Raw genomic sequence first — 72089 nt, 5'->3', positions numbered from 1 at the left:
TCGTGCACTTTTTGGAATTTTAATGGCTTTACCCCGAGCTCATTTTGCAATATTTGCCGAATGGAATATTGTTCAACTCACGAGCCATTTCTTGGGCACTGCGATGCGGGTTTCCATCAAGTCGCTTCCTTACATTTCTGCTGAGGTTGCCGATATTCGGTATTTTGATGATGTTAGCCACATTTTTCAATGGAATTGTCTGAAAATTCACACAAGTAGTTCCTTGCGAGTACTTTACCCCCTGAGAGAGAATTGTCTATACGGGTCCACGATATCGTACATCCCCCATATAACGGTACGCCCGATATTCGGTATTTTGATGATTTTACCCACATTTTTCAACGGAATTGTCTGAAAATCCACACAAGAGTTCCTTGTGGGTACTTTATACCTCGGCAGAGAATTGTCTATATAGGTCCACAATATCGTATAGCCCCATATAACGGTACCCCCACGGTATTCCGTTTTTTGATGATTTTAGCCACATTTTTCAATGGAATTGTCTGAAATTCCACAAAAGGAGTCCCTTGTGCGCATTTTACCCCCTCAAAAAGAATTGTCTATATCGGTCCACGATATCGTATAGCCCCCATATAATGGTACCCCCGATATTCGGTATTTTGATGATTTTCGCCACATTTTTTTATGGAATTGTCTGAAAATCCACACAAGTAGTTCCTTGTGAGTACTTTACCCCCTGAGAGAGAATTGTTTATACGGGTCCACGATATCGTACATCCCCCATATAACGGTACCCCCCATATTCGGTATTTTGATGATTTTACCCACATTTTTCACCGGAATTGTCTGAAAATCCACACAAGGAGTTCCTTGTGGGTACTTTATACTTCGGCATAGAATTATCTATATAGGTCCACGATATCGTATATCCCTTATATAACGGTACCCCCGATATTCGGTATTTTGATGTTTTTAGCCATATTTTTCAACGGAATGGTCACAAGGGGTTCTTTGTACACAAGGGGTTCTTTGTGAGCACTTTACCCCCTGACAGAGAATTCTCTATATAGATTAACGATAACGTATAGCTCCCATATAACGGTACCCTGAGATATTCGGTATTTTGATGATTTTAGCCACATTTTCCAATCGATTTGTCTGAAAATCAACACACGGAGTTCTTTGTGAGCACTTTACCCCTGAAACGGAATTGTCTATATCCACCATATAACGGTACTCCCCTATATTCGGCATTTTTATGATTTTAGCCACTTTTTCCAATGGAATTATCTGAAAATCCACACAAGGAGTTCCTTGTGAGTACTTTACACGCAGACATAGATTTGTCTTTATAGGTCCACAATATCGTATATCCCCCCATATATCGGCACCTTCCTATATTATTTATTTTAAAGATTTTAAAAGAATTTTTAATAGATTCTATTTTTTTGAGAATTTTCTTATTCGTTCCAAATGGTGGAGGGTATTCAAAGTTCTGCCCGGCCGAACTTACTGCTTTTTTACTTGTTTTGTTTACAAACTGATGGACAACGAATGTTTTCTCATCGGAGATAACCAAATTCGGCAGTTCACCACTTTCGGCCATTTTTCTTTCCGTTGCGGTGTAAGTTCGTGCACTTTTTGGAATTTTAATGGCTTTACCCCGAGCTCATTTTGCAATATTTGCCGAATGGAATATTGTTCAACTCACGAGCCATTTCTGGGGCACTGCGATGCGGGTTTCCATCAAGTCGCTTCCTTACATTTCTGCTGAGGTTGCCGATATTCGGTATTTTGATGATGTTAGCCACATTTTTCAATGGAATTGTCTGAAAATTCACACAAGTAGTTCCTTGCGAGTACTTTACCCCCTGAGAGAGAATTGTCTATACGGGTCCACGATATCGTACATCCCCCATATAACGGTACGCCCGATATTCGGTATTTTGATGATTTTACCCACATTTTTCAACGGAATTGTCTGAAAATCCACACAAGAGTTCCTTGTGGGTACTTTATACCTCGGCAGAGAATTGTCTATATAGGTCCACAATATCGTATAGCCCCATATAACGGTACCCCCACGGTATTCCGTTTTTTGATGATTTTAGCCACATTTTTTAATGGAATTGTCTGAAATTCCACAAAAGGAGTCCCTTGTGCGCATTTTACCCCCTCAAAAAGAATTGTCTATATCGGTCCACGATATCGTATAGCCCCCATATAATGGTACCCCCGATATTCGGTATTTTGATGATTTTCGCCACATTTTTTATGGAATTGTCTGAAAATCCACACAAGTAGTTCCTTGTGAGTACTTTACCCCCTGAGAGAGAATTGTTTATACGGGTCCACGATATCGTACATCCCCCATATAACGGTACCCCCCATATTCGGTATTTTGATGATTTTACCCACATTTTTCACCGGAATTGTCTGAAAATCCACACAAGGAGTTCCTTGTGGGTACTTTATACTTCGGCATAGAATTATCTATATAGGTCCACGATATCGTATATCCCTTATATAACGGTACCCCCGATATTCGGTATTTTGATGTTTTTAGCCATATTTTTCAACGGAATGGTCACAAGGGGTTCTTTGTACACAAGGGGTTCTTTGTGAGCACTTTACCCCCTGACAGAGAATTCTCTATATAGATTAACGATAACGTATAGCTCCCATATAACGGTACCCCGAGATATTCGGTATTTTGATGATTTTAGCCACATTTTCCAATCGATTTGTCTGAAAATCAACACACGGAGTTCTTTGTGAGCACTTTACCCCTGAAACGGAATTGTCTATATCCACCATATAACGGTACTCCCCTATATTCGGCATTTTTATGATTTTAGCCACTTTTTCCAATGGAATTATCTGAAAATCCACACAAGGAGTTCCTTGTGAGTACTTTACACGCAGACATAGATTTGTCTTTATAGGTCCACAATATCGTATATCCCCCCATATATCGGCACCTTCCTATATTATTTATTTTAAAGATTTTAAAAGAATTTTTAATAGATTCTATTTTTTTGAGAATTTTCTTATTCGTTCCAAATGGTGGAGGGTATTCAAAGTTCTGCCCGGCCGAACTTACTGCTTTTTTACTTGTTTTGTTTACAAACTGATGGACAACGAATGTTTTCTCATCGGAGATAACCAAATTCGGCAGTTCACCACTTTCGGCCATTTTTCTTTCCGTTGCGGTGTAAGTTCGTGCACTTTTTGGAATTTTAATGGCTTTACCCCGAGCTCATTTTGCAATATTTGCCGAATGGAATATTGTTCAACTCACGAGCCATTTCTGGGGCACTGCGATGCGGGTTTCCATCAAGTCGCTTCCTTACATTTCTGCTGAGGTTGCCGATATTCGGTATTTTGATGATGTTAGCCACATTTTTCAATGGAATTGTCTGAAAATTCACACAAGTAGTTCCTTGCGAGTACTTTACCCCCTGAGAGAGAATTGTCTATACGGGTCCACGATATCGTACATCCCCCATATAACGGTACGCCCGATATTCGGTATTTTGATGATTTTACCCACATTTTTCAACGGAATTGTCTGAAAATCCACACAAGAGTTCCTTGTGGGTACTTTATACCTCGGCAGAGAATTGTCTATATAGGTCCACAATATCGTATAGCCCCATATAACGGTACCCCCACGGTATTCCGTTTTTTGATGATTTTAGCCACATTTTTCAATGGAATTGTCTGAAATTCCACAAAAGGAGTCCCTTGTGCGCATTTTACCCCCTCAAAAAGAATTGTCTATATCGGTCCACGATATCGTATAGCCCCCATATAATGGTACCCCCGATATTCGGTATTTTGATGATTTTCGCCACATTTTTTATGGAATTGTCTGAAAATCCACACAAGTAGTTCCTTGTGAGTACTTTACCCCCTGAGAGAGAATTGTTTATACGGGTCCACGATATCGTACATCCCCCATATAACGGTACCCCCCATATTCGGTATTTTGATGATTTTACCCACATTTTTCACCGGAATTGTCTGAAAATCCACACAAGGAGTTCCTTGTGGGTACTTTATACTTCGGCATAGAATTATCTATATAGGTCCACGATATCGTATATCCCTCATATAACGGTACCCCCGATATTCGGTATTTTGATGTTTTTAGCCATATTTTTCAACGGAATGGTCACAAGGGGTTCTTTGTACACAAGGGGTTCTTTGTGAGCACTTTACCCCCTGACAGAGAATTCTCTATATAGATTAACGATAACGTATAGCTCCCATATAACGGTACCCCGAGATATTCGGTATTTTGATGATTTTAGCCACATTTTCCAATCGATTTGTCTGAAAATCAACACACGGAGTTCTTTGTGAGCACTTTACCCCTGAAACGGAATTGTCTATATCCACCATATAACGGTACTCCCCTATATTCGGCATTTTTATGATTTTAGCCACTTTTTCCAATGGAATTATCTGAAAATCCACACAAGGAGTTCCTTGTGAGTACTTTACACGCAGACATAGATTTGTCTTTATAGGTCCACAATATCGTATATCCCCCCATATATCGGCACCTTCCTATATTATTTATTTTAAAGATTTTAAAAGAATTTTTAATAGATTCTATTTTTTTGAGAATTTTCTTATTCGTTCCAAATGGTGGAGGGTATTCAAAGTTCTGCCCGGCCGAACTTACTGCTTTTTTACTTGTTTTGTTTACAAACTGATGGACAACGAATGTTTTCTCATCGGAGATAACCAAATTCGGCAGTTCAACACTTTCGGCCATTTTTCTTTCCGTTGCGGTGTAAGTTCGTGCACTTTTTGGAATTTTAATGGCTTTACCCCGAGCTCATTTTTCAATATTTGCCGAATGGAATATTGTTCAACTCACGAGCCATTTTTTGGGCACTGCGATGCGGGTTTCCATCAAGTCGCTTCCTTACATTTCTGCTGAGGTTGCTGTTTTCTTCCGTCCACTTCTTTGACGTCAAGCTACGCTACCAGTATCACTGTAACAAGCGATTGTACGAGACACAAAGTATTTATACACATTTAAATGAGGGAGTGCTCTAACGATAGCCACGATAAAGTTTAGCACAGCTATTTCTATGCAGCATCCGATAGCTCGTCCCAAATATCTTTGTTGTTGAGTGAATTTTATGGATGTGAGGGGCTTATATAAACAAATGGGTGTAACAAATATATATGGGACATATATTTGCACCTTTTTCATCAAATTGGCACACTTTCTGCCAGGCTGAATTCGGTTGAATATACCAAAATCCATTCAATTTGGGTTCGTCCATGACCTGTGTTAATTTCTATCTAAGTTGGACTGTAAATGTGACCTGTGGCCAGATATTTGGACGGACGGGAGGTCAGATATCCATAAATCGACTCAGAAAGAGATTCTATGAGGATCTTCAAAAGTAAGTATGGGTCTATTTCGTATCCACTTTTTTGTATAGCTTCATGTGATGCTTATATCTCATAATTTTTGGTATTTTCAAGATTTTGGTCGTCAACTAAATCAGATGTAACACGACATTTGGGGGTTTCAGAGGGTAGTTTAATTTCTCCCACAATATATTCAAAAAATTTATTGTCCCGTTTAACGTAACTTCTGCATTTTACGGATTTAGAAGACTAGGTCATAAATCAAACTTTTAGAGGTTGAAGGATATAACAATTTAAATAGTATCAGTCGGTTTTGCCGACAGATGTATACCTCAGGATTTTGTTATAATTATTCAAACTGTTGAACCTTTATGGGGGAGGTTCCGAAGCAGTTGGCCAACATTGGCCAATTCGTATCTGAAGTCTATATAAATATTGGACTATACCGTAATATTTGGGCTATATCGTCTACTTTCTATACTTTATATGAGATATGTGCATATTGTTGGAAAATGTGGAAATATGCGTGAGGACCGAAGTATTCCACTTCATCTAATACAGATAAGAATATTGGTATGCTCAAAATTTAAAGGAAATCGAACATTTATATCGATTTATATACGAAATCATTAATTCCGATATGCATATCAGATTTCATTTAAGATAAATATTTACAAATATCGTGTTGCATAGAATCGCCGACTTGTTTTGATTGGCAAATATCTATCATCTTCACAAGATATTTTGCGTTAGCAAAAAAGTTTGGATGTGTGAAATTTGAAGAAAATTAGATGCTTATTTCGGATTTTATGATCGTTTTGTTTCTTAAAAATTTTTACCCTTTGTGGGGAAGCTAAATCTTTACAACAGATCTACGTCTACATCTTTATAACAGATCTAGTGTTGATAGAAATGTTAAGATTTGCCAAGTCTAAATGGAATTGAATGTTTATGAGCTATTCAAAATGTTTACCCTTTGTGGGTGTGGTACCACAAGGAGTGGGCCGATACATCCCATCACAGCAGATCTTTACTGGTCTTACCAATTATTTCACTTAACACGTTATTGTATTATCTTCGTATTTATTAGGTATTTTCCTTTTCTACAATCTTCATGCGCTACAAAGTATTTTGAATGTCTTCTTCATTGATGTACTCAGTTTTGCTAAAAGACAGGACGTTCAGGTCTTTCAACTTGTTACTGTTCTAAGGTTGTTGGTGCATTTTGTGTCCAAAAGTTATTTTTTACTAGTAGTCCTACGTACGTCCTTTTTTAAAGAACATCTAGATCAGCCCTGTGTTCTAGAATATGAGCCGAAAAAAGAGATAATTTAAGAGAAAATAAAAATTCTGTTTTTTTTTTTATATTTTATTTTCATTTAATTGTTTTTAAACATGAATGTTTGCCAAAATCTATCTATACATATAAAAGAAAGTTGTGTTAGTTACTACGCTTATAACATAAGAACCGCTGGACTGATTTTAACGATTCATACAAATTCGGAATTGTCTCCTCTCCGAAAAGGGTAGTATCCAAAAAAATCGCGTAAAAATGTGATATTTTAACATTTTCATTTTGACTTTTGAAATGTACAATAGTAATGTTTTATTTTGCATGATTTTTTTCCATTTTGACTTACTTTTTTCTAATGTACATTTGTAGTGTTTTTTATTTTTTATTTTTGAATTCAAATATTAATACCAAATTATTTAATTGACTTGATTTCTTGAGAAATGAAATTGATGGCGAGTTACATGGAAATGTAGTACCAAATTATGTGGTGGCGAAACGGAATAGATGATGTCGAAATAATTTAATGGAATCGAATTTTAAAATAGAAGTACATTCTATTGACAAACTATATAAGGATCTTCAAACATTTGCTGTAAAAAATCAGCGAACAAGATGAAGATTTTTTCAATGTGTTATTCTTCTTTTGTCATTTTTTTCAATTTGTATTATCCAATTGAATTCAGTAAATTTTTTGTGAACAAAATAAGGAATAATTTTTCACTATATACAAATTTTCACCAAAAAATGAAATGAGTGGGAAATACGATGTTAACTGACATCTACCTTTCAACTCCAGGGCCTACATCGTGGTTCAGCTGGAAGATGCGAACACATTTAAACAAACAAAAATGACCGAAAAAGCCTAATGGGGCTCATTTCAAAGCGTGGAACTACTTATTTCCTGTCACAATAATCCGTCCAATGTACAATCAGAAAAATACAAAATATAAAGGGTGGAAAATAGTAGAGCGAATGGGATTCTTAGTAAGAAAAGGATTTCTATCCTTCCAGAAATTCTTCCCAAACATTCAAGATACCTTAAATGGCTTTTGCAGGTCATGATCATAATTTTTTTTGCAGGTCATGATCATAACTCACGTATAATGGTACAACCCGATTTCATATTTATATAACCATCGTATGATTTAAGCTATTTTTGGTGTCTTGGTCACTTTTTTAATATTTTGGCCATTATTTGGCATCTTTGTTTCTAAGGAGGTAGAGAACCTCTTCGCATAAAGTTTGAAATTTTCAGAGTAGGGCCCATTTTGGTCTTGACCACATTCATTAATTGATTTGGCTAAAAATTGTATTTATGCCCCTGGGGTAGGGAACCATCATACAGATAATTGCCACATAGGAATTTATTTAAGTAAAGTCCCCACATTGGAGTATCCCCAAGTCCACTTTCACATCTAATTGGTGGTCAGAAAAGAAAATTTTGTTTTCTATTGAATTTGTAACCCCCAAGAGAATATTGGTTGGGCCACGTTTTGGTATAACCCTTATATAAATGTATCCCTGATTTCAGCTGTGACCGTGGTCTTGGCCACGTTTTTCAACTGATTTGGCCATTATTTGCTGTATTTAGGCTACTTTTTGAGTAGAGAACCATCTTACAGAAAAATGTCAACATACGTAAATATTTTGGTACAGTCCCCATATAGTCCTCAGGCCTGCCGATCTATAGTGATGTTTACCGATTGGCGGACAACAACGCGGGTATTGTTTAATCGTCATTGAATTTTACTATGAACAAGAAAATATACTTTTTGGGGACTCTCATGCGCAATTTGATGTGCTATGGTAATGGGTGTAAAAGCGTAATTAACTTTGACTATTCAGAAATTATTTTGCCCTCCTTCCATAGTTATTTATTTCTACTTAGTCGAATCAATATTTATATTAAAATTTGTTCACCTTTATGAGGTAGATTTGTAAAATATTATGCTATGCAAAATTTGCATTAAAGACTAAAACTACGGGCCGGCAACGCGGACCGGGCCAGCTAGTAATTTATAAAACAAATGGATAAAAAAAATATGTGTATAAATCTTGTTGTTGTATATTGTTGACCTGTTATATTTATTTTACTTATACGGTTAATTGCTTGGCTTAAGGTCATTAAAAACTATGTTTTTTATTTTTGAATTTTGCCTTTCTTTCTACCAATATTTGGATTTCCTCCGGAAATCATCTTCAGGGATCTGTTTTACAAAAAACACAAATTGCAAACTGATTTTAACAATATATAACACAATAAATAACATACATTTTTAAAGTAAAAGCTCGTCTATTGAGTTCAAATGTCACTATCAAACTAAGTTTTCTTTCGTCGGTGTTTAAGAACTAGGTTTCTGTAAATGTGAGCACAATGGTCTGTATCGCTTTTATAATTAATACGTTTGACATTTGGTAAACTTATAATATGTAACATTTTCAATGTAAATCGTCTTTTGTAATTATTTTCTTGTGCTAATATGTCGACGTCTTTAAGGTCGGGTTTATGTGCAATGGGCAGCTTAAGCTGACTTCTGTTCAAGAGGCTTGCCACTTTTTTGATCCGATTTATGTCCGGAAAGTCTAGTTTTTAATTTCGTCTTTGTCGTGCCGACATATGACTTTTGGCATACGTCAGCGTCGTTTGTATAAATAATGACTTAACACTGTTTATACCCTACACCACAAGGTGGTCAGGGTATTATGTCTTTGTGCATTTGTTTGTAACAGTCAAAAGAAAACGAGATAGACCCATAGTTTCTTTTCATGATCTGCATAGAATCACTTTCTGAGTTGATTTAAGCATGTCAGTCCGTCTGTCCGTCCGACCGTCCGTCTGTCCGATTGAAATGAAATTTTCCAAACAACATTTGTTTGGCCCAAGGACGAACCCTATTGAAATTGGAGATAATCGGTAAACATTTCGATATAGCTCCCATTTGTCCGATTTGCCTTCTATTGTGCACCAAACGTGTAATATCAGCCCGAATAGTATGGAATTTTGCATATACAACCAAATTAGGCCTGAAAATAAGTATGCCAAGTTTGATCGAAATCGGTTCAGATATAGCTATAGCTCCCATATATTTGTTATTTTTGTCCTCCGCAGCCGTTATATGCACTCTGTAACAACAATATTTGGTGAATATTTATCAAATACAGCTCAGAAATACATTTGTAAAATTTTATCGGTTCAGATATAGCTATAGCTCCCATATATAAGTTCGTCCGATTTATCATTTATTTTCACCAAACGTCTAATATTTGCCCAAATGGGATGAAATTTGGCACTTACGACTGAATTGAGTCTAAAAGATAGTATGTCAAATTTGGTGAAGATCGGTTCAGATATAGCTATAGCTCCCATATATACTGTTCATCCGATTTGTTATATGTGTTACCCACAGCCGTAATATGCACTCCGTAACAACGATATTCAGGGAAATATATCAAATGCAGCTCAGAAATATTTTTGCAAAATTTTATCGAAATCGGTTCAGATTTGGATATAGCTCCCATATATATCTTCATCCGATTTCGGGTTAATTGACCACCAAATGACCAATATCAGCCCAATAAGCAGCATAATTAGCCTTAAAGCAAATACAACAAATTTGGAGAAAATCAGTTCAGAAACAGCTATAGTTCCCATATATATGTTTTATCCGATTTGGTGTTTAAGCCTCTCACATTCGTAATATGCACTCCACAAGAATGACATTTGGTACCAGATATAAGATACAGCCCAGAAATAGCTGTTTGTAATTTTATCGAAATCGGTTCAGATTTGGATATAGCTCCCATATATATCTTCATCCGATTTCGGGTTAATTGTGCACCAAATGGCCGATATAAGTCCAAATGGACTGAATTTTAGTCATCGGACCAAATTCAGCCTAGAAGCAAGTATATCAAATTTAGTGAAAATCGGTTCAGATATAGATATAGCAACCATATATATGTTTCATCCGATTTAGTGTTTTAGTCCCTTACATTCGTAATATTCGTAATATTCACTTCACAACCGTGATATTTGGTACCAGGTATTAGATGGAGCACAGGAATAGCTGTTTTAAATTTTATCGAAATCGGTTCAGATTTGGATATAGCTCCCATATATATCTTCATCCGATTTCGGATGATTGACCACCAAATGGCCGTAATAGCATCAATTTAGGTAAATCCGACCGAAACCAGCTTAGAAGCAAGTACACCAATTTTAGTAAAAATCGGTTCAGATATAGCTATAGCTCCCATATATATGTTACATCCGATTTGGTCTTTAAGTCCCTCACATTCGTAATATGCACTCCACAAGAATGATATTTGGCACAAGATATCAGATAAAGCCCAAAAATAGTTGATTTTAATTTTATTAAAATCTGTTCCGATTTGGATATGCCTCCCATATATATCTTCATCCGATTTCGGGTTAATTGACCACCAAATGGCCAGTATCAGCCCAAATGGCCCGAATTTTGGCACATGTGACCAAGATTAGCCTTAAAGCAAATACAACAAATTTGGAGAAAATCGGTTCAGAAACAGCTATAGCTCCCATATATATCTTCATCCGATTTCGGGTTAAATGTGCTCTAAATGGTCAATATCAGCCCAAATCACCAGTCTAGAAGCTAACACGTAAAATTTGGAGAAACCCGGTTCAGAGATAGCTATAGTTCGTAAAATGCATGATAGAATCAGATAGATTTTGATTTTTTACCAAATATCTCATAGAGCTCTGAAATGCCCTGTATAAACCTTTTTACGAGAGCTCTACTAAATATGCATAGTGGTGTAGGGTATCATATAGTCGGCCCTGCCCGACTTTTGAACTTTCCTTACTGGTTATTTAATGGAATGCTTTGCAATTGATACGTTTTCAGTTTTTAGTGGTGTAAATCATTACAGGTTTATAGCATGTTGCTATAATTTTTTGCATTTTGTTACTGAAGGGTGGTAAGTGAGTGGTGAGTCGTCGTACAGAACAATACAACATACTGCCAACTTCTCCACTTACTCTCCAAACGTACCACAATACGAATGCCGGTATATCCACAGCAACTTCAAATAAAACTCTCAAAAGTCAACAGTTACTTTAGTCAAGTTTGACCGCATGGCACGTCGATAGAAACAAAAATACACTCTCAGCTGTAATCTAAATTACTGAAGCTCTCAATTATAGTAATAACTTTATACATTGAAGTGCTTGGACACCCACACCTTCTTGAACTGGGTACTGGTGAATTCATTGGATTTCCTAGCCATATCCAACAAAACAAATACCTTTGTCAAGAGTGAATGCAAACTCTCATGCCAATCAACAATTTGCAATTGTTGGGTGGTGAATTTTGTGGCCAAAGTTGTTTACTACTGAAATCAAAATTACCAATCAAAAATATTGAAAAGTTTAATTATTTAAATAATCAAAAATATATTGATGCTTGATTGTTATCGTAGTTATTTTCTTACAAGAACTTTTCTTTATGTATTAGTGGCGAAAAATGGTAATGTTAATCAGAAAATGGTGCAGGCAATGGTTTCGGAAAGAGCCACTAATCCGCATCAATTCCCTTGGTTTTTGTGATATTCTCCCCAGGAGTTATTTAAAAACAACGGAATATGTATTTTATTTGCGCCCGTATCTGAGGGCTAAGAGGAATTATGTCGATCACTCCAACAAGAAAATAATTATACCCATATTGTCTAAATGTATTTCACTCGTTATACCCCACAACACTTTGTGCTGGGGTATAACGAGTGAATTAAAAGTTTGATAAGACCAAAAATTACCTAACACCTCGAAATATTGGTCCAAGACACAGTAAACTACATATGGATCTTCCTATCTAGACGAGCTGAATCGATATAGCTATGTATGTCATCCTGTCCATCCCAAATTATATTCACGCAACAGGTTACAATCCTTACGACATTTTGCATGGTGGTGGGCCTAAGATAAAAATAGATGATCGCAAAATATTTAGGGGTTAAGATGGACCAAAACAAGAAAAATTTCCTTTTTGCTGGTGCTCTACACGTCGCAATTATAAACCAATCGGCGCGGAGTTTAGCATTGGGCTAGATTTTATGACTGGACAGAAGCCTGAAATATACGATAACTTTTGTGTAAAAAATACGACAATTTCCACAAAAGCGCGAATTTATTCCGGCGTGATTTACAACTGCACGAAAGGTTCACTTCTGACAGTTACATTGACGTTGATATACCAGATATCGCATATATAGCAAAATATCTACAATATCATATACCAAGGAAGGGAATATCAGACCGTCTATAAACCATGAATGGCCGAACGGATTTTAACAATTCTCATATATTCAGAATTGGCCATTGACAGAAAAGAATAAAATCTAGAAAAATCTCATAAAGATACACTAATAAAGTGTGAATATTTTTCTGTTAAATTGTGTGGTATTTTTTATACCCTACAACACTATGTGTTGGGGGTATTATTTATTTATTTATTTAATCTATTAGTCTATGGATAATTCCTTACAGACTATATATGTACATAACTAATAATTGTTTAATTAAAACAAGTAAGCAAAGGCTACAGTCGAGCGGGGCCGACCGTTGAATACCCTACAACACTATAATAAACGATACTGTTTATATAGGCGAGATACTCGAAAGAATTCCACAAGATATTGTGACAAATTATAAAAGAAAATCATCAGGTTTCGTTCTCTAATTTTCGAATAGCAACTTAAACTAATTTGCTCATTTCCAATTTATTGATATATGTTGCACGTAAATGGTCTTCCTAGATTTGGAACCAATATTTCCAAAGACCTATAATCTCTCATAAGTGGCAAAAGATTAACATTTATTATTGGTTTTTGACTGAAACGCATCTATATGATATACAGACATTTGACTATAATCTTCAACGAAATCAGCGTTAACGAAATAGTCAGAAGTGCGTCTTTCCTGTATTTGTGAATTCTCCAAAAAGTCACTGGAATGGACATTTTCGTATTTTGTCTACAAAAGTTGGCAAACTATTTCGCACATTGAATATTTTTGGATGGCCATCCAAAACTGCTTGGCTTTTGCAATGTCCGGTAACCCCCATTCAAATGTGCGTGAGGATCGGGCGATAATTACGACCTGCTGACAATTTTGCAGTTTTTTGGTCCATTTCAACCCCTAAATATATTGCGATCATCTCCAAAAAGAATAGGCTTCTATTCTGACCCTCATCTTATACCCATGCAAAATTTCGTAAGGATCGGGCCATAAATGCGATCTGTATATGATATCCTGATATCCTAACTACTTAGTTTTGTTGGCTGTAGAAATATTACCAAATGTTTAATTCAAAATGAAAATATGCCAAAAATATGACAAAATTGAAAAAATATGAGAAAATATTACAAAATCAATATTTTCATCTTTAGAGAGATATTTTTATGCAATTTTTTTAAAGGTTTTTTCTTTCCTGCCAAGAGGCCATTTTGTATTAATGAGAACTGTCGAAATCAGTTCAGCCGTTCTCGACATATAAGAGATCTTTTAAGCATATCTTCTTTGATAGACATATATATCGCACATATTTTGCTATATATCCGATTTGATGGATGTTAACATCAATGTAAAGATCAGAAGTAACCTTGTCATGGCTTTGTGATTTCGCCGGGATTTAAAATATTCGCGGTTTAATGAAAAATTTTGAATTTTTTCAACACAAAAGATATGGTCTATTTTACCCGCTAAATATTATCCGTTGACCACCCAAATTGGTAGGCTTCTTTCTCGCCCTAAACTCTAGCTAAGTGCGAAATTCCGCTTCGATTGGTCTATAATTGCGACCTGTATAGCTACTGCAAAATCCGACATTTTTTCAGTATTTGGTCCATTTCAACCCCTAAACATTTGGCGATCATCTCCAAAAGAAATAGGCTTCTATTCTGACCATAACCCCATCTCTATTTTAAATTTCGTGAAGATCGGACCATAATTGCGACCTGTAGAGTGGTTACAAATTAACATGGACAGACGGACGGACGGACATACATAGCTAGATCGACTCAGCTCGGCGAGCTAGGAAGATCCATATATACTTTCCTATATGGGAAACCAATATTTCGAGGTGTTACATAAATTCAGCATTTGCATAGCTCATCCTGGAGAATTGAATTGCTAGTGGTTTGATTGGGTCAAAAATTATGTAACACCTCGAAATATTGGTTTCCCACATAGGGAAGTATATATGGATCTTCCGATCTCGCGGAACTGAGTCGATCAAGCTATGTATGTCCGTCCGTCCGTTTGTCCGTCTGTCCATGTTAATTTGTAATCATTCTAAAGGTCGCAATTTAAAGGTCGAAATTTAGAATGAAGGTGGGGTTAAGGCCAGAATAGAACCCTATTTCTTTTGGAGATGATCGCATAATATTTAGGGGTTGAAATGGACCAAAAACTGAAAAATTTCCAGATTTTGCAGTTGCTCTACAGGTCGCAATTATGGACCAATCGAAGTGGAAATTAGCATGAGCCTAGAGCTTAGGGGTGGCTAGAAGTCTTCCAATGTTGATGGTCATTGGGTAATATTTAGTGGGTGAAATAGACCACAACATTTCTGTTTAATAAAAGTCAAATTTTCCCTTAAACCGCGTATATATTAATCCCGACGAAATCACAAATAGACGAACGGGTCAATTCTGATCGTTACATCGATGCCGATAGTAAATATATCGGATATATATAGCGAAATATGTACAATGTGTATATACAAAGGGAGGGGATGTTAGCTAGAATGCTTATATCTCAAGAATGGCTGGACCGATTTTGACAAATGTTGTCAATTCATAATGCCCTCTTGGCATAAAAATATAAAATCTAGAAAAAAATGCAAAAAAAGACGCCTATGATGATGTTAATATCGATTTTGTAGTATTTTGTGACATTTTTTTTATTTTTACATATTTTTTATCGCATGTGATTTTTTCAATTTGACTTATAATATTGAAGTGTATATTTTGTAACATTTTTCACCTTACAACACAGGTTGGGGATATTATATACAGATTGCAATTATCGTCCGATCCTCACGAAAAGGGTAGGGTTAGGCTCAGAAGGACTAGGCCTATTGTTTTCAAAGATGTCCGCAATATATTTAGGGGTTGAAATGGACCAACAACTAAAAATGTTCCTGATTTTGCAGCCGTTATAAAGGTCATAAATAGAAACCAAAGGACACCAAATCTCGCATGAAGTTAGAGTTTAGGACAGAGGGTAAAATGGACCACTATTTTTCTCTGAAAATTACCAACATTACTTACATGCGATGTCCTAAATACACAATAGGCGAATTTCTGGCTTTTCATGCGGATTTCGTTGACGAATATAACCAAATATCGTAGACAAGAAAATCATATAGATGAGTCTAAATTTGGAGATACAGAGGGACCTCCTGCTTTTGGTGTTGATCGCAAAATATTAGAGGTTCAAATGAATCCAAAACAGAAACAATTTCCTGATCACACTATTGAAGCCATTCGACACGCCTGAGAATATAGTTAAGCACAGTGAAGAATTCTAGCATTTTGGATGACCATTGGATTATATTTAGCTGTAAAATGGACCACAATAACTAACAGCGGACGGAGTGCGTCCCTGGTGTCCCTGGTCAAAATGCGGAGGGTAATATCTGGGCTGTGCACCGTGACATAATTTCAAAAGCGAAATCTTCCAAAATGGATTTGGACATAAGGTGGCTTCTAACATATTGTAGTGTTGTAGGGTATCACATGGTTGGCCCCGCACGACTATAGCCTTTCTTACTTGTTTTGTCATATTTTTTTACCGCATGAGATTTTTTCATTTTGACTTACAATGTAGAATTGTACATTTTGTGATTTTTTTTACCTCGTTCGATCCTCACGGAATTTTTAATCGGGTTAGGACCAGAGTAAAAGTCTATTGTTTCTGAAGATGTTTGCAAAATATTTAGGTGTTTGAATGGAATTTTTTCGCTCTGCAAGTCACAATTAAAGTCCAATCGACATGGAATTTTGCTTGGGGTTAAAAGTTTTAGATAGGGCAGAACCCTAGCATTTTCGGTGGCTTTGGAATAATATTTAGCGGGTAAACTATGCCACAACTATTGGGTGAAATGTTTTTGTACTCTCTGCTATCAGACTGGACATATAACTTAGGCTGGTTCGACAGGGCTATTAAGTCGGGACCGCTTTTCTAGACTCGGAAGAATGTGAAGGAGTGTCCGTTACTACCGTGGTCCTTCCCAAAGACACCCATTTGAAGCACGAGGTTTAGATTTCATACCACTTTTTGCTCAACATAAAAAAGTGTTTTTGTTTAGCCCTGTTATAAAAAAATCCTGAGGAACTATTTTGGAACGCTTGGAAAATATTGTGTCCTCCCTCTGTTCGTTACTTCGTCCAATAATAGATTCAGGTTTATATGCACTTTCCGTTTTTTATCATGTACCCTATGCACCAATTACGCTAATGTTGATAAATTTTATAAACCTCCTTTTGTTTAACTTTAGATCACCTTTGCTGACTACCAACCAATTTCAGATCAAAGTAAAGAAAAAATTCATAAAAGACATGTAGGTGTGATAGTCCTTCAATCGAATTCCTTTAAATATTGGGATATATAATTAAAGTGTTTAATAAAGCACTCGAAACATTAAGTCCGTTTTGAAAACGGTTTGCAAGTAAAATATATAAGTAAAGTATTGGCAATTAATGAAGTATTTACATCTCAACAATTGGCCCCAGCGGAAAGGTCACAAAAATCACATTGAAAACTCTTTCTTTTGACCATAAAGAATAGTTCATGTAGCTCATGTTTCCAATATCGTAGGCTTGAGTCCTGTTCTAAGCTCTAGCCGCATCTAAAATTCTACGTCGATTGGTCTTTAACTGTGATTTGTAGAGTCACTGCAAAATCAGGAAACTTTTCTTTTTTTGTCCATTTCATCTCCCAGTATATTTTGCGAACATCTCCAAAAGCAATCGGCTTCTTACCAACGCGTTTCGTAAAGTATCAGATCATAACTGCCATCTAAACAGTGATTTCAAGTTAACATGGATAAATGGACCGACGGACTAATACATATAGCTAGTTTGACTCAGACCGGCGAGATAGAAAGATCGATATACTACATTGTGCGTCAGGGACAGATATCTCGAGGTGCTTTGTAATGATCGGACTATAACATCCAACATTGGACAGCCGGACTAAAACACATAGCTAGAGCGACTCACCTCTGCGAGATAGAAAGATCGATTTACTACATGTCGGGTCTGTAGCCAATATTTAGGGATGTTACAATTTGTTGGCCCACAACACTACAATATGTTAGAAGCCCCCTTATGTCCAAATCCATATTGGGAGATTTCGCTTTTGAAATTAGGATTTTGACTAGGGACATTTGCCCAATATTTATGCACTCCGTCGGGCTGTTAATTGTTGTGGTCGATTTTACAGCTAAATATAAACCAATGGTCATCCAAAATGCTAGAATTCTTCCCTGTCCTTAACTCTTTCCTCAGGCGTGTCGATTGGCTTCAATTGTGTGATCAGGAAATTGTTCCGATTTTCGGTTCAATTGAACCTCTAAATATTTTGCGATTATCTCCAAAAGCAAGAGGGCCCTCTGTATCTCTAAATTTAGACTCATCTATATGAATTGCTTGTCTACGATGTTTGCCTATATTCGTCAACAAAATCAGCATAAAAAAACGAGAAGTTCGCCTTTGGTGTATTTAGGATATCGCCTGTAAGTAATGCTGGTATTTTTTCACACAAAATTAGAGGTTACCCGCTTTCCTAAACTCTAACTTTATGCGAGATTTCGTGTCCTCTGGTTTCTATTTGTGACCTTTATAACGGCTGCAGAATGAAGAAAATTTTGAGTTGTTGGTCCATTTCAACCGCTAATATACTGCGGACATTTTTGAAAACAATAGGCCTAGCCCTTCTGAGCCCAACCCTACCCTTTTGAAAAATTTCGTGAGGATCGGACGATAATTGCAATCTGTATATATTATGTGTTGTAAAGTGAAAAATATTACAAAATGTACATTTCAATATTATAAGTCAAATTGGAAAAATCGCATGCGATAAAAAAATATGAAAAAATAAAAAAATGTCACAAAATACTACAAAATCTATATTAACATCATTATTGGCATTTTTTCTGCGATTTTTTTAGATTTTATGCTTTTATGTCAAGAGGGCATTCTGAATTGACAAAATTTGTCAAAATCGGTCCAGACATTCTTGAGATATGAGCATTCTAGTTAACACCCCCTTCCTTTGTATACACACATTGTATATATTTCGCTATATATATATATATATATATATATATATATGTGATATATTTACTATCGGCATCTACGTAACGGTCAGAATTGACCTGTTCGTCTATTTGTGATTTCGCCGAGATTAAAACTATTCGCGGTTTAATGGAAAAGTTGACTTTTATTAAACAGAAATGTTGTGGCCTATTTCGCCCACTAAATATTACCCGATGACCACCAAAATTGGAAGGCTTCTGTCCAGCCCTAAGCTCTAGCCCCATCCTAACTTCCGCGTGGATTGGTTTATAATTGCGACTTGTAGGAAGATCCATACATACTTTCCTATGTGGGAAACCAATATTTCAAGGTGTTACATAGTGGTATAGGGTATAAATATACTCAACATGTAGGTTTGTAGTGTATGAAAATAGATAAGTCGAAATTTTCGAACCACCCACATACCTTATTTAACACATTTTTTTACACATTTATAACCCCTGCATTGTTGCAGAACACATTTTTATTTGGCTCTGACTGTTATACGTATGTGAAACAGATAAACGGCTTCAGTGTCGTTTCCATTGCTGCTGTCAATGTCATTTCTATAACCTGTCTCCTGTCAATATAATGTCAAGCGTTTAAACTAAAGGCACGTGACCTTCGACTAAATAGGTTATCGAGGAATACATGTAGTGCAATCTATGCGTATGTCTGTACGTATGTATATGACAGGCACATGTGGAATCACTTTGAATAACAAGTAAGCAAAGGCTGTAGTCGTGCGGGACCGACCATGTGATACCCTACAACACTACAATATGTTAGAAGCCCCCTTATGTCCAAATCCATTTTAGATCAGAATTGACCTGTTCGTCTATTTGGGATTTCGCGGGATTAAAAATATTCGCGGTTTAATGGACAACTTGCCTTTTATTTAACAGAAATGTTATGGTCTATTCACCCACTAAATATAACCCGATGACCAACAAAATTGAAAGGCTTCCGTCCAACCCTAAGCTCTAGCCCCATGCTAAGTTTCGCTTCGATTGATCTATAATTGCGACCTGTAGAGCAGCTGTAAATTCAGTTTTTGGTCCATTTTAACCCTTAGCCCCACCTCCATTCTCGTAAAGATCGGGCCATAATTGTTACCTGTAGAGTGATTTCAAATTAACATGGACAGACAGACGGACATACACAGCTAGATCGACTCAACTCAGCGAGATAGGAAGATCCATATATACTTTCCTATGTAGGAAACCAATATTTCGAGGTGTTACATAATTGTTGGCCCAATCAAACTTATAATAGCCACAACACATAGTGTTGTAGGGTATAAAAATAGAAATCACAATTATAAAGGGTTTTTTTTTTAGTCCGATAGAACTTGAAATGGTAAAAAATAACACAAAAAATTAAATTTAAATCAATTTTTTTTATTCGAAAGATCAATACGTGACATTAACATTTGAAAATGAATTCGGGCATATGGGCACCGCGGCTGTTCTTGACGAAGTTCATTCTGGACGTCAAATTTTTGGCCAATTTCCTAACACTTGTATGTCACGAGTAACACGAACAATGCTGGCCTCCAAGGCGTCAATTGTTGCTGGTTTATCAGCATAAACCAGTGACTTCACGTAGCCGCACAGGAAATAATCGAGAGGTGTCAAATTGACAGATACACTTCTCGAAATCAACTTATCGCCAAATTTTGATTTCAATAAGTCGATGGTTGTGTTCGCCGTATGGCACGTAGCGCCATCCTGTTGAAACAACATCTCCTTCGGATCAATGTCATCCATATTTTTAAACAAAAAATCATTGATCATGGTGTGGTAACGATCTCCATTGGCCTCATTTTTGAAAAAAATAAGGTCCGATGATGCCACCAGCGTGAAAACAACACGATGTAATGTAGGGTCTCCTGTCGATTGGTCTCACTCCATATGCGGCAAATTTGCTTATTAACAAACCCGTTAAACCAAAAATGCGCCTCATCGCTGAACACAATTTTGCAATAAAACAACGGGTCATTTGCCAACTGCTCTAGAGCCTGATTTTCAAAGTAAATTTGGATAATTTAGTAGCGTTGTTCAAGCGTGAGTCCATTCATGATGATTTGTCAGAGTATACTGTAACAAATAAAAAAGTTTCATCAAAATGTCATTATACCACAAGGTGGTCAGGGTATTATGTCTTTGTAACAGGCAAAAGGAATCGAGATAGACCCATAGTTCCTTTTGATGATCTGCATAGAATCACATTCTGAGTCGATTTAAGCATGTCCGTCTGTCCGTCTGTCCATGTATTTTTGTAAACAAAGTACAATTCGCATTTATTACCCTATCCAGCTGAAATTTTGCACACATCATTTGTTTGTCCCAAGGACGAACCCTATTGGAATTGGAGATTATCGGTCAAAATTTAGATATAGCTCCCAAAATGTATTCGTCCGATTTGCTTTTTATTGTGCACCAAACGTGTAATATCAGTCCGAATAGTATGGAATTTTGCACGTACGATTAGATTGGACCCGAAAATAAGTATGCCAAATTTGATCGAAATCGGTTCAGATATAGCTATAGCTCCCATCTATATTGTTCATCCGATTTGTCTTTGATTGTACACCAAACGTCTAATATTTGCCCAAATGGGATGAAATTTGGCACTTACGACCGAATTGAGTCTAGAAACTAGTATGTCAAACTTGGTGAAGATCGGTTCAGATATAGCTATAGCTCCCATATATACTGTTCATCCGATTTGTTATATTTGTTACCCACAGCCGTAATATGCACTCCGTAACAACGATATTCAGGGAAATATATCAAATACAGCTCAGAAATATCTTTGCCAAATTTTATCGAGATCGGTTCCGATTTGGATATAGCTCCCATATATATTTTTATCCGATTTCAAATTAATTGTGCACCAAATGGGCAATACAAGTCCGAATTTAAAAGATACAAATGCTTTAGTCCTTTGAACTTTAAATTATAATTATAATCATAGCGTGTATGATTGAGTTCTCTCATAAACACTTTTAATTGTTATGCGGAGCTCTACTCAATTAGCAAAGTGGTGTATGGTATCATAAAGTCGGCCCCGCCCGACTTTAAGACTTTCTTTACTGGTTTTTTGTGTAACTTTTTACAATTCTATCTAGTTCTATCTATTCTGTCTAGTTCTATCTAGCTTAAAAAAACACCCTTTAGTAGGTCTTGAATTTAACAGCATAGCTATAGCAGGAATAAGATTCTGACTTCAGTTACATTTTTAATCAGGCTTGATACCTGAAAAAAAAAACAAACATCTCAATTAAAAATTTGAATGAAATTTCTCTGAAGCTTTGAGTTTCAAGCTAATTACGATTTTCTAACCTAGCATTCCGGTTGATATTCACGCTGATCAAAAAACACCGTATTCGAAATTCGTAGTGAATACCCCATCTGAAGGAAATTTGTCATTTCATGCTCATGATATAGTGTAGCCCATAACACATACCATTTTAAATCAAATTGCCTCGGAATAGCCAGCATATAACAGTTCTGTTTGATTCAAGCAATATCAAGGTAATTACCACATTTTCAAACGGAATTGTCTCATATTTGAGACTCTGATTAGAACAAAAACGTAACAGAGTTTAATTGTTAGCAATCAAAAAATGTCCTGTTCAAATTTTGAAACTTGTGATATACAGGGTGAGATGAAAAAACTGCAACAAAGTTCAGACTGCAGTCATTTTTAAGCCACACGTTTGACATCTGTTAAAAATAAAATCAGTTTGTAAACAAAAAAATGATCGTGTTTACCTGCCAAAGAGGTCAGCTGAAAATGTGCATCTTCGGTTTGCCACCAGAACTCAAGCGCCGGCCATGGTGATGGTGTGGGCCGCCATAACAGCTGATGGTCGCTCTGCGCTCGTATTAATCGACGGTGGTATTAGAATAAATGCCGAATTAAAACAAAATGATGTTCCTCGCTTCATTTCCAGCGCACAATGGCCACCAAAATCTCCGGATACCAATCCGTTGGACTATTGTGTCTGGAGTATTTTGGAAAGCAAGGTTGGCACTTAACAATACCAGAGTGTCGATCACCTCAAGCAAGCGCTTCGCCGGGAATGGGCCAAAATACCACAGTGCAACATTCGGGTTGCTTGTGATGGTTTAATTGGCCGTTTGAGGCCATAATTCGTGCCAAAGGTGACCATTTCGAACAAATCTATACTTATTCTAAAATTTGAAGCTCTTTCTGACATTTTTTGCTTTCATATAATAAAATTTAAAAAAAAATGTAAAAATTATGGCGTTTGATCTTGTTGCAGTTTTTTTTTTTTTTTGAATCCTTCTGTATTGTCCGATATTTATACCCTACACCACATAAAGGTAAGGGTATTATATCTTTGTGTATTTGTTTGTAATATGGAGAAGGAAGTGAGAGGATCTTAATAGAATCACTTTCTGAGTCAATTTATGCATTTCAGTCCGTCCGTCCGTCTTTCCAGGTATTTTTGTGAACAAAATTTATTTATTATCCGATTGAAATTAAACTTCCAATAAATATTTGTTTGACCCAAGGACGGACAAAGCGGATTGAAATTGGTGAGAATCGGTTAAAATTTGGATATAGCTCCCATATATATCTTCAACAGTTTTCGGTTGACCTGAATTTTGGCACATCCAATCAAATTCAGTTTAAAAGAAATACATCATCTTTTCGAATTCAGGCACTATACAGCAACGTAATTTGTACTAGAGGTACAAAGGCCCCTGTCCAATTTGTTGAAAATCTATTCAGAGTTGGATGCAGTTCCAAAATTGTGACTGATTCGCATTCAAACAAGGATAATAGCTGGTATGATCTATTTCACATAAATAACCAATATAAGCTTTTTTAGGGGAGCTCTTCTAAATACGCGTAGTTGTGCAGGGTATCATATAGTCGGGCCCGCCTGATTTTTGACCTATCCGTATTGGTTTTATTTGGGTGGAGTCAATAAAAAGCACGGAAAGCACGATGTTTATGCCTTATTTACTTTAAGGTTGCATAAATGTTTAAAGCCGGCATGTGACTTAAGTAAGCTGACAGAGGTGGAGGCTCCAGTGTTGCTCCTTTTAAATATTTTCATGCTTTTCCTCAACATACTTTCTTAATTGTATCCCATTGTGAACTGAATCATTCATTGTTCTATTTAAGAATGACCAAGAGAAAGTGTATAGTGAAAAAAAAACAACAGTTCAATATCGTAATATATTAACGTATCCCTACAAAATCTAGAACAGGCACGTAGCATCGTCAACAGCTGGCTGCTATTCCTGCCAGACTGCCTGCCGTCAACTTGCATGTCAAGCTCAATCATTTAAATAAGAAACTATGTAAGTGTGTCAAAGTTGCTAGAAGAAGTCATGTACCGTGACAGCGTCAATGACAGTCATGTCGGCAACACGAAGTATTTCAAAGATATAAGGAGAGGCACGCCTGTCTCTAACTAACACTGGTGGCATCCATTCGTTTTTGCATTGTTTAACATTGCCTTTGTTAAAGATTTTCATGCTGGTATAGTTTAAAACATTGGTATGAATGTGTACTTGACCAGAATTAAATTTATACGCTCTTAACTAATGTCCTAACCAGAATGTTAATTAAATACGACGTTTCATTGTCAAAGTGTGTAAAAGAAGTGGAGATGGTTCAAATATTACCCAACGGAAAGAAATAATAGATTTTTCAAAAACAAACTGTTTAAAAATATTTAAAAATATACCATTTCGGGTAGATTACGCCGCGAGTTGTTAGCACAGGTTTGGCAAGGTGTAAAAAAAAGATCGATCTGATTTTTTTTTTAAAGCTTCATAATGGTTCGAAAAATCTTCTATAAAATTGTCCTAGGAAGTAGAACTTAAACTTCCTTAAGAGTATAATGACAAGAAATGCTAAGAAAAAGAAACTATGATAGTTTTTTTCAATGCAATTAGAAGTGTAAAAGTGAGTAAAAATATTAATAGTACCAACCATTAAAAAAGTTAAAGATTAAACACTAACATCTGGTTTCATCTGGATTTTATTTCGGTCGGTCCGAATATTTAAATAGAATGAAATATTGAAAAAAGTACAATATGTTTACTTAGAATACCAATCCGTTTTAATTAAAATAAAAAAAATTACCCAAATAGTGAAAATCATACTATCATCTAATTTGATTGGAAATTGTGGCAGAAACCTTTTAAAAATACAGAACACCAATTTGTGGGTTTGAATCAAAAACTATGTGCAAGGAGAGAACTGACCTACCGAGAACCCCTAATTCAAAACCTTCAAAATACCGAAAAACAGGAGATACCGTTATATGGGATGCATGCCAATGGACATGCATCGAACATTTTTCGCAAGGAGAGAACTGACCTACAGAGAACCCCAATTGTCAAGTTTCAGCTAATTTAAATCGGGAGGTACAATTATATGGGGTTATACCTTAAATTTTTGGATCCATATAGTCCATATATAATATAAACCTTTGTTCCAAAATTGATGGCTCTGTATAAAAAATATGGACTCTATTGCGAATTTCACAGGCAGAGGTGACGACGTGACGGCAGACGCTAAATCGACATAAAATTTTACACTAATAAAGAATATATATACTTTTTATATATATATATATCGACGCCTTGAAAGTTTAACGTAAATAAAAGGGGGAAAATCCCTTAACATCCATATTAAAAATGTCTTATTATGCTTCTCCCTCATATATCTGAAATGTTGGTATATCCAATACTAAAGTCGTGATTAATTTCACCCTCTAAATATTATCCGGTGACCATGCTAAATAGTAAGGTTCTATACGTTTCTATAATCTAATGCTTTGCAAAATTTCCGATCTTCTATACGAAATTTAGAAATACTCCCTATAGAAATCGTCTCTGAGACCACAATCATGAGATCGGCATATCTTTCATAATAATTTTCTATCATTAACATTATGAATGAGGATTTTGGGGTCTTCCATAAGAACATCTTTGAATCACCTGCATGACTTCCTAATATCCGGTATTTTGAATGTTTCTGACACAATATATACATTCCTTTAATTTTCATATAACAATTTATCGATAAAAGTCTACTACCTCGTATAGCTTCCATATGGAGGCACCTCCTATTTATACCCTACACCACAAGGTGGTCAGGGTATTATGTCTCTGTGCATTTATTTCTAACAGGCAGAAGGAAATTAGATAGACCGATAGTTCCTTTATATGATCTGCATAGAATCTCAGTCTGAGTCCATATATGCATATCCGTTCGTCCGTCTGAACATGTATTTTTATAAACAAAGTACAGATCGCATTTATAACCCGATCCAGATGAAATTTTGCACAAATCATTTGTTTGACCCAAGGACGAACCCAGTTGAAATTGGTGATAATCGTTCAAATCCCAGCTCCCAAATATTCCTTCGATTCTGTTTTTATTATGCACCAAACGTGTAATATTTATCACAATCAGTTCAAACATAGATACAACTCCCGTATATATATTGTCCATCCGATTTATTATTTTTTTACTCATCAAATCAATTTGCAAATGAGTACTAAAAATATACGAAAAATATTACGTATTACCACATTTGGTGTTGAGTGAATGTACAGGGTGAGATGAAAAAACTGCAACCAACTTCAGACTGCTGTCATTTCTAAACCAATCGTCCGACGACTGTTAAAATTATTCAAGTGACAGCTCATATTTGGCTTACGTACAAAAGCATTTTGGTGAGAATTTCCAGAAAAAAAAAAATTATTCGTGATGGAATCCAAACGATTTCGATGCGATTTCTTTAATTTGGCTGGAAAACCACAAGTGGCTATCGTTAGAGCACTCTAGCATTTAAATGTGAATGAATCTTTTTTTGATGGTAAACAAACAAAATGATTGTGTTTACTTGCCAAAGAGGTCCGCTAGAAATGTGCACCTTAGGTTGGCCACCAACACTCAAGTGCCGGCCATGGTGATGGTGTGGGCCGCCATAACAGACGATGGCGGATGGACGGAATAAATGCCGAATATTATCGCGAAAATATTCTGGAGGATGTATTAAAGCCTTGGGCACGCAAAAATTTTGGTCGCAGACCTTGGACATTCCAACAGGACTCAGCGCCATCGCACTCAGCACGCGCCATCCAAAAATGGTTGAAAAATGAGGTTCCTCGCTTCATTTCCAGCGTACAATGGCCACCAAAATCTCCGGATACCAATCCGTTAGACTATTGTGTCTACCAAACTGTCGATCATTTCAAGCAAGGGCTTCGCCGGGAATGGCCAAAATTCCACAGGGCAACATTCGGGCAGCGTGTGACGGTTTCATTGGTCGTTTGAAGACCATAACTCGTGCCAAAGTTGACCAATTCGACCAAATCTAAACTTATTATTAAATTTCTTCCGATATTTTTTGCTTTCAATCAATAAAATTAAAAAAAAATGTAAAAATTATGGCGTTAGACTTTGTTGCAGTATTTCACCCTGTATACATCTGGAATCCCGTAACTTGTTATTGAAGTGTCTGTTTTTATCGGGTGTTGAGATCTGATCAGGGATATGAATCTTGTTTTGATAAATGGATAAAGAGATAAAGCTTAAATTCTACAATTTGATATTGAGGCCACTCATAGTTTCTAGGGTTTACATATGGAGACGTTGAAATAGTTTTGAACAGAAAAAATTAATGTTATTATGTTATGTTGGTATGTTATGCTGTTATGTTGAAGATATTACTAATATCCTTCTCTGTAAATTTGAACATGATGAAGAATTTAAGTTGCAAAATGTAAAAATTTCCCTGTTATTCTTTTCGCAAAAAGAAAAATTTTAATAATATATAATAATTTGAAAGTCTGAAAATGTAGTGTGATGTACGTAGTTTTAAATAATAAATCATGTAAAAAATTATTATCAAACTGAACAAACTGCGAATTTTTGGAACAAAATTGGCGTAACACGAACTATTGGAAAGAATCAGGAACTTTAAGGTGGACTAGTTTCAGATTAACATTTAATACTTGTCCAATAAAATAGTTACTTTTGGTTTACTTAGGAAATTAACTATTTTTGTTAAGTAATTGAAAGCCAAGGAATTGCGTGTAATTTTTACTAAAAAAAATTGGCTGGTAATCTGATTTGTATTTGAGTTTTTGCTAGACCCATATTAGAGTTTCTTTCTTTAGGTCACAAAATATTTAAGTTTCTATAGCATCACATTGAACTCTTCTCTATTTAATTTAGGCAACATATCTCCGTCACATGCTCAACATTTTTAATCCATTGATGTTGATGTCAATAGCAAACAAATGTGGTTTATATAGGAATGTTTATGAAAACACTTACATATATTCACTAATACATTAACAGTTTGCAACGCAAATATAAACGTGAATTCTTTGTTCTATCTAACATTTCTTAGGAAGTGAAGCATTATTTTGCTATACATTAAGGTGGAGCGACACATATTTCAACGGATCCAGGACTATATTAGTTTTTCAATCATTTTACATTCTATGACACTATTATTCTCCTTTGATCAATGATCTTGAAAATTCTGTATTTCTATAACTATTCCGAAATCTAATATTTACATACCAGCATCACCACACTACAATGTATGTGTTAAGACACATTGAATGTTTTTTTTTTTCTGTATGCGTGTGCACGTTTCAAACTCTTAGTATGTTTTTGACATTGTTTTTCTAGTAAGTTTGTGTTGTTTTTCTCTCTACGGTCTTTCTGCCAACAAGTTACTAGCTGTGTTTGTTATGAACACACACACTCGTATCTATTTGTATATGTGGTGTTGACTTCATGTATTGGAAAATGTCACATGTTGCTGTCTGAACGTCAATTTGCCACATATCAAGTCCTGGCAAATATTGTCATTCCAACAAGTCACATACACCCAGGCGTACACACGAAAATCGTGTTTCTGTGTTAGTGATCCAATAAAATTAAATATCTGTGTAACTGTTAGAATTGGCTACAAGCTATTGGTGCTTGTACTGCGTAATTTAACATTTGGATGATAGTCAGTGATGTACGAAAGAAATTGATTTGACAATTTTATTAAATTCGTTGCTTTTTTGCAGATATTTTAGGGGTGATTAGAGTGAAAAGGAAAAGAAGGATATGGATGGAAAATTTTTGGTTTGTAATATTTGGAAATATGAATGTCTGTATATTTTTATGTAGAGTTGTGCCAATCTAGTTCGGTCGAACTCTATAGTTCCTTATCTAGTTCCATGAACTCCGGTCGACTGTATGAAACATCTGCGTATGAGTGATATAAAATATATGATATCACTCATACGTTTTGGTGTACTGAATTATGAACTAGATTGACACAACTCTTTTTGGAGCACCTAATACATGCGTATATTTTTCTACCCTACAACATTATGTGTTGGGGTTATCTAACACCTCGAAATATTGGTTTCCCTGATAGGAAAGTATATATGGATCTTCCTATCTCGCCGAGCTGTGTCAATCTAGCTATGTTTGTTCTTTCGCCTGCCTGTCCGTGTGTCCATGTTAATTGGTAATCAAGTTACTAGTCGTAATTATGCCCCATCCTCAAGAAATCTTGCACCGAAGTCGGGTTATGGTCAGAATAGAAGACCTTTGGAGATTAAATGGACCAAAAACTGAAAATTTCCTGATTTTGCAGTTGTTCTACAGGTTGAAATTATAGACCAAAAGACGCCGAAGTTAGCATGGGGCTAGAGCTTAGGGCTTAGCAGAAGCCTTCCAAATCACAAATAGACGAAAAGGAAATTCCGACCATTACGTAGATGCCGATAGTAAATATATCGTATACATATTTATAGCGAAATATGTACAATGTGTATGTACAAAGAAAATGGATTTTGGCTAGAATGCTGGACCGATTTTGACAAATTTTGTCCATTCGGAATCCCTCTCGGCAAAAAGGAATAACATATAAAAAAAATAACACGAAAACATGCCAATAATGATGCTAATATGGATTTTGTAGTATTTTCATTTTTATACCCTAAACCACATAGTGGTAAGGGTATTATGTCTTTGTGCATTTGTTTGTAACATGGAGAAGGAAACGAGATAGACCCATAGTTACTTTTGAGAACCTTCATAGAATCACTTTCTGAGTCAATTTTTGCATGTCAGTCCGTCTGTCCGTCCGTCCGTCCGTCCGTCCGTCTGTCCATGTATTTTTGTGAACAAAATGCAGGTCGCATTTATTATCCGATTGAGATGAAATTTTCCAAACAATATTTTTTTGGCCCAAGGACGAACCTATTGAAATTGGTGAGAATCGGATCAAATTTAGATATAGCTCCCATATATATCTTCATCCAATTTCGGGTTAAATGTTCCACTATCAGTCCAAATTACTTGAATTTTGGCACACCCAACCGAGTTCGGCCTAGAAGCAAGTATATCAAATTTGGAGAAAATCGGTTCAGATATAGCTATAGCTCCCATATATATCTTTCATCCGATTTGATCTTTAAGTCCCTCAAATTCCTACTATGCACTCCACAACCGTGATATTTGGTACCAGGTATTAGATGGAGCACAGAAATAGCTGTTTTAAATTTTATCGAAATCGGTTCAGATTTGGATATAGCTTCCATATATATCTTCATCCGATTTCGGGTTAATTGGCCACCAAATGGCCAATATCAGCCCAAATGGCCCGAATTTTGGCACATGTGACCGAGATTAGCCTTAAAGCAAATACAACAAATTTGGAGAAAATCGGTTCAGAAACAGCTATAGCTCCCATATATATGTTTTATCCGATTTTGTGTTTAAGCCTCTCACATTCGTAATATGCACTTCACAAGAATGATATTTGGTACCAGATATAAGATACAGCCCAGAAATAGCTGTTTGTAATTTTATCGAAATCGGTTCAGATTTGGATATAGCTCCCATATATATCTTCATCCGATTTCGGGTTCATTGTGCACCAAATGGCCGATATAAGTCCAAATGGACTGAATTTTAGTACATCGGACCAAATTCAGCCTAGAAGCAAGTATATCAAATTTAGTGAAAATCGGTTCAGATATAGATATAGCAACCATATATATGTTTCATCTGATTTAGTGTTTTAGTCCCTTACATTCGCAATATTCACTCCACAACCGTGATATTTGGTACCAGGTATTAGATGGAGCACAGGAATAGCTGTTTTAAATTTTACCGAAATCGGTTCAGATTTGGATATAGCTCCTATATATATCTTCATCCGATTTCGGGTGATTGACCACCAAATGGCCGTAATAGCATCAATTTTGGCAAATCCGACCGAAACCAGCTTAGAAGCAAATACACCAATTTTAGTAAAAATCGGTTCAGATATAGCTATAGCTCCCATATATATCTTCATCCGATTTCGTGTTAATTGTGCATCAAATGGCCAATATCAGCCCAAATGGCATGAATTTTCGTACATAAGACCGAATTCAGTCTAGAAGCTAATACGTCAAATTTGGAGAAACCCGGTTCAGAGATAGCTATAGTTCGTAAAATGCACGATAGAATTAGATAGATTTTGATTTTGTACCAAATATCTCATAGAGCTCTGAAATGCCCTGTATAAACCTTTTTACGAGAGCTCTACTAAATATGCATAGTGGTGTAGGGTACCATATAGTCGGCCCCGCCCGACTTTTGAGCTTTCCTTACTGGTTTTTCATATTTTTTATCTCATGGGATTTTTTTAATTTGGCTTTTATTTGAAATGTACATTTTGTAATATTTTTTCACCTCACAACACAGGTTGGGGTTATTATATACAGATTGTAATTATCGCCCGATCCTCAAAATAAAATTTCATAAGGGTAAAGTTGCATAGTTTTTGGTAAAGGTCACAAATAGAATAGAATGGACCACTACTTTTTGCGAAAAAATGTCAACATTTTCATTCTACCGAAACGCTGAAAATAACTTAAAGGCGAAATCCAAAATATACAAAAGACGAACTCCTGGCTTTTTCATGCTGATTTCGTTGACGAATATAGCCAAATATTTTAGACAAGCTAATTATATAGATGAGTCTAAATTTGGACACGACATTTTGCACGAGAAGAAAGTTAAGGGCAAGGAAGAAGTCTAGCATTTTGGATGACCATCAAAAAGCTAGTGGTAATATCTGGGCAGTGCTACGTGATATAATTTCAATAGCGAAATCTTCCAAAATAGATTTGAACTTAAAGGGCTTCTGACATATTGTACTGTTTTATTTTCTGCAAGAATGTTTTTAGACACTAAGAATTAAAAATATTAAAAATTGGTGATATTAAATTAATATTTTAAAAATTAACCGACATGACCCACTTTTTTAGAACTAATGAACCTTCAAGCCTCTATATTAAATGTTGCGAATTTACTCAAAATATTGGATAATTCTAGTTAAAGCTTCATATGAAATACAATACAAAGTTTGGTCTGAGAACCCAAACCTTTTATGGGTCTTGGTCTACAAACCGAATACTAACGAATCCACATGGAATTTCCCATACACCACATTGACTGCTGCACTGTATAATTTTTAAAACATTATAATTCTTAAAAAGTTCTAAATTTATCGACAGTAGAAAACGAAAATTTATGATATTACTTCATTTCCTTCCGTTCTTTTGTTCAGGACTTTTAAATAAATTAAGCCAATTAAATTTGTTTCGCATTTAATTTTCTTAAAAAAACTACAATATCAAGGTATACTACAATATCAAGGTATATTATTTTGGGATTTTTAGTAAAATTTTGTATATAATGTCTCTTCTTCGGACACATTCTGTCTAAAAGAAAATTTTATGCAAATTTTATGCATTTATGTAAATTTCATTCTATGTCGATGTCTGTCCCTCTGCCCGTCTGTAGAAATTACCCAAGCTTCCGAATGAAATTAAGTAGGTTAACAAAATTTTATTCAGATGAGTGTTAGGTCTGCAGGACGTAGTGGGTGCTACAACCTATTACAAAAAATTGCATATGCAGGTCCAGGTCTTCGTAAAGACACCCTATTGACATCCTACAGAAATTCTAAATATTAATGATTTTAATTTCGCATTTAAAGTTCCTAATGAGTCTACTACATGTAAACAGAAAATTGCATATGCAGGTTTTGGTGTTCGTATAGCCTCTATATAATGGTAACTCCCTATATTCGGTGTTTTTATGACTTTAACAGTAGTTTTCAACGGAATTTTACTTGATATTTTCTGTGCTCCAGTCACTCATTGCTTAGATAAAAGTGATTTTTTCTGTCTTCAAATTTGATAGAAATGACGCTTTATATTTTGGCTCACTCGTAGTTCGGAAGAAGTGCAGTTGGCGTTATATGTATTTGGCCTAATCGTTTAGCAAAGTGGCACAAGCACCGAAAAAAATTGCTGCTGGTTTTTCAATCGATGTTATTTTCAGATAATTACATTTTTTAGTCATTACCCATAAGTTTTTATAGTATTCACATTGAATCCACAAATAATAACTCTCTAATATAAATATCTTAATATTTGAATATGTGAAGCTTCACTTTCTTCTATAATCCCATGATAAATTAATTGCTTATTGTGACTTATTATTTGTCGTCCCAGTCTTTTTCAAGGCCAAGTTAGGTCTATAAGTTGCCCCAGCACGCATATCCCTTACAGCCACATTTAAATAAGCCAAGAACGACAATCACACGCCCAATAAATGTTTATATAACCACACAACCACTTTAATTAATGATATACCAAATTATAAATGACACTTTCTGCCTAAGACATAAGTCAAATGTTAATCCAACAGTTTAACAGGCATGTCTTTCAAACTCCCAGCCCGCCGTTATGTTAACCACATTTATATACACACACACAATACATCATGGATGCATATACAATTTACATACATTTAGAAACGACTTAATATGGTTGAAAGGATTTCCATGAATTTTCCCATATCAGTTTGGCTTATCACATTAGAAACGATACCATGAAACCTTATTAAGAATAGAAACCAGTAAGGAAAGCTCAAAAGTCGGGCGGGGCCGACTATATGATACCCTACACCACTATGCATATTTAGTAGAGCTCTCGTAAAAAGGTTTATACAGGGCATTTCAGAGCTCTATGAGATATTTGGTACAAAATCAAAATCTATCTAATTCTATCGTGCATTTTACGAACTATAGCTATCTCTGAACCGGGTTTCTCCAAATTTGACTTATTAGCTTCTAGACTGAATTCGGTCTTATGTACGAAAATTCAGGTGATTTGGGCTGATATTGACCATTTAGTGCACAATTAACCTGAAATCGGATGAAGATATATATGGGAGCTATATCCAAATCTGAACCGATTTTCACTAAATTTGATATACTTGCTTCTAGGCTGAATTTGGTCCGATGTACTAAAATTCAGTCCATTTGGACTTATATCGGCCATTTGGTGCACAATTAACCCGAAATCGGATGAAGATATATATGGGAGCTATATCCAAATCTGAACCGATTTCGATAAAATTACAAACAGCTATTTCTGGCCTGTATCTTATATCTGGTACCAAATATCATTCTTGTGGAGTGCATATTACGAATGTGAGAGGCTTAAACACCAAATCGGATAAGACATATATATGGGAGCTATAGCTGTTTCTGAACCGATTTTCTCCAAATTTGTTGTATTTGCTTTAAGGCTAATCTCGGTCACATGTGCCAAAATTCGGGTCATTTGGGCTGATATTGGCCATTTGGTGGTCAATTAACCCGAAATCGGATGAAGATATATATGGGAGCTATATCCAAATCTGAACCGATTTCGATAAAATTTAAAACAGCTATTTCTGTGCTCCATCTAATACCTGGTACAAAATATCACGGTTGTGGAGTGCATAGTACGAATGTGAGGGACTTAAAGATCAAATCGGATGAAAGATATATATGGGAGCTATAGCTATATCTGAACCGATTTTCTCCAATTTTGATATACTTGCTTCTAGGCCGAATTCGGTTGGGTGTGCCAAAATTCAGGTAATTTGGGCTGATATTGACCATTTAGTGCACAATTAACCTGAAATCGGATGAAGATATATATGGGAGCAATATCCAAATCTCAACCGATTTTCACTAAATTTGATATACTTGCTTCTAGGCTGAATTTGGTCCGATGTACTAAAATTCAGTCCATTTGGGCTGATATTGGCCATTTGGTGGTCAATTAACCCGAAATCGGATGAAGATATATATGGGAGCTATATCCAAATCTGAACCGATTTCGATAAATTTTACAATAGCTATTTCTGTGCTCCATCTAATACCTGGTACCAAATATCACGGTTGTGGAGTGCATAGTAGGAATGTGAGGGACTTAAAGATCAAATCGGATGAAAGATATATATGGGAGCTATAGCTATATCTGAACCGATTTTCTCCAAATTTGATATACTTGCTTCTAGGCCGAATTCGGTTGGGTGTGCCAAAATTCAGGTAATTTGGACATTTGGTGCACATTTAACCCGAAATCGGATGAAGATATATATGGGAGCTATATCTAAATTTGATCCGATTCTCACCAATTTCAATAGGGTTCGTCCTTGGGCCAAAAAAATATTGTTTGCAAAATTTCATCTCAATCGGATAATAAATGCGACCTGCATTTTGTTCACAAGAATACATGGACAGACGGACGGACGGACGGACGGACAGACGGACTGACATGCATAAATCGACTCAGAAAGTGATTCTATGAAGGTTCTCAAAAGTAACTATGTGTCTATCTCGTTTCCTTCTCCATGTTACAAACAAATGCACAAAGACATAATACCCTTACCACTATGTGGTGTAGGGTATAAAAAATCGAGGGAAAAAATGGCTGGAACATGACAAATAACATGGCATAAAAATCAGACAAATTAAAAGAGAAGATCCACAAAAAAATCAAACAGACATTAAAGTCAAATAAATTAAGCAGAAGAACTGAGACAAAGACGAAATGGATTGAAATGAAATGAAAAGAAAAATGTAGAAAAAACTTTCATTTTCGGAATTGTTTGTCATGGCTTTTTTGTAAGGTTTATAGCAGTATGAATCGGTTAAAGAAATTGATTGGCTTTGCAAGGATATTGTCTGATGTGAACAAGAAAAGAAAAAATATTTCACAAAAGGAGTAAGGACACATTTCGTGACATCTTAATGGATGCTCAGAAATTTTAAGCTGCATTATCGAACATTTGTTTGATATGCTCCTTATCACAATTTAGGAAAATATCCTTGAAAAAAAAAGTATTTCATTGCGCCTACGATAACCAACTTTAGAAATATGAAAGCTAGACCAAACTATTTAGTGCCAAGATAAAATAAATAATCCATTCCGGATAAATTATCTTCCCCACCAAGTACCGAAAGTAAGGTTGAAGATATCCACATCCAAGGATTAAAGAAAGAAATTCCAGATACGATCTATAAGTTATTAATTTGTGTTAATCATTTAAATTAAATCATTTTGATCAAAAGCAATTATCTTCCTCTATGATCTAAAGCTAATAAACTCCATCTGCGCTAATAGTTTCTATTACGAATATGGACTTTATGAAAGGTCAAAAATGAGTTTAATCAAATTATAGGTCCATAATTGAAATCGTATTAAGAGTTAGAAAACTATGAGCCCTGGACCTCAAATCTTGACAGGTAAGTCTTTCACTGCAACTCGAGGGCTCAAAGCCATGTTGAAAAAAAACGGTCCAAGACCTTGAAGTTACCGGGCAGAGATATAAGCCCGGGAGCAGGTAACAAATGTCCCAATCCCTAACATAGAACTGATATGTCCCAGTTCAGACCCCGACTATTGACTAAAAAGTTTTGGCTATCAATGAACCCTGATCTGGACTCAGAAATGACAAATTATGTTATAAAGGCTGGAAATTTCTGAATCCTGAACAGCAATTAACGGGTGCAAAGCTGGAAAGTATCAACAACTATGTTATAAATTTTAAAACTCAAGATTGACCAACCCTAGTTCAAGGGCTGATATATTTCCAGCGACCCTATGAAAAGCATTTTGGATCATGGGTGAATTTCTATGGCCCAAGCTGAACAAACCTAGTTGTTGTACTGATATGTTCCGTGCACAAATCTGAAAATAAATCCAGGACTGTAAATACCATGAGCCCAGGCTTAATACCCTTATTCCCAAGGTTGAAATATCCAGAATCTCGGGAAAAATTGCAAAAAGTATTGAACCGAAAACAACAAAGCTCAGAACCTAAGGCTTTACAACCTCGATCCAAGGTAAATATGTCTCAGACCTATATCTTAAAAGTCTAGGATTAAAAAAAACGTCCATGAGCTCAACTGTTTCCGAGCAAATCTTGAACATTCCGGATGCAGGTGGAAACGTCCCAGACCCAGGGCCTGTAATATCCCGGACCCATGCCTTATATGTCTTAAACATAGGGCTAAATATCTCAGGTTAAGACCCCAAATAAAACCCTTAAAAAATATTAGTTTATGGTCCTGATTATTTTGGAAACCACACGTGAGAAGTTTGGGTTGAAAAGGACCTAATGTCGAACTATCCTTGTTCCTAAACTGATATTTTCTGCCCCAGATTGAAAGATCCCGTCCTTGAGTGAAAAATATCCGAACAAAGGGTAGTGCGGTGTGAAAAATCCCAGACCCTGAACTGCAACAACCCTGAGCCAAAGCTGAAGAGCCCTGATCCGAAGGCTGATATGTCTCGAACTCAGAGTTTAAAAGTATAGGAAACAGACGCAAAAAGTATTGGACAAGCGCAAAAAAATTGAACACCAACTATTCTACAAATATGCCAACTATGTCTAAGCCCCACATCTGGAAAGTAACAATCCAAAAGTTTAAAAAAATCGGTCCAAGTACTGAAAATTTTACGGACACATCCTGAAAATTGCTAGCACAGGGCTCCGTTTATAAGGGAGATAATTAATTAATGATGGCAGAGGGCAGTTCGGAAGCTTCTTAGCCTAGTACAAAAAGCACGGTATAAACAGAAAAAAAGCTAAGTGTCTTGGAAAATTCCATCTCTGTTATGAACGCATGTTAAATTTTGTTTCGAACTGGCAACTCCTTCATTAGAAACATGTGTTCAAAAAGACGCATCCGCAATTTTTTTTAAATGGAAAAATAACCAAGCAAAAAAGCAGTAAGTAAGGCCGGGCCGAACTTTGAATACCCTCCACCATTTGTAACGAATTACAAAATTTTCAAAAAAATTAAATCCCTTAAAAAATCTTTTAAAACCTTTAAAATATCTAATATAGGAAGGTGCCGATATATGGGGGTATATACGATCTTGTGGACCTATAAAGACAAATCTATGTCTGCGTGTATAGTACTCACGAGGAACTCCTTGTGTGGATTTTCAGATAATTCCATTGGAAACAGTGGCTAAAATCATCAAAATACCGAATATAGTTGAGAACTGAAATCTTAATTCGTTTAGCCTGTAGCGTGATTACAACAGACGGACGGACAGGGCTAAATCGTCTTAGAATTTTACGCTGATCAAGAATATATATACTTTGTTGGGTCTAAAATGATTATTTCGATGTGTTACAAACGGAATGACGAACTTAATATACCCTCCATACTATGTATGGTGGAGGGTACAAAAATGCGGTTTATCGGGACAAGAATCCCAAAATGATATGGTGAATGTGTTAGGTGAATGTGCTCCTTCATATGCAACAGCAAGAAATTGGGTTGCTGAGTGTAAACGTGGTCGTACAAGCATGATATGGATCGACGAATAAAAGTGCGTGAAATTGCTAATATCAAATCTCAAATGATAAGAACTACAGATAAAAAAGCTTTCTGCAAGATGGGTGACGCAATTGTTAACAGTCGCTCAAAAACGCAAAAGGATGAACATTTCTCAAGCGTGTTTGGATCATTGAAGCGAAATAAAATGGATTTTAAGCGTCGTTTCATAACTGATGATGAAACATGAATCCACCACTATACCCCGGAGACAAAAGAACAATCCAAACAATGTACTGAAGCTGGAGGAAGTGCCCAAAGAAGGCAAAAACAATGCATTCGGCTGGTAAGGTTATGACAACTGTTTTTAGGACTTCAAAGGTATTTTATTGATTGACTTCCTGCAAAAGGGTAAAACAATAAATTAAGAGTACTATTGCAACCTTTTGGGTGAATTAAATATAAAAATTTGAGAAAAACGTCCTGGATAACAACACAAAAAATATTTTTTCTTTAAGATAACACACCAGCGCACATGTGTGTTTTAACAATGGCTAAAATCAACGAATTAAAGTATTATATTGAAAGATCAAAATATTTTTAAAAAACTAACTATTCTCTTTCATAGATAGGCTAAGAAGTTTTCGAACCGCATTCGTACTTTTTTAACTTCTTGTCTAAAATTTTAATATCGCCCAATGTGTTCAATGATCGGAGTTCGGGCTGGCCTATCGCCCGCCTTTTATAGCTACAAAATTTAAATCCTCTTTGTTATACTAAATACTTGAAGCAGATATAATGTGTAAAATTATTTTTCCTTTAAGTTAAAGTAATAATTTTTTCACTTTAATATGTGAAATGTAAAGGATCTCAACTTTAAATTAATGTACATATATTACTTCTCATAACATCTCACATACGATGCCAGACAATTATAGGGAATGTGAATGTATTCCAGCATATATGTATGTGTTCGCGTGTGGATGAGTGTGCCTGTTTTGTTCATAATTACACCTATTTACCTAATGTTTGAGACATTTACGTAAGCTTTGCATCCGTCGTTTCCGTATAACGGCAACATTTCATAAAATGCTTCCGATGTTCCTATGCTTCCACTGAGTCTGGTCCTACTCTTGATATGGTCATCAACATTTATTCCAACTTCCAAATGATAAATGTTCGACCATTAATGTGTAATGACAAATGTTCAGTACGGCTGATTTGTGTGACCCATGGACACATGTATGTATGTATGTATGTACACATGTGTGATAATTTGCCGAGTTATGTGCCAGTGTAAATGACGAAGTAAATTTAACACATGTAGAACTTTTGTAAACACTTATAGCCTAACTGAAATGTTTAAGTCTTGATATTAATGACAATGTCTGATGTTAAGGGCGGGCCAAGCAATTAAGTTGTACTAACGTATATTCATGCCATATAGGTATGCACGAACATCAACGTATACATTTTGGAGAAAATGCTGGGTTATTTAAAGGATCTGTGAAGTTTATTTTCGATGCTATTTCAGGTTTTCGGAGCCATGTGAGTGCATTTATTAAAAAAAAAATTCGTCACAATACTAAATTTAGCTTAGCTTAGAGGCCTATAAGATATCTGGTACCAAATATCATTGCTGTCGAATGTATATTACGAATATGAGGGACTTAAAAACCAAATCGGATGAAGCGTTTAATTGGGAGCTATAGCTACATCTGAACAGATTTTCACCAAATTTGGTGCACTTGCTTCTAGACTGAATTCGGTAGCGTGTGCCAAAATTCAAGTCATTTGGACTTATATTGCCATTTGGTGGCCAATTAACCCATAATCGGTTGAAGATATATATATGGGAGCTATATCCAAATCTGAACGGATCTTGATAAAATTTAGCAGAGGTATTTCCGGGATGTATCTGACATTTGATACTAAATATCATTGTTATGGAATGCATATTAGGCATTTGAGGGAATTAAAACCCCAAATCGGATACAGCATATGTGGGAGCTATAGCTATATCTGAACTGATTTTCTTCAAATTTGATGTACTTGCTTCTAGAATGAAATCGGTAAGATGTACCAAAATTCAGGTCAATAGGACTTTTATTGGCCATTTGGTGCCCAATTAACCCATAATCGGTTTAATATATATGGGAGCTATATCTAATTTGATGCGATTATCACCAATTTCAATAGGGTTCGTCCTAAGGCCAAAGAAATATTGTGTGCATAATTTTATCTCATTCGGTTAATAAATGCGACCTGCATTATGTTCACAAGAATACATAGACGGACGGACTGACATACATAAATCGACTCAGAAAGTGATTCTATGAATATCCTCAGAAGTTACTATGTGTCTATCGCGCTTCCTTCTCCCTGGTACAAACAAATGCACGAAGGCATAATACCCTTATCACTGTGTGGTGTAGGGTATAAAAAAATCAATCGACACGGAATTTTTATGAGAAGAGAGTTAAGTAAAGGGAAGAAGTCTAGAATTTTGGATGACCAGCATTATATTTAGCTCTAAAATGGACCATAACTTGCGTGTGAAATTGATTTGAATACCTAACAACACGACGGAGAGCGTAAATATTCTTGTCAAAAAGCTAAGGGTAGGGCTCTATGATATCATCTCAAAACGAAATCTTCCGAAATGGATTTGGACATAATTGGCCTTTCAACATACCATGGTGTTGTTGGATATCACATGGTCGGTCTCGCACGACCATATCTTTCCTTACTTTTTTACTATTTTCAGGAATTATACGCATTTTTCCGAAATCAACTTCTGTACAAAATTAACTTCGATTTTGAGTGGACATTTTATACAGTCCCAGTATGACAATGTCTGCCTATTTATATTGAAGGTTTCTTTGATTTATTGAGATTTTACTTCTTGTATCGTGCTTTTTGTTTCAAATGACGCTAATTTGATATTCAATATCTGCAACGCGGAGTACAACTCTTTTGAAAAAGGTCCAGTAGTGGGCCAGGTTTTAGAAGAGCACCTCTCGCTAGCTAACATATAAACTTCCAACTATTACGTTAAAATGTAAGATGCTCGCAAGTTCTTCCAGGCCTTTTTAATATTTTGACTCCCACTCTGCTTTTAATTTAAAATTTAAAACTAGATATAACCCTGTCATCCAAGCAAAATGCACACCATCCACAACAACATGCTTACACCATCTCGTCAGCCATGCCTCTCAGACCTCATCATACATACACTCTGCAAATATGATTTCTCATATGACATAAAGTTAGACAATTTTTTTTTCTAAAGATCCTGCTTTTTGACTTTTAAAAAAGCAGTTGAATGGCAAAAAATTCCCTGCGGTGCTGCCGTTTTTCCTGTAATTAAATTAAGAAAGAATAAATACTTTTTTTTGCGAAATTTCACTCTTTCCTATTTAACGCTTTTAATTCGTTGCTATGTGCCAATGTGTGTCGGTTGCAAAAAAGTGTAACCATGGATGGGAATGTATGCGACAGAGATTACTTTTCCCCCATCCAATTTCGCATTTTTTTGCTATTTTCATCAAGTCGTATTTGCACAACGTTATTTTAGTCTTTGAGATTTTTTTTTTCTGTATTTTATTTTCATTTAAGTTCAGTTTTTTTTTGTTTTTGTTTTTTATTTAGATATGCCTTTAAGTGTTTCCTGTGGCGTTCATTAAAAAGTACAGAAGTGAGAGTAACTGCCACAAATGGTATTCGCATAGAAAATAAGTTGGAAATGGAAATTGCGAAACAAATGAAGAGGATACAAATGTTTAACTTTAAATAAAAAACGAGTACGATTTGTATTCGTTGGAAGATGGGCGATTTATGCATGTTTTAAAAGAAATTAAAAACAAGTAAAAAAGTATCGGTCGGTTTTGCCGACAGATGTATACCCTCAGCCAATGTTCGACTATTAAAAATATTTTGACTTTTGTTATGATTATTCAAATGTTTAACTCCTTATCCAGTAGGTTTCGAAGGAATGGACCAATATTGGCCATTTCGTATAAGACCTAAATAAATATGATATAAATATTGCGACGTGACAGGTTTGGACAATATCGACTGCATCCTTCAATTTGCATGACATATGTGATAATTTTTTGAAATTGTTAACATTCCGTTCCATGCTTCATCTAATACCTATTAAAATATTAGTATGGGCAAAATTACAAGAAAATCGAACATTTATATCCAATTTATGGAAAATCATAAATTTCATATTCATCGCAGGTTTCTGATATAGATATATTTAGATATTGCAAGTTGCGAAGATTCGCTGGACTGATGTATTTCATCTTGGCCCATACCTAGGGTTAATAAAATTATTTGGAAGTGCGAAATTTAAAGATAATCGGACTCTTACATCGCATTTTATAAAAGTTGTAATTATTCAACATTTTGACCCTTTTTGGGGGAGGTACCTGATGGAGTGAACCGATATTGTCCATTTTCGCACCTGACCTAGCACTGATGAAAATACTACGATTCGCAAAGTTGGAGCAAAATCGAATGATCCCTTCTCTTTCTGTGCAAAAAATATTTTTTTTTTTGAAAATTTCGACCTTTTGTGGGGGAGGTTCCAGAAGGAGTGGACCGATATATTCCATTTTCACACCAGACCTTGGGCTAATAATATTATTGGGATGTGTGAAATTTGAAGACGTCACGTCAGATTTTATAAGAGTTATAATTATTCCTTTGTGGGTACCTGATGGTGTTAACCGATATTGTCCATTTTCGCACCTGACCTAGCACTGATGAAAATATTACGATTCGCAAAGTTGGAGCAAAATCGGATTATTCTTTCTCTAATCCGAAACATTGATCTACATTGAAAATGTATTGATCTACATGTCGTGACAAGATTTTCAATCCCCTTAGAAACCAAACTGCCAAATAAGTTGTAAAATGTGGCCAAGACACCGGAAATAACTGAAATCAGGGCATACCATTATATAAGGGCTACAGCAAAAGGTATGCATATATCGATAATTTTTTATAAGGATAGTTTTTCTTACTAAGAACTTAAATTACCAAAGTAAGTTGCGAAATTAGTATGGAAAATATTTGAAATCGGGGTATACCCTTATGTGGGGGCAATAGCAAAACGTTGACGAAAATGACCCATATTTTGCATAAATAGTTCAACAAATAACCCATAAGAATGTATCAAATAAAAAATCACATTCTTAAGTTTTGCGTAGTAGAGGACAAAAAATGTAAGCCCTTTGGGTATGGTTAAGGCTATATGTGATGGGCTATAAAAAAGTTTGGCCTGTTGACGCAAAACCCTTTTGGGATTTTGATCTACTAACCGAACCCATAACCCAACCCACATATTGGCCGTAGCATAGTGTAATTACTCACTATTGCAGAAGATTTGGTGGACGAAATGCCTGCGATTTATATTGAAGGTTTCGGATGCATTTCGGGAGGATATTGCATTTTGAGTTCCCATTAGACGGATTATTGCCATGTGAAAGGAGTAAGTCTACGATTGATATAAGGCCCATACTGCTATGTCGGTCAAGGCCAGATATCAATCCAGTCAGGAAAGACCAGCATTTAACATCGTATTTATACCCTACACCACAAGGTGGTCAGGGTATTATGTCTTTGTGCATTTGTTTGTAACAGGCAAAAGGAAACGAGATAGACCCATAGTTCCTTTTGATGATCCGCATAGAATCACATTCTGAGTCGATTTATGCATATCCGTCCGTCCGTCTGTGTGTCAAAGTATAGTTCGCATGTATTGCCCTTTCCAGATGAAATTTTGCACAAATCATTTGTTTGGCCCAAGGACGAACCCTATTGAAATTGGAGATAATCGATCAAAATGTTGATATAGCACCCGTATATATCTTCGTCCGATATGCCTTTTATTGTGCACCAAACGTGTAATATGAGCTCGAATAGTATGGAATTTTTCACGTACGGTCACATTGGACCTGAAAATAAGTATGCCAAATTTGATCGAAATCGGTTCAGATATAGTTATAGCTCCCATATATATTGTTCATCCGATTTGTTATTTTTGTCCTCCGCAGCCGTAATATGCACTCTGTAACAACAATATTTGGGGAAATATACCAAATACAGCTCAGAAATACATTTGCTAAATTTGATCGGGATCGGTTCAGATTTGGATATAGTTCCCATATATAACTTCGTCCGATTTACCTTTGATTGTGCACCAAACGTCTAATATTCGCCCAAATTGGATGAAATTTGGCACATACGACCGAATTGAGTCTAGAAGGTAGTATGCCAAATTTGGTGAAGATGGGTTCAGATATAGCTATAGCTCCCATATATAGTGTTCATCCGATTTGTTGTATTTGTTACCCACAGCCGTAGTATGCACTCCGTAACAACGATATTCAGGGAAATATATCAAATACAGCTCAGAAATATCTTTGCCAAATTTTATCGAGATCGGTTCACATTTGGATATAGCTCCCATATATGTCTTTATCTGATTTCAAATTAATTTTGCACCAAATGGGCAATACAAGTCCGAATTTAAAAGATACAAATGCTTCGGCATATTTAGGTTCACAAATGCTTCGTATGCAGGTTCACCTCTTCGTATAGCCGCCATAAAAATGTACCTCTCTATTTATCGGCATCTTTTCAAGTTTCGTACTTTCTATTTCACATTATTTCTATCGGATGTGTTTAAAATTCGGTACTTGTAGTTCATAAGAGTCGGTGTCAAAATATTGTCCAGATTTTTAATTGTTAATTTCGGGGGGAAAAGTTATGAGTAATATCGTAGTATGACACTCAATTGCATTAATTTGTCACATTTTCCGTAGTGGTAAAATGCTGCACTTCACATTTTTCATTGAACTTGGTTTTTATTATTAAATAAGACCAATGCTTTTGTTGGCTTTCATTTAAAATTGCATACCTTGCAAGAATTTGAATTAAAACAGAGCCAACAAAAGCTGGAATATTTTTTTATTTTTTACTCTTAAACCAATGCCAGTTACTTGACTGTCGTTTGGTTTTGAAAACTTTTAAGTAAACTGCCAAGATTTGCATTTTTTCACAGAATACCTGCACTGAAAATGTCTTGACTAAATTTCTATGTCATACACCTCCAAGTGCTACCAACGTAATTTAAGCAACTTAGTATACACCACGCTTTACTTAATGTCGTTATGCATAGCCGTATGCCGTATATGAAAATCTGAACAGTTTATAATTTGGGTTCTTGCTTCTGTAACCACGTCACAATTTTTCCCACAATTTACCCTCAGAATACGTATGTGTGTGTGTATTTCTGTATTAGTATTTCGTTAGACATTTTATAGATAACGTGGTGAAAGTTTATTCATTGTGCCTCTGGAACTTTTGAGCTTGTTAGTACAAGTACTTTAGCAATTTATCCAAAAGTTCTTAATCAATTACATAACTTTGCAAGTTTATGCTATTTTGGCTAAGGCAAAACCCAGTGACAACTAGACAGATTTAGTGACACGTTCAGATTGACTCATTGCACTCTGGTCATATGTTTGCTAATTGTGAGGAAAAAGAGGGTTTTACACATATGCATGTTAGATGGGTTTGACAACAAGCAGCAAACAACCAGTAGAGAAAGTCCTAAAGTCGAGCGGGGCCGACTTTATGATACCCTACACCACTTTGTTAATTTAGTTGAGCTCCACATAACAATTAAAAGTTTTTATGGGAGATTTCAGTCATACACACTATGATTATAATTATAATTTAAAGTTCAAAGGACTAAATATGCCGAAGCATTTGCATCTTTTAAATTCGGACTTGTATTGCCCATTTGGTGCAAAAGCTATATCTAAGTTTTTACCGATTATCTCCAATTTCAATAGGGTTCGCCCTTGGGCCAAACAAATGTTGTCTGGAAAATTTCATCTCAATCGGTTAATAAATGCGACCTGTATTTTGTTCACAAGTATACATGGACAGGCGGACGGACGGACAGACGAACTGACATGAACCAACTCAGAAAGTGATTCTATGGAGATCCTCAAAAGTAACTTTGGGTCTATCTCGCTTCCTTCTCCATGTTACAAACAAATGCACAAAGACATAATACCCTTACCACTATGTGGTGTAGGGTGTAAAAAGAAGGTGATGTAAGAAAGGCATGCATAGGTGTTTAAAAAGTTTATGTTCAAATGTAACGTAAATAGGAATGATTTTTGCAATGTTTCTGATAAAAATACGAAGAATATAACTATGTAATGCTAAAACTCAGACTTAATGAGGACCATATTGACACTTGTTCAGGAAAGGGCTTCAGAGTCTTGTTAATGTTAATGTGGTGTAGTACTTTTTATTTTGACAAATCGATTCCTAAATGCATTCTTCAAAAACAAGTCGTATGTAGAAAATTAGTCGGCGTATTCTAATATAGCTGCAAGATTCTGCATGTGCTACGCTGGGACTTTTGTTACCTCTTTTGTGCGACATTGTGTTACTCAGGTGCCCCAATGTTTTCAGTAAATTTACGTTTATGTATACGAGTATGTTATGCTTTGGGAGCACGTGTACGAACCAATCTTTTAACTAGAATGGATGTTTATGTGAGGAGTTGATTTACTATACAATATCTAGGGAGGCTGAATATTTGGTTAAAGTTTTCCGTACATTTTTATTGTAATCCGCCGAAAGCGTGACTATTGCTGCCAAAGGCTATTTAAGTTTCAATGAATTTTAGAGACATATGTTTGCTCATATGTTATAGATAACAAGTAAGCAAAGGTTATAGTTGTGCGGGGCCGACTATGTTTAACCCTACAACACTAGAATATGTTAGAAGCCCCCTTATATCCAAATCCTATGTAATTAGGATTTTGACTAGGGACATTTGCCCAATATTTATGCACTCCTTCGGGCTGTTAGTTGTTGTGGTCCATTTTACAGCTAAATATAATCCAATGGTCCTCCAAAATGCTAGAATTCTTCCCTGTCCTTAATTCTCCTCACAGGCGTGTCGATTGGCTTCAATTTTGCAATCATCTCCAAAAGCAAAAAGCCCCTCTATATCTCCAAATTTAGACTCATTTATATGATTTCCCTGTCTACGATATTTGGCTATATTCGTCATCGAAATCAGCATAAAAAAGCCAGAAGTTCGCCTTTTGTATATTTCGGTTATCGCCTGTAAGTAATGCTGGTATTTTTTCACACAAAATTAGTGGCCCATTGTACCCGCTGTCCTAAACTCAAATTTTATGCGAGATTTCGTGTCCTTTGCTTTCTATTTGTGACCTTTATAACGGGTTCAAAATTAGGAAAATTTTTAGTTGTTGGTCCATTTCAACACCTAATATATTGCGGACATCTTTGAAAACAAAAGGCCTAGCCCTTCTCAGCCCAACGCTACCATTGTGAAAATTTTCGTGAGGATCGGACTATATTTGCAATACTTATATAATATCCCCAACCTGCGTTGTAAAGTGAAAAAATATTACAAAATATACACTTCAATATTATCAAATTGAAAAAATCGCATGCGATAAAAAATATGAAAAAAAATGTCACAAAATACTACAAAATCTATATTAACATCATTATTGGCATCTTTCGATTTTTTTAGATTTTATACTTTTATGCCAATAGGGCATTCTAAATTTACAAAAATTGTCAAAATCGCTCCATCCATTCTGGAGATATCAACATTTTAGCTAACATCCCCTTCCTTTGTATGTATACATTGTATATATTTCGCTATATTTATCCGATATATTTACTATCGGCATCTACGTAACGGTCAGAATTGACCTGTTCGTCTATTTGCGATTTCGCCGTCATTAAAAATATTCGCGGATTAATGGAAAATTTGGCTTTTATTTATCACAAAAGTTGTTGCCTATTTCACCCACTATATATTACCAGATGACCATCAAAATTGGAAGGCTTCTACCCAGCCCATTCGATTGGTCTAAAATTGTGACCTGTAGTGCAACTGCAAAATCAGGAAATTTTTCAGTTTTTGGTCCATTTCAACCCCTAAATATTATGCGATCATCTCCAAAAGAAATAGGGTTCTATTCTGACCTTAACCCCACCTACATTTTAAATTTCGTGAAAATCGGGCCATAATTGCAACTTGTAGAGTGATTATAAATTAACATGGACAGACGGACGGACGGTCATACATAGCTAGATCGATTCAGCTCGGCGAGATAGGAAGATCCGTATATACTTTCCTATGTGGGAAATCAATATTTCGTGGTGTTACATAATTTTTGGCCCAATCAAACTTATAATACTCCCAAAACATAGTGTTGAAGGGTATAAAAAGGTATTGAATACCTTAATTTGTTTACTTGGAAACTGTTTCTGCGCCTTTGATTTTTATACCCTACACCACATAGTGGTAAATGTATTGTCTTTGTTCATTTGTTTGTAACAGTGAGAAGGAAGCGAGATGGACCCATAAATACTTTTGAGAATCTTCATAGAATCACTTTCTGAGTCGATATATGCATGTCAGTCCGTCCGTCTGTATCCTTGTGAAAAAAATGAAGGTCGCATTTATTATCCGACTGAGATGAAATTTTACAAACAATACTTGCTTGTCTCAAAAACTAACCCTAGTAAAATTGAGAATTTAGAATATAATCAAATGTAGATATAGCTCCCGTATATATCTTCAACTGGTTTCGGGTTAATTGTGCACCAAATTAACCACCATATACATGCTCCCATGTATATTTATCCGATTTCAGGTTTTTGTGTACCAAATGGCTAATATCAGTCCAAATGGACTAATTTTGTCACTTCCGAAGGAAGCAAGTGCATCAAATTATGGTGACAATCGGTTCAGGTATAACTATAGCCCCCATATATATATATTTCATCCGATATTGCTTCCCGATTTGGTATGGACCCTATATAATGTTTCCACCCATTTTATTTTATTTTGAAAACTTTAACTGCATTTGTCAACAAATCTCGCTAGTTTAAAGTGGAATACGTTTAAATCCATATTTTTTTTAAAAAAAATGTTTTTGGAGGTGGAGGGATTTGTTTTATTTAATTCCCAATTCTATCTCTACGTAATATATTTGCGTTGCGTTCTGGATTTTAAAATAATGCGAAATTTTTAATATATATATTTTTTTATTTTCTAGTTTTTTTCTGATCACTTATTTTTGAAACAATTCTGCATAAATATTGTCTAAAAAAGTCAATGAACCAATTAATTGCCTTTCACTGCAAACATTTTTGACTTAATAGATTATTCAAGTTTTCAAACGTGGATACGACATTAAGACTAGAAAAAACTAATGCGAACATCTTAGATTAAACAAAGCTTGCTGACATCAACTTTAAACCAGAACAGGCATGCAGAGTCGAGTTTTTTTTAGATTTGACTATTTTAATACCCTACGCCATACTGTTGTACAGGGTATTAAGTCTTTGTTGTCGGGCCACGATATACCACACCCAAGTGGTCAGGGTATTATGTCTTTGTGCATTTGTTTGTAACAGAAAACGAGATAGACCCATAGTTCCTTTTGATAATCTGCATAGAATCACATTCTGAGTCGATATATGCATGTCCGTCCGTCTGTCCATGTATTTTTGTAAACAAAGGTGAAAAAATATTACAAAATATTATAAGTCAAATTGAAAAAATCGCATGCGATAAAAAATATGAAAAAATAAAAAAATGACACAAAAAAATACAAAATCTATATTAACATCATTAATTGTATCTTTTTATCCGATTTTTTTAGATTTTATTCTTTTATGTCAAGAGGGCATTCTGAATTTACGAAATTTGTCAAAATCGGTCCAGCCATTCTTGAGATATAAGCATTCTAACTAACATCCCCTTCTTTTGTATATACACATTGTATATATTTCGCTCTATATATACGATATATTTACTATCGACATCTACGTAACGGTCAGAATTTATCTGTTCGTCTATTTGTGATTTCGCCGGTAGTAAAAATATTCGCAGTTTAATGGAAAATTTGAATTTTATTTGACACAAATGTTGTGGCCTATTTCACCCACTAAATATTACCCGATGACCATCAAAATTGGAAGGCTTCTGTCCAGCCCTATGCTCTAGCCCTATGCTAACTTCCGCTTTGATTGGTCTATAATTGCGACCTGTAGAGCAACTGCAGTTTTTGGTCCATTTTAACCCCTAAATATTATGCGATTATCTCCAAAGAAATAGGGTTCTATTCTGACCCTAGCCCCACCTCCATTCTAAATTTCGTGAAGATCGGGCCATAATTGCGACCTGTAGAGTGATTACAAATTAATATGGACAGACGGACGGACGGACATACATAACTAGATCGACTCAGCTTGGCGAGATAGGAAGATCCATATATACTTTCCTATGTGGGAAACCAATATTTTGTGGTGTTACATAAATTTTGGCACAATCAAACATATAATACCGCCAACACATAGTGTTGTAGGGTATAAAAACCAGTAAGGAAATGCCCAATTTGGGCTGATATTACAAATATGGTGCACAAAAACAGTAAAATCTGATGTAGAAGGTATATAAAAATCTTAATCGATCTCGATAAAATTTTTTGCAGAGGTATTTACGAGCTGCATCTGATGTCTGGTATTAAATTTCATTGTTGAAGAGTGTATATTACGAATGTAAGGACTTTAATACCAATTCGGATGAATCATATATATGGGAGCTATAGATATATCTGATCAATATTCACCAATTTTGAAGTACTTGTTTCTTGGATGAATTCTGTTGGAAATGCCAAAATGCAGTCCATTTATACTAATATTAGCCATAAAAAAAATAAAATCGGATAATGACATATATTGGAGCTATATCCAAATCTGAACCGATCTTGATAAAATTTTTAAAATCGTCAGGCTTAATCCCATTATTGTTGTTTTTATAAAACAACATTTGTTTATTAGTGGAGAACGATGGTAATGTTTACCAGGGGGTAACGCAGGGAATACCTAATAAACAAATGTTGTTTTATAAAAACAACAATAATGGGATTAAGCCTGACGATTTTTGCAACAACAAAATACTACGGTATCCCAAACAAACATGCCAACACTGTTCTAATTATTGACAAGGCACCGTCGACGAAAGGGTTTTTGTTGTAACAGACAAAACCAACTTACATTGTTATGTTTTTTTCGTTGAGGTAAAACGAAAGCATAACAAGTGGAGAAAGATGTAAATGTTTATAAGTGCGGTTGTAAGATTTAGAAGATTTTCCAAAAGACAAAAAGAATTGCAGACAAAAAGAATTTTTGAGTTTTGCCTTGTTAAGGCGAAGATCATATGTTTTATGATTTAAGTGTTTGTTTTCTCTTTCGAGACGAGCTTAATGATCTGAAATTTGCAGTGAAAAGGAAAGCCAGATAGACACTATCACACACTCACCACTATGCGACGCGTTTCGCCATTGGTTAAGCGGCTCATCAGGCATATTTGGTGTGGATGATGGCTTACAAGGGCCGTTCTCTGGAAAGTAGTATATATTTCGAACTTATTGCAAATTAGCATATGCGAATTATACACTAGAAACTCTCCAGGTTCGACTCAAGTTCTATTGGCAGATCTTTTTCACAGCAACGTTTTGTTTTTGTAGTGATGGATTTTTTGTCCACAACAACTACATTGCTTCCAATGCATACACTTGTTTTAGTGCTGCTTTTAGGAAGACTGGTTAATGGCTCTGAACGTAGAGACGGCAACTTCTAGTTGGCTGCACACAGAGGTCCGCGGTTCAAATCCCACAGCCAGGCTCGGCTGAATTTTTGAGTTTTGCCTTGTTAAGGCGAAGATCATATGTTTTATGATTTAAGTGTTTGTTTTCTCTTTCGAGCTTAATGATCTGAAATTTGCAGTAAAAACTTTGCTGTGAAATAGATCTGCTAATAGAACTTGAGTCGAACTTGGAGAGTTTCTAGTGCTTAATTCGCCTATACTAAATCGCAATAAGTTCGAAATAAATACTACTTTCCAGAGAACGGTCCTTGTAAGCCATCATCCACACCAAATATGCCTGATGAGCCGCCTAACCAATGGCGAAAGGCGTCGCATAGTGGTGAGTGTGTGATAGTGTCTATCTGGCTTTCCTTTTCACTGCAAATTTCAGATCATTAAGCTCGTCTCGAAAGAGAAAACAAACACTTAAAAAGAATTTTAGTTTTATATAATTCTTTGGTTCCTCTTCTATTGAGCTTACGATCTCGTCACTTGGGTAAAAAAGTTTTTTGTCATAGAAGTTATTTTTTAAAATAACTTCTGGGGAGAATATCCCAGACAAAAAAACAAGGGAACTGATGAGGATTGGTGGCTCTTTCCGAAACCTAGGTATTCCCTGCCTTACCCCCTGGTAAACATTACCATCGTTCTCCACTAATAAACAAATGTTGTTTTATAAAAACAACAATAATGGGATTAAGCCTGACGATTTTTGCAACAACAAAGTACTACGGTATCCCAAACAAGCATTCCAACACTGTTCTTTTTAACGATAATTTCTCAAATATGTCTGATATCTGCTACTAAATATTATTGTTGTGGAGTGCATATCACGCATGTGAGGGACTTAAAACCTCAAATCGGATGAAACATATATATGGGAGCTATAGATATATCTGAACAATTTTCACCAAATTTGAAGTACTTGTTTCTAGGATCATCAACGACATTCCTTCTGCTCTCATTTAATGTAATTTAATAACTTATTGAAAATAAAACAATTTATTGACCTTGAATTTATCGAACAGAGCTTAAAACTAAATTGTTTATTTAATTAATCAATTAAACAACTTGCGTGTGTTCGTGAACAGAATGAAAAGAATTCAATTCAATTTTAAATACAAAAAAAAATCAATTTTCACATTTCTGTTCTCATTCTACAAAGTGTACAAAATCCGTCGCATAAAATACATAAATGACATAAACATTTCAACGATGCGTCTGATAAGACGCCCCAATAATTCTCATGCCGTCTGTATGACATTCGATGGTGTTGTTGAACTGAAATCTATCGATTGATCAGAGATGGTGGAGGCATCGGCAACTTGGTCACTGCCATTTTCATTGCTTCCATTGACATCGGGGCAGTCGGTCTGGGTTGATTTTATCATAAACTCTTCGGACAAATTATTATCTTTAATGACTTGTTTGGCGGCTTGAATGGCCTCATCGCTGGGTTGACGTTGACGACTCAAAATCCAAATGATTTCTGAAATTAAGGGAAGAAGGGAAATAGATTAGATTGCATATGTGGAGAAAAAACACACATTAAGGGACGGGGAAGGCAATTAGTTATAATTTCTCATAATTTGTATCACTCAGAATGACCACAATATCTTCACTGTAATTAATTATAAAAGCGTAAAAATAATTACATGTATTTTGATATGACTTACGTGTCTGAGGTGTGTGTGTGTATGTGTGAGACTATTTCTAATTGTTTTTGCATTTTGCATAATTAATTAGTTTTATGTGCATTTGTAAAAAGTGTTGTGTTCATAGAAACTGGTTTGGGCATTGACAGAGAATATCAGATTGTAAATTGAAGTTGTATTTTATAGAAACATAATAACCTCCACCATTCTATGAAGGGTATATTAACTTTGTCACTCCGTTTGTAACTCGTAATAATTCGTAATAGACCCTACAAAGAATTTATATGCTGGATCAGCGTAAAATTCTTAGACGATTTAGCGATATCCGTCTGTCTGTCTGTAGTAATCACCCTATCTTTCGAACAAATTGACATCGAAGGCTGAAATTTTGCAAACATGCATAGTTTACCAATAGGCAGGTTAAGTTAAATGGGCCATTTCGGTCCAGGTTTTCGTACAGCCTCCATATAACGGTAGTCGGTATTTTGATGATTTCAGCAACATTATTCACCGGAATCGTTTCAAATTTACTATTGAAAGATACTGCAACTTATGGCAAAAAATTTGTAGTACCCATTTGCAGGTCCACGTCTTCATATGATGGTATCTCCCCATACTCCGTATTTTCATGATTTTTGCGATATTATTCAGCCTTGCGACCGAATTCAGCCTAGAAGCAAGTACTTTAAATTTGGTGAAAATAGGTTATGGTATTGGAATTTAAGTCTCTCACTTTCGTAATATGCACTCTACACCAATGATATTTGACACAAAATATCAGAAACAGCTCAGAAATAACTCTGCCCAATTTTATAGATATCGGTTTAGATTGGGTTATAGCTTCCATACATGTCTTAATATTTTCATAATAATATATATGAGCCTAAATTGTAGGATTTTTGCACATTCATTTTTTTTATGTTTGGGGAAACTCGGCTTTCATATATTTATTTCTCTATATGTATTTATATCCTACACCACAGGGTGGTCAGGGTATTCTGTCTTTGTGCATTTGTTTGTAACAGGAAAAAGAAAACGAGATAGACTCATAGTTCCTTTTGATGATCTGTATAGAATCACATTCTGAGTCGATTTATGCATGTCCGTCTGTCCGCCTGTCCATGTATTTTTGTAAACAAAGTACAGTTCGCATTTATTGCCCTATCCAAATGAAATTTTGCATCATTTGTTTGGGCCAAGGACGAACCCTATTGAAATTGGAGATAATCGGTCAAAATTTAGATATAGCTCCCATATATATCATCATCCGATTTGCTTTTATTGTGCATAAAACGTGTAATATCAGTCCGAATAGTGTGGAATTTTGCACGTACGATCAGATTGGACCTGAAAATAAGTATGCCAAATTTAATCGAAATCGGTTCAGATATAGCTATAGCTCCCATATATATTGTTCATCCGATTTTTTATTTTTGTCCTCCGCACAGATACAAATCCTTCGGCATATTAGGTCCTTTGAACTTTAAATTATAATTATAATCATAGCGTGTATGATTGAATTCTCCCATAAACACTTTTAATTGTTATAAGCAGCTCTACTAAATTAGCAAAGTGGTGTAGGGTATCATAAAGTCGGCCCGCCCGACTTGAAGACTTTCTTTACTGGTTTTATACACTCTACTGTCTATGGAGGGTATATAACTTTTGCCATTCCGTAACTCATCGATACTCATATTAGATCCAACAAAGTATAAATATTTTGGATCAGCGTAGCGAGATCCGTCTGTATGTTGAAATCACGCTATCTTTGCAACGAATTGAGATAGAATGCTAAAGTTTTGCACACATCTATGTTTTGTCAGAAGGCTATTTATCTGCCTTCCATTTACGGCCCACATTTCCATATTGATAATTTAGAGATATTTTTACCGGAATTGTTTCAAATTTCATATTTATACCCTACAACACTATATGTTGGGGGTATTATAAGTTTGATTGGGCCAGAATTTATTGGTTTCCCATATAGGAAAGTATATATAGTCGATCTAGCTATGTATGTCCGTCCGTCCGTCTGTCCGTCTGTCCATGTTAATTTGTAATCACTCTAGAGGTCGCAATTATGGCCCGATCTTCACGAAATTTAAAATGTAGGTGGGGTTAATGACAGAATAGAAGCCTATTTCTTCTGGAGATGATCGCCAAATGTTTAGGGGTTGAAATATACCAAATACTGAAAAAATGACGGATTTTGCGGTAGCTATACAGGTCGCAATTGTAGACCAATCGACGGAATTTCGCATGTAGCTAGAGTTTAGGGCGGGGAAGAAGCCTACCAATTTGGGTGGTCATCGGATAATATTTAGCGGCTAAAATAGACCATATCTTTTTTGTTGAAAAAATTCAACATTTTTCATTAAACCGCGAATATTTTAAATCCCTGCGAAATCACAAAACCATGACAAGGTTACTTCTGATCTTTACATTGATGTTAATATCCAACAAATCGAATATATAGCAAAATATGTGCGATATATATGTCTATCAAAAAAGATATGCTTGAAAGATCTATTTTATGTCGAGAACGGCTGAACTGATTTCGACAGTTCTCATTAATTCAGAATGGCCTCTTGGCAGGAAAGAAAAAACGTCTAAAAAATCGCATAAAAATATCTCTCTAAAGATGAAAATATTGATTTTGTAAATTTTTTCATATTTTTTTCAATTTTGTCATATTTTTGGCATATTTTCATTTTGAATTAAACATTTGGTAATATTTCTACAGCTAACAAAACTAAGTAGTTAGAATATCAGGATATCATATACAGATCGCATTTATGGCCCGATCCTTACGAAATTTTGCATGGGGATAAAATGAGGGTCAGAATAGAAGCCTACTCTTTTTGGAGATGTTCGCCATATATTAAGGGGTTGAAATGGACCAAAAACTGCAAAATTTTCAGCAGGTCCTAATTATCGCCCGGTCCTCACGCACATTTGAATGGGGGTTACTGGACATTGCAAAAGCCAAGCAGTTTTGGATGGCCATCCAAAAATATTCAATGTGTGAAGGAGTTTGTAGACAAAATACGAAAATGTCCATTCCAGAGACTTTTTGGAGAATTCACAAATACAGGAAAGACGCACTTCTGACTATTTCGTTAACGCTGATTTCGTTGAAGAATATAGTCAAATGTCTGTATCTCATATAAATGCGTTTCAGTCAAAAACCAATAATAAATGTTAATCTTTTGCCACTTCTGAGAGATTATAGTTCTTTGGGAAATATTAGTTCCAGATCTAGAAAGACCATTTGCGTGCAACATCTACCAATAAATTGGAAATGAGCAAATTAGTTTAAGTTGATATTATTCGAAAATTAGAGAACGAAACCTGATGGTTTTCTTTTATTATTTGTCACAATATCTTGTGGAATTCTTTCGAGTATCTCGCCTATATAAACTGTATCGTTTATTATAGTGTTGTAGGGTATTCAACTGTCGGCCCCGCTCGTCTGTAGCCTTAGCTTACTTGTATTTGTTTTAAATATGCAGTAAACACTTAAATCGCATTAGAATAAACATTTTGTGATTTCTTTCTAAAATAGGACAAATATAGGCATATTTTAATCCACATCACGCTACAACCAGATTTTAGATTTTTTAAGGTCATTTAGGATTGTTAGCACTTAAAGAATCGAAATCTTTTAATTTTCCCATGTAGAGGGTATCAGCAATTCGTCCCGGCCTAACCCTTTTTATGTTGTTACATCTTTGTATTGTTGCATAGTGTATTACTTACTTGTGTGAGCAAATGAGCTGATATTTTTGCAGCTGTACACCACCACCCAGTTATCATAGTCGGTGCCCAGTATCAAATAGTTTGGTTCATTGACTTCTTCTATAAAAACAAAAATAAAATATTATCAGTGCGAGACTGTTACTTTACATGTATATGTTTGTATTGTTCATACGATTTCTAAATGCAACCGCCAACTGTCCGGGTGCGATTACTTTGGCAGTACCCTGGACGCTGCTCGATTTATTAACACTGAGGAAAAAACAACCATCTAAAGATTAAAATGTACAAATATTTCTGAACTACTTACATGACAAATGTTCCAACATTTTTAACCGCAACTGTACCATTGCCATTATTTTTATAAATGGCATATTGACATTTTTGACCCGCTTCCCAAATGAACGGATATTTAGAATATTCATACCAAATGCCCATGTACTGCAAATGAAAGTGTGTACAGATATAAGTATTACAATTACACATATATATTTTTTATTTATTTACTCTATCTAAATCAAATGTATCCACAATTTTCACATTGGGACAATTTTCTGGAAATGGCACCTGGCACACGACATTGTGACAACACCATGTCAGCAGCGATAATAAAAATGCACTAGAAAAAATATGTGCAAAAAATAAATATTATTGTAAATTATGAAAATTGATTGTAATTAGATTATTACATATTAAAGATAAATAAAAGCCTTTCAAAAAAAGCGTAGTTTTTTTAACTGGCTGAATAACAAATGGAATTACAAATATTATTTTAAAGCTATTAAAAATATTGTTAAATAATTTAATATGCACGAATCAATAATTTTTTTACACAAAATGAGAGGATTGAAATTTACTATTCATACAAAGCAATGAAATAAATAACCAGTGGAGAAAGGATAAAAATCGGGCGGGGCCGACTTTGTGATACCCCACAGAACTATGGGTACTCAGAGAGGGTATTTATATTGGGAATTTATGAATGTATGTGTATTATGGCTTCAGAGCACTTATAATTTGAAATCGAATGGAACTATTGTATGGGGGTACATTCTACTCTGAAACGATTATCACTAAATGGGAGGGAGGCACCTGTGTTTGAACCGATTTTCACGAAAATCCATCCTATTTGAGCTGATATTAAACTTTTAGCGCGCATTAAGAGTTTAATCAATCTCTACTAACTATTGTTGTAGCGGAGTGCATTTACGCATGTGGGGGATTAATACAAAATCGGGTGAAATATATATTTGACATATATCTATATCTAAACCGATTTTCATCAAATATGGCACACTTTCATCCAGACTGAATTCGGTTAATTTGACATCACGGTCCGATTTAGCGAAAATAAAATAAAACAAGTAACAAGTAAAAAAGCAGTAAGTTCGGCCGGGCCGAACTTTGAATACCCTCCACCATTTGGAACGAATTAGGACATTTTCCAAAATAAAATCCATTAAAAATTCTGTTAAAATCTCGGAAGGTGCCGATATATGGGGGGATAAACTATATTGTTGACCTATATAGACAAATCTATGTCTAGGGATATAGTACTCACATATAACTCCTTGTATAGAATTTAAGACAATTCCGTTTAAAAATGTGGCTAAAATAATCAAAATACCGAATATCGGGGGGGGGGGGTACCGTTATATGGGGGATATACGTTATCATGGACCTATATAGATAATTCTCTTTCAATGAATAAAGTGCTCACAAGGAACTCGTAGTGCGGATTTTCAGACCATTCCATTGGAAAATGTGGCTAAAATCATCAAAATCGCGAATATAGGGGGATACCGTTATATGGGGGCTATACGATATCGTGGACCTATATAGATAATTCTCCGCCAAGGGATTAAGTACTCACAAAGAACTCCTTGTGTAGAATTTCAGAAAATTCCATTGAAAAATATACCTAAAATCATCGAAATACCGAATATCGGGGGTGGCGTTATATGGGGGATATACGATATCGTGGACCTATATAGACAATTCTCATTCAGGGGGTAAAGTGCCCACAAGGAACTCCTCGTATGGATCTTTATACAATTCCATTAGTAAATGTGGCTTAAATCATCAATATACCGAATATCGGGGGTACCGTTATATGGGGGCTATACGATATCGTGGACCTATATAGATAATTCACTGCCAAGATATAAAGTGCTCTTAGAGAAATGCTTGTGTGGATTTTCATACAATTCCATTGAAAAATGTGGCTAAAATCATCAAAATACCGGATATCGGGGGTACCGTTATATGGGGGCTTCGAACTTGATTTGTCTGCAGACAAAAGAGAAATCTGGGCAAAATTTTAGCTTTCTATCTTAATTCGTTTTGCCTGTAGTGTGATTACAACAGACGGACGGACTGGGCTAAAACGTCTTAGAATTTTACCTGATCAAAAATATATATACTTTGTTGGGTCTAAAATGATTTTTTCGATGAGTTACAAACGGAATGACGAACTTAATATTCTCTCCATACTGTGTATGGTGGAGGGTATAATAAGTCAATCTATATATAAGATAATGTTATGATATTAGTTATTCCGCTTATAAGTCGAAATCCATTGGACTGATTTTCACAATTCTCTCCAATTCGAAATGGTCTCTTGCCAGAAAAGGACAAAATCTAAGAAAATCGGATAAAAATATGCCAGCAAAAAAGTAAATATTTTTTAGTTGTAATTTTATACCTTACAACATGTCTTGGGGGTAGTATATGTTTGATTGGTCCAAAAATTATGTAACACGTCGAAATGTTGGTTTCCACATAGGAAAGTGGCCGAGCCGAGCTGAGTCGATCTAGCTATGTATGTCCGTCCGTCTGTCCATGTTAATTTTTAATCACTCTACAGGTCGCAATTATGGCCCGATCTGCACAAGAATGGAGGTGAGGTTATAGCCACCAAAATTTCCATTCTACAGAAACGCTGAAAATTGCTTACAGCTGAAATTCAAAATACCCAAAAGGCGAACTTTTGACTTTTTATACTGATTTTGTTCACGAATATAGTCAAATGTCGTAGACAAGCAAATCAAATAGAAGAGTCTAATTTTGGCCTCTTGCTTTTGGAGATGATCGCAAAATATTTAGAGGTTCAAATGAACCAAAAACTGAGAAATTTTCCTGATCACACAATTGAAACCAATCGACACGGAATTTTGCATGAAAAGAGAGTCAAGGACAGGGAAGAATTCTAGCATTTTGGATGAATTATATTTAGCTGTAAAATGGATCACAACAACTAACAGCTGGGCTGAGTGCGTAAATATTGGACAAATGTCCCTGGTCAAAAATCTAAGGGTAATATCTGGGCAGTGCTCTATGACATAATTTCAAAAGCGAAACCTTCAAAATGGATTTGGACTAAGGAGGCTTCTAACATATTGTAGTGTTGTAGGGTATCACATGGTTGGCCCCCCACGACTACAGGCTTTGCTTACTTGTTTTATATTTGACTTACAATATTGAATTGCGCATTTGGTAATATTTTTATACCCTCAACCATACTATGGTGGAGGCCGTTTATGGCCGTTTGTAACTCCTCGAAATACTCATGTCAGACCCAACAAAGTATATATATTCTTGATCAGCGTAAAATTCTTAGACGATTTAGCCATGTCCGTCTGTCTGTCGTAATCACGCTATCTTTCGAACAAATTAAGATAGAAGGCTAAAATTTTGCACACATGTATATTTTGCCAGTAGGCAGGTTAAGCTTGTAAATAGGCCATGTAAGTCCAAGTTATCATATAGCCCTCATATAACGGTACCTCCCGATATTCGGTATTTTGATGATTTTAGCGACATTATTCGCCGGAATTGTTTCAAATTTGGCATTTGAAGTTCGTAATCGATACTACAGCCTAAGACCGAAAATTATCTGTGCAGGTTCACATCTTCGTGTAGCCCCCATATAACGGTACCCCCCGATATTCGGAATTTTGATGATTTTAGCGACATTGTTTACCGGAATCGTTTCAAATTCGGTATTTGAAGTTCGTAATGGATACTGCAGCATAAAACAGAAAATGGGCCATATAGGTCCACGTCTTCATATAGCCCCCATATACCGCACCCCCCGATATTCGGTATTTTGATGATTTTAGCGACATTATTTACTGGGATTGTTTCAAATTTCGCATGTGAAGTTCGTAATGGATACTTCAGCCCATGCCAGAAAATTGTCTGTGCCGGTCCACGTCTTCGTATAGCCCCTATATAACGGTCCCCCCATATTCGGTATTTTGATGATTTTAGCTGCATTATAAACAGATTTTTCTTCAAGTTTCGTATTTAAATATTGTAATAACTTATGACAAATTTGCCTATGCAGGCCCTCGTCGTCGTATAAGCATTCGGTATTTTTAAGATTTTAACAGAATTTTAACGTTTTTTTTTTTTTTTTTTGGAAATTGCCAAATTTTTACAAAATGGTGGAACCGAACCTACAGCTTTTTTACTTGTTTTGCTTTTTTTTATAGAATTTTTACAGTTTTTCGATTAATGTAATGTAACTTTTAAGCTCTTAGGGGTTCATAGACGAAAATGCAGAATTTCCCTAGCACGAATTTTATTTGGTATTTCTCGCCTACTCCGGACTAGGAAAGTATTTTTAAAATTCATAGGGGAAGTTAAATGAGGCTACAATTTTACTCATACTGATTTTATACTCACCTCTGTATTCTCCTCATGGTTGTTAGAAAATTGTAATATAGCTTCGAGATTTAGAAATTCTGCAACAATAATCGTAATTAAGATAAGATATTAAATTTGGTTCAGTTTTAATTTAGTTCTTGATAGCGCACTTAAATATCTCTATCGATTTGCTTTAGATTTATATTATAATTTTTTTCATCGTTTTATTTTTATTTATCATTCTAATATAGTTGTTTCATTGAATCAAAATATTTAGCACTTTCCTATATTAATGGAAAATTCACTTAAAACAACCACAACCACTGTGTATCGTTTTTACAATATATGATTTCAACTATTTGACAATGACTACATGTTAATTACTTTTTATTGCTCCGTAACGTTTTACCGTTCCTCTCCGTGTCACAAACTTATTACAACTGAACCAATTTTAACGATCGTAGTCATCTTTTATAGAACACGCAAATGTGAAACTGTGTTATCTGTATCTCAATAGGTGCACTCATTTTGTTGCTCTCACGTAAAATAGGTTCATCTCATATTAACAGAATCAGATTTTTTGAGGCATAAGGCAGTGCAACACCTAGCTTTTTTGCTCTCTCAGGGAAATATTTTGAGAAAATTAGAATTAATTAGCTTTGTGTGAAAAGTAAAACCAACAAATAAAAGGAATACTGTCGGTTGGTACTGATTTAAAACACAAAGCCGAAATAAAACACTTCTATGCTTTTGTTTTTGGTGTACACATGGCGATCTAATTTTTAATGTTCCTAATTTCATAAGTCTCATTAATTGCAGTGGCATTTATAGTTACGTTTACCAATTGGTACAAATGTAAAACTGAAAGGACCCACAATATAACATACCGATCTCGACTTCTTCGAGTTGAGTCGAACTAGTTATGTGTGTCCGTCTAATCATGTTAATTTGTAATCAAACTACAATCCCCATCGTTGCGAAATTTTGCACTGGTTCAGAGTTAGGACCAGAATAAAAACCTATATTTTTGGAGTTGATGTCACAATATTTAGGGAATAAAATAATATATTTTTTTTTGATTTTGCAACATAAATTTTCCAAATTATATTGAAATCGGTTCAAATCGGCCCATATATATTTTCGGCTGATTTCACATATTTGATGCATCCAACGCGATATGTATGTCCGATTCCGATTTGCGAAATTATTTTGAAAATGGTTGAGGTTTGGGTATGCCTCCCATATACATTTTTCTGCCGATCTCATGTATGTTATGTACAAAACGTGATATGTATGTCCGATTCCAATGAAATTCAGAATTTGTAGCGGAATTTGATTACAATAATAAATTTGTCAAATTAATTAGAAATCGATTCAGATTTGTATATAGCTCCCATATATATCTCGGCCGATTTCACGTGTTTGATGCACCAAGGTATGTGCATCCAATCTCAATGAAATATGTAAGGTGTGACGGAATTTGGTGTAAAATTGAAATATTGAAATCGTTTCTGATTGGGATATGATCTTATTAAGAAGCATTGATCCACAACGCCATTGCAATGGTATAAGGCTAACAGTAAACAAGTAAAAAAACATTAAGTTCGGACGGGCCAAACTTTTAATACCCTCCACTTTAGGGTAAAGGAAACATTAGAAGAAATGTGGCAAAAATCATCAAATTACCGAATATCGGGAGGTACCGTTATATGGGGGCTATACCAAAACGTGGACCTACACATGCAATGTTTCACCAAAGGAGCTAGAACCCATTACTAATTTTCAGAATAACCCGTGAAAAAATGTGGAAAAAATCATCAAATTACCGAATATCGGGAGGTACCGTTATATGGGGGCTATACCAAAACGTGGACCTATAATTTCAATGACTCGCCACACGAACTGGGACCCATTATGATCTACAACTACCAATTTTTAGACATATCCGTGAAAAAATGTGGTAAAAACCATCAAAATACCGAATATCGGGAGGTACCGTTATATGGGGGCTGTACCAAATCGTGGACCCATACATGCAATGTTTCGCCACCGGAGCTGGAACCCATTATGACCAACAAATAACAATTTTTAGACAAATCCGTGAAAAAATGTGGCAAAAATAATCAAAATACCGAATATCGGGGGCTATACCAAAACGTGGACCTATACATGCAATGTTTTGCCACACGCACGGGGACTCGTTATGACCTACAAATACCAATTTTCAGACAAATCCGTGAAAAAATGTGGCATAAATCATCAAAATACCCAATATCGGGAGGTACCGTTATATGGGGACTATACCAGAACGTGGACCGATATATCTCATTTTCAATACCAACAATCCTAGACACAATAAAAATTGCTCTGCTAAATTTTGGCGCTCTACGTCAAATAATGTGGGCTGTTTTTAACAGACAGACAGATGGACGTCGTTAAATCGACTTAGAACTTTATGCTGATTATGAATATATATACTTTATGGGGTCTACGACGAATATTTAAGGATGTTACAAGTGGAATGACAAAGTTAATATAACATCCTTTCCAAGGTGTAAGTTATACAAACAACACAACAATTTAATTGAGGTTACGATTATTACGGGAAAGTATATTTCTACCTCGAATTTTCTAATTGCAACAGAAATGCCACTCAACTTCAAAAGATTGCAGTTTCCTGTACGATTGGCATTTGTTATGAAACTAATAAATGCGAAGGAAAACCAGTAAGGAAAGCTCAAAAGTCGGGCGGGGCCGACTATATGATACCCTACACCACTATGCATATTTAGTAGAGCTCTCGTAAAAAGGTTTATATAGGGCATTTCAGAGCTCTATGAGAAATTTGGTACAAAATCAAAATCTATCTAATTCTATCGTGCATTTTACGAACTATAGCTATCTCTGAACCGGGTTTCTCCAAATTTTACGTATTATCTTCTAGACTGGTGATTTGGGCTGATATTGACCATTTAGTGCACATTTAACCCGAAATCGGATGAAGATATATATGAGAGCTATATCCAAATCTGAACCGATTTCGATAAAATTTAAAACAGCTATTCCTGTGCTCCATCTAATACCTGGTACCAAATATCACGGTTGTGGAGTGAATATTACGAATGTATGGTACTAAAACTCTAAATCGGATGAAACATATATATGATTGCTATATCTATATCTGAACCGATTTTCACTAAATTTGATATACTTGCTTCTAGGCTGAATTTGGTCCGATGTACTAAAATTCAGCCCATTTGGACTTATATCGGCCATTTGGTGCACAATTAACCCGAAATCGGATGAAGATATATGGGAGCTATATCCAAATCTGAACCGATTTCGATAAAATTACAAACAGCTATTTCTGGGCTGTATCTTATATCTGGTACCAAATATCATTCTTGTGGAGTGCATATTACGAATGTGAGAGGCTTAAACACCAAATCGGATGAAAGATATATATGGGAGATATAGCTATATCTGAACCGATTTTCTCCAAATTTGATATACTTGCTTCTAGGCCGAACTCGGTTGGGTTTGCCGAAATTCAGGTAATTTGGACTGATAGTGGACATTTGGTGCACATTTAACCCGAAATCGGATGAATATATATATGGGAGCTATAGCTGTTTCTGAACCGATTTTCTCCAAATTTGTTGTATTTGCTTTAAGGCTAATCTCGGTCACATGTGCCAAAATTCGGGCCATTTGGGCTGATATTGGCCATTTGGTGGTCAATTAACCCGAAATCGGATGAAGATATATGGGAGCTATATCCAAATCTGAACCGATTTCGATAAAATTTAAAACAGCTATTTCTGTGCTCCATCTAATACCTGGTACCAAATATCACGGTTGTGGAGTGCATAGTAGGAATATGAGGGACTTAAAGATCAAATCGGATGAAAGATATATATGGGAGCTATAGCTATATCTGAACCGATTTTCTCCAAATTTGATATACTTGCTTCTAGGCCGAACACGGTTGGGTGTGCCAAAATTCAGGTAATTTGGACTGATAGTGGATATTTGGTGCACATTTAACCCGAAATCGGATGAAGATATATATGGGAGCTATATCTAAATTTGATCCGATTCTCACCAATTTCAATAGGGTTCGTCCTTGGGCCAAAAAAAATATTGTTTGGAAAATTTCATCTCAATCGGATAATAAATGCGACCTGCATTTTGTTCACAAGAATACATGGACAGCAACGGACGGACGGACGGACGGACAGACGGACTGACATGCATAAATCGACTCAGAAAGTGATTCTATGAAGGTTCTCAAAAGTAACTATGGGTCTATCTCGTTTCCTTCTCCATGTTACAAACAAATGCACAAAGACATAATACCCTTACCACTATGTGGTGTAGGGTATAAAAACTAACAAATATTCATATATAAAATTTTGAATGCACACAAAGCAAAAGGAGTAGCGAAGCGCACCTTCACCAATGGTCGAAAATTTTGAAAAATCCTAAATCACATAAATTCGATCACATCACCTAAAATATCTGCTTAAACTGTTATGATATGATGTGTATATTTTGACATTATACTCGTCGATGTTGACTTAGTAAATAATGCATTTAAAAACAATTCGATACTGTATCGCCCAAATGTAATAAATAATACCTATATTTAAATTTTAAAACATTTTTTTAAATATGTCCCATTTCAATCATACCCAGATAAGGTTTGTTTTTATTAAATTAATTGTGCTTAATAAATTAATGAAACGGTGACATTACTTCTGGCTACTGAAGCAGATGCTGAGATAACGTTTCCCTCTGTAATATGATAATAATGAGGTTGTCATGTTGAAAAAGACCACAAAAGCTGATACTTTCTCCACGTTATAATTCTTATCAGTTTGATGTATCAATTATTCTTGTTGTTCATGGTGAGCTGGGTGTGTTTATAGCGTTTAAATAACACTGCGCTACCAAATATATGCGGTGAACATATATTTGTTTTGCTATTCAAATTATAATCTCTAGTGAGCATAAGAAGCAAGTTAAGCGTATACAAATCTAAATTGATTATAATAAGAAAATAAAGCGTTTAACAAAAAATGGGCGAAAAACTCTTTCTTAAATGCTTGTTATAACCTACAACACTATGTGTATTGGTTTCCCACATAGGAAAGTATATATGGATCTTCCTATCTCGCCGAGCTGAATCGATCTAGCTATTTGTAATCACTCTACAGGTCGCAATTATGGTCCGATCTTCACAAAATTTAGAATGGAGGTGGGGCTAGGGACAGAATAGAACCCTATTCCTTTTGGAGATTATTGCATAATATTTAGGGGTTGAAATGGACCAAAAACTGAAAAAATGCCTGATTTTTCAGTTGCTCTATAGGTCGCAATTATAGACCAATCAAAGCGGAAGTTAGCATGTGGCTAGAGCTTAGGGCTGGACAGAAGCCTTCCAATTTTGATGATCATCGGGTAATATTTAGTGGGTGAAATAGGCCACAACATTTGTGTTAAATAAAAGTCAAATTTTCCTTTAAACCGCGAATAGTTTTAATCCCGGCGAAACCACAAATAGACGAACAGGTCAATTATGACCGTTATGTAGATGCCGATAGTAAATATATCAGTTATATATAGCGAAATATATACAATATGTATATACAAATGAAGGGGATGTTAGTTAGAATACTTATATCTCAAGAATGGCTGGACCGATTTTGACAAATTTTGTCAATTCAGAATGCCCTCCTGTCATTAAAGTATAAAATCTAAAAAAATCGCAGAAAAATATGCCAATAATGATGTTAATTTAGATTTTGTAGTATTTTGTGACATTTTTTTATATTTTCATATTTTTTATAGCATGCTATTTTTTAAATTTGACTTAAAATATTGAACTGTATATTTTGTAATATTTTTTCACCTTACAACACAGGTTGGGGATATTATATAAGTATTGCAAACATCGTCCGATCCTCACGAAAATTTTCCCAAGGGTAGGGTTGGGCTCAGAAGGGCTAGGCCTATTGTTTTCAAAGACGTCCGCATAAAGTTAGAGTTTAGGACAGCGGGTACAATGGACCACTAATTTTGTGTGAAAAAATGCCAGCATTACTTACAGGCGATATCCGAAATACACAAAAGGCGAACTTCTGGCTTTTTTATGCTGATTTCGTTTCGTTGAATTTAACAAAATATCGTAGACAAGCTGAGTCTAAATTTGGAGATACGGAGGGACTTCCAAAAACAGAAATGTTTTTCCGATCATACATTTGAAGCCAATCGAAACGCCTGTGAAAAGACTTAAGGACAGGGAAGAATTCTAACATTTTTGATGACATTTGGATTATATTTAGCTGTAAAATCGACTACAACAACTAATAGCACGACGGAGTGCATAAATATTGGGCAAATGACTCGGGACTTTCCAAATCCTAATTTCAAAAATTTCCTAATTTCAAAAGCAAAATCTTCCAATATGGATTTGGACATAAGGGGGCTTATAACATATTGTAGTGTTGTGGGGTATAAAATAGTCGGCCTCGCACGACTATAGCCTTTGATTACTTGTTTTATTTAATATCCTAAAAATATAATCACCAGTTAGTTGATATCTAGTTTCTGCAAAAAGCTTTTGCACAATTTCGTGTTGTTTAAATGCTATAAATCCGATAGTATTTAACGGAAGTGGCATCAATCAACTTTCATGTGATAGTCAAATTTTTGTTGTATTGAATTTATTACACTCACTCTTTCGCTGAACTGTTGGCAAAGTAAACATTTCAAAAACTGTTTCAATTTCAACTAAAAACATTTTGATTACATTTACTTGGTATTTATGTACTTAGCGTTGATGTGTTTGTATTTTTAGCACTTATGATTCGCAAAAAAATAGTGTGTGTATGTAAATTAAACATTTTAAATAAACACCATTTCCCGAATTAGTAATTAATTAAAAAGGTTCTTTGTGGTTGATTGTTAAAAACTATTGCAAACGTATTTAAAGAGCGTCACAAAACAAAACAATTTTGCAGGAATAAACTTAATGTTTCTTTGGAAAAATTACAACCATTAAAACTATTGAAATTCCATAAAGTACAAGAACTCACACCGCAACAGTAAGAAAATAGACTCACAAGATCTTAAGAAATGCTTGGCTTGGCAAAAGTGGTGAACTGCCGAATTTGGTTTTCTCCGATGAGAAAACATTTGTTGTCCAGCAGTTTGTAAACAAACAAAATGGTCGTGTTTGCTTGCCAAAGAGGTCAGTTGAAAATGTGCACCTTCGGTTGGCCACCAGAACTCAAGCGCCGGTCATGGTGATGGTGTGGGCCGCCATAACAGCCGATGGTAGCTCTCCGCTCGTAATAATCTATAGTGTCATTAGAATAAATGTCGAATATTATAGCGAAAATATTCTGGAGGGTGTATTAAAGACTTGGACATTCCAACAGGACTCCATCGTACTCAGCACGCGCCACCCAAGAATGGTTGCAAAATGAGGTTCCTCGCTTCATATCCAGCGCACAATGGCCACCAAAATCTCTAGATACCAATCCGTTGGACTATTGTGTCTGGAGAATTTTGGAAGGCAAGTTTGACACAAAAAAATACTAAAGTGTCGATCACCTTAAGAAAGCACTTCGCCAGGAATGGACCAAAATACCGCAGAGCAACATTCGGGCAGCGTGTGACAGTTTCATTGGCCGTTTGAAGGGCATAATTCGTGATGCTATTTCCGACATTTTTTGCTTTCATGCAATAAAATTTAAAAAATGTGTTAAGTTTATAGCGTTTGACTTTGTTGCAAACGACGTGATATTACAAACGGAATGACAAAGTTAATATACCCTCCACCATGGAAAGGAGGGTATATTAACTTTGTCATTCCGTTATTAACATCCTTAAATATTCGTCGTAGACCACATAAAGTTTATATACTCATAATCAGCATAAAATTCTAAGTTGATTTAACGATGTCCATCTATCTGTGTGTCTGTCTGTCTGTTTGTCTGTCCGTCTGTCTGTCTGTCTGTCTGTCTGTGTGTCTGTCTGTCTGTTGAAATCACGATTTAGCAGATCAATTTGTATTGTGTCTAGGATGGTTGGTATTGAAAATGAGATATATCGCTCCACGTTCTGGTATAGTCTCTGGTATAGTATTTTGGTGATTTATGCCAATTTTTCCACGGATTTGTCTGAAAATTGATATTTGTAGGTCACAACGGGTTCCAGCTCCGGTGGCGAAACAATGCATGTATGGGTCCATGATTTGGTATAGCCCCCATATAACGGTATCTCCCGATATTCGGTATTTTGATGGTTTTTGCCACATTTTTTTACTGATTTGTCTAAAAATTGGTATTTGTGGGTCATGATGGGTCCTAGTTTGTGTGGCGAAACATTGTATGTATAGGTTCACGTTTTGGAATAGTCCCCATATAACGGTACCTCTCTGAAAATTGGTAGTTGTAGATCATAATGGGTCCCAGTTCGTGTGGCGAGTCATTGTAATTATAGGTCCACGATTTGGTATAGCCCCCATATAACGTTACCTCCCGATATTCGGCATTTTAATGGTTTTTGCCACATTTCTTCTAATGTTTCCTTTACCCTAAGGTGAGGGTATTAAAAGCTACAGCCATATAATAAAAATAAGCCATAGCTCACCATGTTTCGTTTTATTCTTTTCTTATCCAATTGTATTTGTTATTGATGATTTATGATGATGACGATGTATTTAGCCCCAATTTTCAGTCTAATAGTTTAAAATACGGTATGTAAAGTTTGTGATGGATTGTAGAAGACTGCAGGAATACGTTCATCATTTCTTATATCATTAATTTTGATGATTTTAGTTACATTTTTTAACATTTGATATTAGGGAAAATTTCAGCTATAGTTTACACATTCTTAACATCAAATGGGTCATTTACAGATTTGACTAACTCAGTGTTTTCTCAATATTTTTTTTTTTCAAATTTTCTCATTGAAAAGGTTGTCAAAATCCTTCCAAAACCCAAAATTGGTCTCTGTCATTACATCGGGATTATATTCAACGGTTGGTGTCGGTATAGAATATTAACCGAAAAGGTAGTCCGATTTCAAAATATTTTTTGGAGAGGTGACAATTTCAGTGAGTACCCAGGCCAATTTCTAGCTTATTCTATGAAAAATTTGGTTTAAACTTTCTAAATTCATGAAATCTGACGATACCGTTTTAATAGGAATACATGGAATCATGATCCGATTTCAGTTTTTATACCCTACACCACACGGTACATTTGTTTGCAATATGGAGAAGGAAGCTAGATGGAACCATAGTTCCTTTCGATGATCTGCACAGAATCACATTTTGAATCGATTTCTATATGTCCGTCCGTCCGTCGATGTATTTTTCTGAACAAAATGCAGGTCACATTTATATTCCAATTAAAAAAAAACTATTAAAATTGCAAATAATCGAATTTGGATTTAGCTCCCATATATACAGGGTGAGATAAAAAAACTGCAAACCAAGTCAAAAGCAATAATTTTTTATATATATTTTTTTTATACCCTACAACACTATGTGTTGGGGGTATTATAAGT

The 72089-nt window shown here is 35.5% G+C and overlaps 1 protein-coding gene across 1 annotated transcript; it reads right to left on the bottom strand.

The window, feature by feature from the left end:
* Positions 1 to 53524: 53524 nt before the first annotated feature.
* Positions 53525 to 62988, bottom strand: LOC101897281 (apolipoprotein D). Its single transcript, XM_005180845.4, has 7 exons — positions 62892 to 62988; positions 62547 to 62605; positions 58365 to 58476; positions 58168 to 58298; positions 58033 to 58109; positions 57861 to 57959; positions 53525 to 53935 (listed from the first exon to the last, which is right to left on the bottom strand). The coding sequence occupies exons 2-7, from the start codon at positions 62561 to 62563 to the stop codon at positions 53691 to 53693; spliced, it is 681 nt and encodes a 226-aa protein (XP_005180902.1). The 5' UTR covers positions 62564 to 62605; positions 62892 to 62988; the 3' UTR covers positions 53525 to 53690.
* Between the last annotated feature and the right edge of the window lie 9101 nt (positions 62989 to 72089).

This window comes from Musca domestica, unplaced genomic scaffold (genome assembly GCF_030504385.1).
Source record: "Musca domestica strain aabys unplaced genomic scaffold, Musca_domestica.polishedcontigs.V.1.1 3, whole genome shotgun sequence".
NCBI lineage: Eukaryota > Metazoa > Arthropoda > Insecta > Diptera > Muscidae > Musca > Musca domestica.
Note: the sequence above shows the minus strand (reverse complement) of the source record. Positions and strands in the feature narration are given on the sequence as shown.

Coding starts and splice junctions, on each gene's coding strand:
- LOC101897281 (XM_005180845.4), bottom strand. Junction 58,299..58,364: donor ATACATTTGATTTAGATAGA/GTAAATAAATAA, acceptor TTTCATTTGCAG/TACATGGGCATTTGGTATGA. Junction 53,936..57,860: donor CAGCTCATTTGCTCACACAA/GTAAGTAATACA, acceptor CCTTAATTTCAG/AAATCATTTGGATTTTGAGT.